This window comes from Erythranthe guttata, chromosome 3 (genome assembly GCF_056151865.1).
Source record: "Erythranthe guttata isolate IM_541 chromosome 3, IM_541, whole genome shotgun sequence".
Taxonomy (NCBI): Eukaryota; Viridiplantae; Streptophyta; class Magnoliopsida; order Lamiales; family Phrymaceae; genus Erythranthe; species Erythranthe guttata.
Genome location: NC_142535.1, coordinates 10,724,296 through 10,796,384, shown reverse-complemented (window position 1 = coordinate 10,796,384; position 72,089 = coordinate 10,724,296). Strand labels below are relative to the sequence as shown.

At 35.5% G+C, this 72,089-nt stretch overlaps 5 protein-coding genes and 1 long non-coding RNA gene across 8 annotated transcripts; 2 read left to right on the top strand and 4 right to left on the bottom strand.

The window, feature by feature from the left end:
* Positions 1-15,320: 15,320 nt before the first annotated feature.
* On the bottom strand, positions 15,321-16,911 carry LOC148771765 (uncharacterized). Its single transcript, XM_088815220.1, has 3 exons — positions 16,053-16,911; positions 15,871-15,953; positions 15,321-15,332 (listed from the first exon to the last, which is right to left on the bottom strand). The coding sequence occupies exons 1-3, from the start codon at positions 16,909-16,911 to the stop codon at positions 15,321-15,323; spliced, it is 954 nt and encodes a 317-aa protein (XP_088671346.1).
* A 2,335-nt stretch (positions 16,912-19,246) lies between these two features.
* Positions 19,247-19,942, bottom strand: LOC148771764 (uncharacterized). The gene has a single exon (XM_088815219.1). It carries the CDS (start codon positions 19,940-19,942, stop codon positions 19,247-19,249), a length of 696 nt encoding a protein of 231 aa, XP_088671345.1.
* A 6,872-nt stretch (positions 19,943-26,814) lies between these two features.
* On the bottom strand, positions 26,815-31,841 carry LOC148771763 (uncharacterized). 3 transcript variants are annotated; one of them, XR_016030293.1, is made up of 8 exons: positions 31,496-31,841; positions 30,708-30,845; positions 29,576-29,685; positions 28,672-28,778; positions 27,770-28,580; positions 27,604-27,680; positions 27,203-27,277; positions 26,815-27,085 (listed from the first exon to the last, which is right to left on the bottom strand). It is a non-coding gene; the product is annotated as an uncharacterized LOC148771763 (long non-coding RNA). The 3 variants fall into 3 exon arrangements; XR_016030292.1 differs by lacking the exon at positions 31,496-31,841 and adding an exon at positions 31,227-31,308 and having other exon boundaries at positions 29,576-29,739; XR_016030291.1 differs by lacking the exon at positions 31,496-31,841 and adding an exon at positions 31,227-31,308.
* A 7,726-nt stretch (positions 31,842-39,567) lies between these two features.
* Positions 39,568-42,264, top strand: LOC148771762 (putative late blight resistance protein homolog R1A-10). The gene is made up of 2 exons (XM_088815218.1): positions 39,568-39,909; positions 39,979-42,264. The coding sequence occupies exons 1-2, from the start codon at positions 39,568-39,570 to the stop codon at positions 42,262-42,264; spliced, it is 2,628 nt and encodes an 875-aa protein (XP_088671344.1).
* A 4,042-nt stretch (positions 42,265-46,306) lies between these two features.
* LOC148771761 (putative F-box/LRR-repeat protein At3g18150) lies at positions 46,307-47,755 on the top strand. Its single transcript, XM_088815217.1, has one exon. It carries the CDS (start codon positions 46,307-46,309, stop codon positions 47,753-47,755), a length of 1,449 nt encoding a protein of 482 aa, XP_088671343.1.
* A 2,619-nt stretch (positions 47,756-50,374) lies between these two features.
* On the bottom strand, positions 50,375-54,792 carry LOC105961537 (protein TOC75-3, chloroplastic). The gene is made up of 7 exons (XM_088815510.1): positions 53,621-54,792; positions 52,795-53,016; positions 52,556-52,663; positions 52,025-52,213; positions 51,681-51,929; positions 51,087-51,341; positions 50,375-50,728 (listed from the first exon to the last, which is right to left on the bottom strand). The coding sequence occupies exons 1-7, from the start codon at positions 54,587-54,589 to the stop codon at positions 50,486-50,488; spliced, it is 2,235 nt and encodes a 744-aa protein (XP_088671636.1). The 5' UTR covers positions 54,590-54,792; the 3' UTR covers positions 50,375-50,485.
* Between the last annotated feature and the right edge of the window lie 17,297 nt (positions 54,793-72,089).

Here is a 72,089-nt window from a genome sequence, read left to right as displayed (position 1 = left end):
CTGGGCTTAGGAAATTTGAACCGCACTCGCATGACTTTACAACTAGCTGATCGTTCATTGAAATATCCCGATGGGATTGTAGAAGATGTGCTAGTTAAAGTAGATAAATTCATTTTGCCTGTTGATTTTGTGGTACTTGAAATGCCTGAAGATGATGAAGCACCAATCATTTTAGGTCGTCCATTCTTAGCCACTGGTAAGGCGATGATAGATATGGAATTAGGATCTTTAATGCTTAGGGTAAATGGGGAAGAAGTTGTTTTTAATTTGAAAACTGCATTTAAACACTCTGAGCATATTGAGCATTGCAGTAGAATAGACGTGATCGAGGACTATGTTTCCTCTTTTTTTGATTTGAATGAATTGTGTGATTCTTTTGAGCACTGCATTGTTAATTCTATTGATTTACATTCTGCCTCCCCTGAAACTCCTATTGAAAATAATGTGCTTGATTGTGTGTTGTTTCTTGAGTGTGCCAAGATTTTAGGCGTAGATGAGGTACGAATTGTCCCCGAGATACCAGTTAGTGTGAAAACGGCCCCTGTACTGGAATTGAAACAATTACCGGATTATCTTTGTTATGCTTTTCTTGGAGCAGACAAGACTTATCCGGTGATTATTTCTTCTAGTTTGAGCGAGGCCGAAACAAACACACTGCTGGAAGTCCTTAGAGAATATAGGTCGGCTATAGGTTGGTCTATTGAGGATATAAAGGGAATTAGCCCGTCTATTGTTCAACACAAAATTCTAATGGAAGACGTCTATAAGCCGAGAGTCCAACCTCAGAGGCGGTTAAACCCGTCAATGAAAGAGGTAGTCAAAAAAGAAGTCTTAAAACTGTTAGGCGCCGGTATGATTTATGCAATTTCTGACAGTCCGTGGGTCAGTCCGGTGCAGGTTGTGCCAAAAAGGGGTGGGATGACGGTTATTGTGAATAATAAAAATGAACTTATTCCTTCTAGAACAGTCACTGGGTGGCGTGTGTGTTTCGATTACCGATTATTGAATGCAGCCACTAGAAAAGACCATTTCCCTCTTCCCTTTATCGATCAAATGCTGGATAGGCTAGGAGGTTTCGAGTATTACTGTTTTCTTGATGGTTATTCGGGGTACAATCAAATTTCAATCGCCCCGGAAGACCAAGAGAAAACTACTTTTACTTGCCCCTACGGTACTTTTGCATTTCGTAGGATGCCTTTCGGGTTGTGTAATGCGCCTGCTACCTTTCAACGATGTATGATGTCTATATTTCACGATATGGTAGAAGAGTTTCTTGAGGTGTTTATGGATGATTTTTCTGTGTTTGGATCGTCTTTCGATCATTGTGTGCACAATCTAGAACTTGTTTTGAAAAGATGTACAGAAACGAACCTTGTTTTAAATTGGGAAAAATGTCATTTTATGGTTCGTGAAGGTATTGTTCTAGGTCACAAGGTCTCGAAAAAGGGTCTCGAGGTGGACAGGGCAAAGATTGAAACGATTGAAAATTTGCCTCCACCGAAGGATGTCAAGGGGGTTAGAAGTTTTTTAGGGCATGCTGGGTTTTACCGTAGATTCATTAAAGATTTTTCGAAAATTGTAAAACCATTATGTCATCTGCTTGAGAAGGAAGCCGTCTTTGATTTTGATTCTGCTTGTTTGCAGGCTTTCACGTTTCTCAAGGAGAAGCTAACCCAATCACCAATTATGATTACTCCCAATTGGGAGGAACCATTCGAGATCATGTGCGATGCGAGCGACTATGCTGTAGGTGCAGTATTGGGACAAAGGAGGGACAAAATCTTCAAAGCCATCTACTATTCGAGTCGTACACTTGACCAGGCACAAAAGAACTATTCAACGACCGAAAAGGAAATGCTTGCTGTCGTTTATGCCGTTGACAAGTTCAGACCGTATATTTTGGGGTCTCAGGTGATCATTTACACCGACCACGCAACTATTCGATACTTGTTCGCAAAAAAGGACGCCAAGCCCCGACTCATCAGATGGGTACTCCTACTCCAGGAGTTCGACTTGGAAATCAGAGACAAAAAGGGGAGCGAGAATGTGGTAGCAGATCATCTTTCCAGACTCATACTAGAAGAAGTTCCAGCCGAAGGAAATATTCAGGAATCGTTCCCAGACAAGCAACTGCTCGCCATTAGTACCCACACTCTGTGGTATGCTGATGTGGCCAACTTCTTGGCCAGTGGAATCATCCCTGACGATCTATCTTATCACCAAAAGAAAAAATTCCTTCACGACAGTCGTTTCTATCTATGGGACGAGCCGTTGCTTTTCAGAACCGGCCCCGATCTTGTCATCCGAAGATGTGTTCCGAAAACAGAAGTACGTGAGATTCTCACACATTGCCACTCTTCACCTTGTGGCGGGCATCACGGGGAATCTTGCACAGCCGCCAAGGTTCTGCAGTCAGGCTTCTTTTGGCCAACCCTATTCCGAGATAGTTACGAGTTCGTGAAGCGATGTGATCGATGCCAACGGACAGGGAACCTATCCAATAAAAGCCAAATGCCTTTGAACAACATGCAAGAGGTGGAGCTTTTCGATGTTTGGGGCATAGATTTCATGGGACCATTCCCTTCTTCGAACGGGAAGTTATACATTTTGCTTGCCGTGGACTACGTGTCCAAATGGGTCGAAGCGATTGCCACCACTGCCAACGATGCTCGTACGGTCCTCAAATGCTTCCACAAGAACATATTCTCAAGGTTTGGGACACCTAGGGCGATCATTAGCGATGAAGGATCTCACTTCTGCAACAAACTGCTCACTAATCTCACGAACAAGTTGGGGATCCGACACAAAATAGCGCTTGCCTATCATCCGCAAACAAATGGCCTTGCTGAGTTGTCAAACCGAGAAATCAAACAGATTCTGGAGAAGACCGTGAGTACGAACCGAAAAGATTGGGCGTTGAAGCTCGATGATGCACTGTGGGCCTATCGAACCGCATTTAAGACACCGATTGAGATGTCTCCGTACAAACTTGTGTTTGGGAAAGCGTGCCACCTGCCAGTGGAATTGGAGCACCGAGCTTATTGGGCAGTCAAAAAGCTCAATTTCGATCAAACAGCTACCGGCGATCGTCGATTGCTTCAACTCAATAAAATGGAGGAGTTCAGAAATGATGCTTACGAAAATGCCAAGATTTACAAAGAAAAGACGAAAAAGTGGCATGACAAAAGAATTACAAAGCGAGAGTTCCGGGCAAGAGACCAAGTCCTGCTATTCAATTCTCGGCTACGACTATTTCCGGGCAAGCTCAAATCCCGTTGGTCAGGACCATTCGTAGTCCTGAGCGCAACCCCACAAGGAGTAATCGAAATACGAGGACGAGACGGTCCGTCGTTCAAAGTGAATGGGCAACGAGTTAAGCATTACTACCCGAATGGTGCTCCCGAAGAAGTGGAGCGTGTCGCACTAATTTTCTCCCAATAAATCCAAAAGAAGTCGAGCCGTCGACTGTAAAACAGGCGCTAAATGGGAGGCAACCCATTGTTGCTCATTTTCTGTCATTTTTCTTTTGTTCTTGTTTTCGCTTTTTCGTGCATTTTTATATTTAAGGGTTCAACATCTCTATCTCACCCATTTAAATTTTCGTTTTTGCAGGTTTTAGGTGTCCCGGATCGCAATCCAGGTATGTCGGATCGCGATCTGGGGTGTTTTTCCAGTAGCAGCCAATTTTGGGCCCGGATCGCGATCCAGGTATGTCGGATCGCGATCTGGGGTGTTTTTCCAGTAGCAGCGAATTTTGGGCCCGGATCGCGATCCAGGTATGTCGGATCGTGATCTGGGGTGTTTTTCCAGTAGCCACCAATTTTGGGCCCGGATCGCGATCCGGGTAAGTCGGATCGCGATCTGGGGCCTTTTTCCAGAAGCTGCAAGGTAAGTCTCCAGATCGCGATGCAGGTATTGTGGATCGCGATTTGGGTTCGAAAAACAGTTCAAAAGGCACATCCCCCTTCATTTTCTTATTCCCCCTTTTTCTGATTCCAAACCCTAACCCCTCCCCAATTCCAAAATCTTCAATTTCTTTCATAAAAAGCACATCAATCACACACTTGATCATCACAAATTCACGATTTGCACATTTATTCCAAGAATTTGTGGGTGAATCTTCAAGAAAAGGTAAATTTTCAATCTAGTCCTCATTTTTTTATTTTCTTCAATTCTTTCGAATTTCCCCAAAATTTCATGATTTTTCCCCTTGTTTGTTAATGGTGTATGCTAGTACATGATTTTGTACTTGGTGTTGGGATTCAAAACATGAATTTGTGGGTGAACCAATGTTTAGATATAGGAATTGCCCTATTGTTCTTAATTTCGAAATGAAGGATAAAATAAAAATTTGAATGACTTGTGTTGGTTATTTAGCTACCTATTCTTGTATGTAGTGGTGGATTCTCACTTGGGGTGTTGTGATTGATGAAGGAGGTATAGGTACCGAACAACCGGTGGAATCCAAAAGGCATACCAAGTTGGGCACGCCAAGTGTTCGACAAAATTCCCGAACGAACTTCCAAAAGCTTTCGACCCTCCATCTCGCACAAATTCGAGCGAAATGACGTCGCCGGCCAAGAAACTCTTAAAGACGGGCGAAACCACCAAAAAAGCCCAACCCAAGGAGAAGGCTCCGGCAAAGGGAAAAGCCGCACCGAAGAAAAAGGCAGCTTCTCGAGGCACGGGAAGCCAAGAAGGCACTTCGACCGCACCACCACCATCTGAGGTGCCGGAAGAGCAACAAACCCCACGCACGGGAAACGTGCAACTTGAGATGGGCTCCCGTGCTAATCAACACACCATCCTTGACCACGTAGTCCTCGAACCGGGAGATGAGTTGTTGTACGTGAACGTCGAGGCCAAGAGGGAATTCATACGTCGCCATAGCCGACCGTTTGTTCCAGAAAGGGAATTAGATATCTATGGCATGGAAAAAGAATCGATCATAACAAACTTTGATCGTCGAAAATGGAAGTACTTGGCCAAACGACCGGAGGACTACAACGAGAATCTAGTGAGGCTTTTCTATGCCAATGCCGGTTTTCACGCGGGGTCGGTGGTCGTTCTTCGAGACAAAGAGGTGCACTATGACGCTGCTACAATCAACAAGTTTTTCCACGTACCCGAAGTCCCGACCGAGCCGTTTCAACAACTGGAGATGGCAACGACCTATGAGGAGCTGATTTAGACTCTTTGCCCTAGGGGTTCGAGGTGGAGACGAGGAGAGCACTGGTTCCGTCGGGGGGAACTTTCAAGAGAAGCGAAGGTATGGATGTACTTCGTCAGTAGCCGGCTCATGCCCACAAAGTCGACGGCCAAGACCTATGCCCCACGTCTTACACTGATGTATGCCATTATGAAGAGGACACCTGTGAATGTGGGCGCGATAATACACGCTGAGATCCGACGATGCTTAGGTGATACCTCTCTAGGTCTGATGTTCCCTTCCCTCATCACTACACTATGTGATCGCGCAGGGGTCCCCACATACGCTGATGACCGGCTTACCAGGTCACCACAGCCTATCTTCCCTTACCACAAGCTCCAGCCAGCGAGTGGACCCCTGGGCGAAGGAGACTCAGACTTACCAGATGCAGGTCCCTCAGGTGTTGATGCAGCTCGACCTGAACAAAGGGGCAGAAGAGGCAGACAAGCAGCAGAACCACAGCTCCCGGAGTATGTCGGCCAATGGATGGAGGTTATGGAGGAAAATGTGGGATGGTTCAAGAAAATGATGAAGGCCATGGCTGGAGCGCTTCAGTGCAGGACCGATGACATTGTCGAGCCACGGCCGTTCCCACCACGGCCTCGATATGACGGAGCATCAACCTCCGCTGCCGACGAACCAGCACAAGCGGCAGCCACTACACTAGTGGCGCAGGCCTGGGAGGAGCACGAGCGGGGACGACAGGAAGAGGAGGGAGGAGCCAACGAGGACGATCAAGACAACTAGGGGACGTTGTGTTTTCTATCCCTTTTATTTTTTATTCTGCTTTTGAGCATAGGGACTATGCTAGAATTTAAATTTGAGGGTGGTGTGTGTTGAACCTGTTTTTTTTTGTTTGTTCGTTTGTTTTGGGATAAGTCGTTGGATTGATATTTCGTTTACGATGTATCTTTGCTAGACTTTGTTTTTATTTTATTTTATTTATCTTATTTTGATTTGGTCTTTTGCATGCATATCATATAATTTAGTTTCATTTATGTATTTTGATTTCTGTTATTGTGTTATGTTTGTCACATGCATTTCATTTGGGATCGAGTGTAATTTGCATTTCCGGGTTCTTTTGAAGCAAAGCAATTAATGAATTAGTAGATGGGCTAGTTGATTTTAAAATTGAAATTATGGATCACCGGATAATTATAGATGAACCTTCCGACTGCGTTTTTGCAACTTGTGTGGATAGCCTTTCGAATCCTTTCCGATTAAGCTTGAGTGCATTTTTCTGAGGGGTATAATAGCCTGAGGTTTGGGGGGGCAAGTTAGAATTGAATTTTGTGTTCACGATTTCGAGTTGTTGGCTAGAAGTTCTATCAATGGTCTTTACGTTTTTATTCGATAAAAAAAAAAAAAAAAAAAAAAAAAAAAAAAAAAAGAAAGAAGAAAGTTGTGATGAAAATCACAATATATCGTTGTTGTCATTTCTTATTGAATAAAAAGACCTACTTATGCCCAACTCGAGTTTTTGAATTTCAGAATCAAAACTTACTTTTCACCCACATTTCTACTCAAAACCCTCGAGGATTGTGTTTATTGTTTAATTACGGATTCTTGAGTCTATCTTTCATTTTGGTGTAGAAACAACTAATTGCGTCGGTAGGAAAGTCGAATACCTTAAAGCCATGGGCCATTATGAGATTTTAGGTTATCTAGCTCGTTTTATCTTTCGAATTAATTGCAATGCTTTGACCAATCCGGCAACTTTGTGGGTGTGTTGTCTGAAAACCCTCACGAGACACAACTCGTCCTTTGGGGGTACCCAGGGGTTCAAAGGCTTGTTGCATACGCTAAATGCAATCGTGATTCCCTACGTTAGTGGCCTAGTTTAGTTTGTTGTTTTTATTTCATTTTTGTTGTAGTTTCGTTTTGATTTACTCGGGACGAGTAAAGATCTAAGTTTGAGGGAGTGTTCGTTTTGCACGATTTTTGCTTATCAAATCTTCGAGTTTTGGTCTTCGTTCGTCCGAGTTTCGGCTTTATTTGTGTATATTATTGCGTTTCTTGTTTTATTTCCTTTTTTAGGTTTTGTTAGCTTTTGTTGCCAAGTCGAAGCCATTTGGAAGCGAAACCGATTTTTGAAGCCGAGAAAGTGGTCATTAAGACCCAGATCGCGATCCAGGAAAGTCGGATCGCGATCTGGATGCAAATTCCAGTAGCGAGCAAGTTCAGAGCCAGATCGCGATCCAGGAAAGTCGGATCGCGATCTGGTGACAAATTCCAGTAGCATCGTGATTTTGGGGCAGATCGCGATCCGCACTTCCTAGATCGCGATCTGGGATGGCGGTTCACGTTTTTTCGAGAAGCCAGATCGCGATCTGACATTATTGGATCGCGATCTGGCACGATTTTCGAGGGCAAATATTTTTAAAAGCAAAGCTTCTTGAGGAAGCTTTGCAATTTACTATAAATAGAAGCAAGCCCTCATTCTTCTTTACTTCTTCGACTTTTTACAGTTTTCGACGGTTCTTGGCGGGAATCATCAACGGGGGTTTCGACTTGGGTTTTTCTTACGCAATTTCTTTACGTTTTGTTCTTCATTTCCTTTGTACATTCTTTTGATACTATGTTTGTTATGAACTAAAAACATTTTCTTCTAGGGTAATGAAGCCTTGTATATATTGATTTCGATCGTCGTTTCTGTTATCTATTTGTCGTGTTTTGATTTCGTTTATGTTTTCCTGTATTAAATGCCTCTGATTGTGTTGATCAGCTCTCAGATTGATATTAAATAGGAATGAACTCGAGAGAGGATTTCTTGTTTGAAATTAGGAAAACATAGCTCGGGGTGTGGAAACGGAGACGTGATGCACTTCGGGTAGCCCTTAAGGACTTGACCTAAATGCTCTCTTAATAGCAGGTTCTGAACGGAGACGTCGGACCTGTGGGTAGACTCTAACTACACTGGAGACGGGGGTTAGAGTACATTAGTGTATGGGTTAACGAATAGGAATGTGGCATTAGATAACGGATTTGTAGATCGTTGTTGATTATACATAGGTGGATTTGGCCCTAGAAGTCCCCTTTAAATCGAAGTCCCCCCCCCCCCCGCGTTGAGTTATCGTTACTTTATTTACGTACATTCTATATTTGCATGTTTACGATCTTGCATGCTTATAAATTAGGGTTTATCACCAATTCACTTATTTACGATCAGCTAGATAATATAACGATAATATAATTACACTACTCAACATTTGAATCTACAAGGTCCCTGTGGATCGATATCCGGAACCACTGTTCTGCAAAATGCGATACCGTATACTTGCGGTAATTTATACGTGAGGAAAACGCGTATCAACAGACATGTATTTTCAGTTGAAAATATGCCACCCCGTGCATCGCACGGGTGAATACTAGTTTTATTAAGATGAAATGACAAATATATCCATAAATTAAATTTTTTTTCTTATGCAAGACCAAATACAAATAATGACGAAAAAAAACCAAAAATAGATGCGTGAATTAAAAAAACAAACAGCCCACCTTCTCCACCTACGCTCACATTCTCCGGCGTCAAAGCTCCGCCGCCCAAGCTCTATCACCGAACACCGCCGGCCAACCTTACAAAAAAAGAGGAAAAAAAAATTAAATCTGAAACTGGTAAAAATCGACACCAAGGTGTCGAAAAACTGTGCTAGAAATAGACACTTAAGCGTCGAATTTTATAGGTAAAAACGACATTGACATGTCGAATTTATAACACAAATTCGAAATTGCCAAATGTCGAATTTACGCCTAAATCGACATCTAAATGTCGATTTTTACCCATAAAATTCGACCTGTACGTGTCGAATTCGTTTGTGCGGGATGCTTTTGGAAAAACCATATTCTAGCTAAAAAATTCATAAATGCATACCTTCTTGGGTACTTCCACTGTAGAATCTTCTATTTTGGTGTCTTCTGAATCCATACTTGCCATCTTTGTAAGATTTGTTGAGTTTTGATGATTTTGAATGTTTAAGTTTTGTGGGTTTATGGAGGAGGAAGGAGAAAGGTCTTGTGGGTTTTGGAAGATGGAGAAGATGAAAGTCGGTCTTGTGGTTTTGCGGTCTTGTGATAGGGTTTTTTGTATTTTTGAATTTTTGGTCTTGCACATTTGGAATTTTCTTATTTTTTTAACAAGTAAGGGTATTATAGTATTTATACATTGAAAATTTTGATTTGGTCTTGCACAAGTGATTTTAGTCTTGCATATAGCTGCAGCCTTTTTAAATTTATTATATTTATATATATATTAATCAAATTAATTTATGTCTATCCTGCCAATGCCTTTTAATTTCTTATTTTTCTTTTTATATGTATTAATTAGAATTTGATTTTCAAAATTGGCTTTTATCCCATTACATTTACATAAATTTTCAAATATGTCGGTATTTTTTTATATTTCAAAAAATAAAAAAAATTCTAATGAAATATATGTTTTGCTACTTGCAACTTTGATTTTTTTTTTTTTTTATCTCTTATTGAACATTTTAGCCAATTTTCTCTATAAACATTTTCTAAATTATTCCCAAATTCTTCATATTTTATAAATTTCCAGCTACATGGATATTTGTTTATTTCAAAATATCAAAATTCACTAAAAAATACTTATCTTGCTACTTACAACTTTAACTTTAATTTATTACCCGCTCCTTTAATATTTTCATCAGTTTTATGTTTAAATATTTCCTAGATTATCCCAAAATTTGCAAATAATCTTTTTAAATTTGAAGTTATTAAATATATTTATTATTTCATTGTATATAGTATTAAAAATTTTTGGGGGTTCGGGAAAATTTCAGCTTGGAGAAAAAGACTATTCAAAGTATGGTACCCTTGAAGCATCTAAAATCACTTCGTCTCCGAGAAGTCTGCATCGACGACGAAACTTTTGAGGAGATAGTGTCGAACTCTGCCCCCGAACCTCCGTAAACTTTTACACTATCATTATATTTTATATTATTCTTAATTTCGAACACCCATAGCGAAAATCCTGGATTCACCACTGCTTGTCATGGGCTTCTTTGACATTAAACCTTAAATTTAATATTCACTGTTTTGGACTTTTCGGATAGAAGAATATGATTTGGGACCTTCTCGTCGATGTAATTTTTTTTATTTAGGACTCTGTGGTATTTTTCCCTATACTATGATGGTCTATCAAACATCCACGGCAATTTATTATTTAAACAACATCAAAACACTCTAATTACTTGATGAACAAGTAATGAGAATCCTAAAAGAAGAGAAAATAGATCTGCAGAGAAAGATTCGTTATGCGATTCGTTTTACGATGGGAAGAAGTTTTGTCTTTCAATTTGTTCGGAACATAGCCCTGCTGCAAGTGTTGAACTACCCCCTGTAGTCTTCGGAGGAGCCGGATCCCTGCATGATTTGCACGTGCAAAATTTCAGCTTGGACAAAAAAGACTATTCAAAGTATGGTACCCTTGAAGCATCTAAAATCACTTCGTCTCCGGGAAGTCTGCATAGACGACGAAATTTCGAGGAGATAGTGTCGAACTCTACTTTGATTGAAACTTTGACTGTCAAAGAATCTATAAGGTTAAGAACAATTAAGGTGAATCATCTTCACAATCTCAAGGACTTCTACTATAGCGTGTATCAGACAACCCACGGAGAGGACAAAACTTTGTCGCATCGAAATCCATCCCCAATTTGTTCAAACCGTTGATATTAGTTGGAGTAATCTTTGGTTCCCTAAAGGAGTGGATTTTCGTAATCTCAAAGACTTGTCTTTGTGCCCGGTGGAATCGTGATTGGACCACTTGTCGTGTAAATTTCCGAGTCTCCAAAATTTTGGGTTGGGGTGGACTCAAGGAATCACATATATTTATTGATGCCCCTAAGATACAGTATTTTGAATTTGATGAAGAATTTGTCCCATCCATCTCTTTTGCAGCTGTAACATCCGATGAGTGGGATTCAGAGATATACATAAACTTTGAGACTCCACATGTTACTTCTTCGTGCTTCCTCAAGCTCAAAGAATTGCTCAAGTCATTGAGCCAATCTAAAATTTCTCTGACTATTACTCATCAATATCCCATGAATGGTGGTGGTGGTGGTGGTGAACACATAATTCAATTAATACTAAATGGCTGCGGCTATATGTAATACTAAAACCATTTGTGCAAGACCAAATTAAAGAAAGATTCCAAAAGATTCTATTTTATTAAGATGAAATGACAAATATACCCATAAATTAAATTGGTTTTTTTTTCTCATGCAAGACCAAATACAATAAATGAGCAAAAGAAAAATAAAATAAAATAAATGCGTGAATTAAAAAAAAACAGCCCCCCTCCTCAAACCTTACCTACGCCCAAGGTTGTAAAAAGCGGTAATCGGGTCCGAGTCGGTCAGGCACCGACTCACGATTAATCGGTGCGGCGGTGATTAATCGGTAATAAATCAGAAATAAATCGGTTTTTAAAATTTAATTTAATATATTTGTAGATATTATTTATAAATACTCAAAACATAGATAAAAAATATTTAAATATAGTTATATCTCCATCATGTATATATTCTAATAACATAATAAATGTTTAATAATATAAAGATCATAATACATAAATATCCTTATAAAATATAAATAAAAAGGCAATTTTTTTTGAATTTACATACATTCTTGGCATACATCATTAGTTCTTTAACAATAATAACTAACATAAACAAAATAAAGCATAAACTCCTTTTTTTTTTATTAAAATCCCAACTTTTATTTTGATTTAAAAAAAAAAACCGATTTTTGACTGATTTTTTGTCGATTTTTGCCACCGAAGTTTGACCCGCCTTAAAGGTTTAACCGCCTCAGACCGCCTCAGAGCCGCCTCGGACCGCCTCAAACCGCCTCACAGGCAAAAAACTAATTTTTCAAACCTTTACACTAAAATCGTAAAGGTTTTGGACCGCCTCCGCCTCAGCGGCCGATTAATCGGCCGCCTCGACCGATTTTTAGAACACTGCCTACGCCCACCTTCACCCCCGTCAAAGCTCCGCCGCCCATGCTCTATCACCAATCGCCGTCGCCCAACCTTACAAAAAAAGAGGAAAAACAAATTAAATCTGAAACTGGTAAAAATCGACACCAAGGTGTCGAAAAACTGTGCTAGAAATCGACACTTTAGCGAGGCAAAAATCGAAATTGACATGTCGAATTTATAGCACATACTTCGACATTGCCAAATGTCGAATTTTATGCCTAAAAATCGACATCTAAATGTCGATTTTGACACATAAAATTCGACATGTACATGTCGAATTCGTTTGGGCGGGATTTTTTTTGGAAAAACGATATTCTAGCTACAAAAACCCATAAATGCATACCTTCTTGGGTTCTTCCACCGTAGAATCTTCTATTTTGATGTATTCTGACTCCATACTTGCCATTTTGTTAAGATTTGTTGAGTTTTGATGATTTTAAATGTTTAGTTTTTGTGGGTTTATGGAGGAGGAAGGAGAAAGGTCTTGTGGGTTTTAGAAGATGTAGAAGACGAGAGTTTGTCTGGTGATAGGGTTTTTTGTGTTTTTGAATTTTTGGTCTTGCACATTTGGAATTTTCTATTTTTTTAACAAGGGTATTATAGTATTTATACATTGAAAAATTTAATTTGGTCTTTCATAAGTGGTTTTAGTCTTGCATATAGCCGCAGCCATACTAAATTTGATACAAGACAATGGTTGTGATAAACCAGTTGTGGTGGAGACCTTGGAGTTCCGTTGCAACTTATCTTTGATTTCATCTCTATTAAATGGTGCGCTTTGTATTTGTCGTCCAACAATTATCACAGACTGCCTCACCCTGGACAAAGAGGATAGGGAACGAGTCGAGTTTCTGTGGAAAATTCTAATCCAGGGGGAAATTGGAGAGGAAGACGAGTCCTCACGGCCGTGGTTTAGAGATTTGGAGGAAGCGAGAATGCAGATGTATGACAGGAATGAAAGAGAATATCGTACGATAAATATATCGGAATTGCCAAATCATCAACAATGGGGAATTCATTTCATTAACTTTGCATTGAAATGGAGACACGCTTTGTGAGTTTTTTGAGTCCTCGATTTCATAAAATTTTACGTATTGATAATCATTTAGATAGTTGTCTATTTTGAGATCTAATGTTTTCAATTTGTTTTGTTTTATCATTACCAGTTTGCACATTGCTATTGATTTAATCCTTTTTTTACTTTGATACTAAAAGGAGAATTCGTTTATATGTTTATTAGTAGTCGCAACTCGCAAGTAATCTTGTTTTTTAATCGTTCATTCGAGTTTGCGAAGCTTTTTGTTCACGCGCGGAGTTCACCTGCAAACCGTAATTGGGTAAATTGTTTTAAACGAGAAAAAACATCTCAAAAAATTTAAGTTGAATGTACATAAACAGGGATAATTACACTTTTCGTCCCTATACATTACCACTTATACGATTTCCGTCCCTAAACAAGATGAAGTTACACTTTTCGTCCCTATACATGTCACTTTTATGCTGTTTCTGTCCCTCCGTCCATTTGTCCAGTTAGTTTGGACGGAAAAATCGCACGTGCGCCGCACGTGACACACAAAAGCACCTCAACACCTCAAAACTATTAGAAAAACCAATAATTTCTTTGCTTGAAATATCTTCTTGCTTTGCCATCATATCTTCTTCATTTGCCCTTATATCTCTTTTTTCCTTATAGCTGGCCAATTCATAATTCAAACGGTCTATTCATCTTATCAATCCAGGGATAATATTCTTTGATCTAGCACACATTTCAGGATCATGCCATTTGAATACATCACAGTTTTTAACTCTCTGTTCCAAAAGAAACACAATTGTGTGTGACAAATAATATCAATACACACACACATACACACACACACACAAAAAAAAAATTACCTCATAGTTTGGACATGCACAAAATCTTCTTCCAGGATTACTAGGAGTCCATGAGGTCAACAATGGCATCTCATCTCCACATTTACAATAAAACACTTCATTTCTAGCAGATCTTGAATTGTAGCTAGAACCACTATTTTGACTCATCCTTCAATCTCCATTCCCCAATATAAAACAACAAATTCTTAATTTTTGTTTCCAAATTAAAATCTAGGATAAATAAAGAGAGAAGGAAATTTACTTCAAATTCGCGACCGCAAGTTCTGAAATTATCTACCTGCGCTGAAGAAGCTTCAAAATTTGAATTGTCCACTTTCTAATTGTGCTTTCAATGATGAATTCATAAGGAATTGAGAGATTTCGAAAATTGGGGCTTAGGGTTTTCCAGAGAATTTTGGTATTTATAAAATTATTCTAATAATCTGAACGTTTTGAGGTGTTGAGGTGCTTTTGTGTGTCACATGCGGCGCACGTGCGATTTTTCCGTCCAAACTAACTGGACAAATGGACGGAGGGACAGAAACAGCATAAAAGTGACATGTATAGGGACGAAAAGTGTAACTTCATCTTGTTTAGGGACGAAAACCGTATAAGTGGTAATGTATAGGGACGAAAAATGTAATTATCCCTACATAAACAATATCAAATTGAACACCTCTGATTTGTGTGCCTAAGTTGCTCTCAAAAGGTTTTAGCTATTCTTTTAGCATTGCTTAAATTGGTTCAGTTCGAAAAATTACATTTTTTGTCCCTACAGTTTACCCACTTTTCGGATACAGTCCATAAAAAAATTCGAGTTACAATAGTAATTCTTACTGATGACAAATTTTAACAAAGATGGTTTGATGTTTAGTTTTTTCAATTAAGTTGGACGGAAGTTGTACGTGTCACTTCGGATGACTTTTGTTACTCACGTGACACGTAACGAGATAAATGATTTTTTACAAAGCGCATTGCAAGTTGTTTAAATGGCTACAAGAAAAAATATTTTTCACAAAACACATTGCGTCTTGTGAAAACATAATTTTCATAATTATTTTATATAATTAATATTTCATCAAAGGTCGAAATCTCACGTAAATAAATAAAAAATGTTATCCTCCAACCTTCTTTCCTCCGCGACTTTGTTTTGTTTTCAAGTTAATTAATTGTATTCTTAAGTCAATTACTTTTTTTCCTTCACATTTTCTTGATTATTAGAGTAGTATTCTACTATTCTTTACACTAACATTATAAATGTTCACTCGGTGTTAACAATGTAAGTGTAATAGTTCAAATAAAATACTTGACATTTTCTTTTTCTTTTTGAGTCAATTCAAGTTATTACAAGGGAAGTAGGGCAGTGGGACTCGAACCCTAGACATTTACTCTATTGGTAAGACTAGGTACTAACTTTTCTGATGAGAATTGGTAAAATACATGATAATTTAGTAAAGACTATTTATCATTTAATTCTATTACATAATTTAATCTATAAAATTTGTTTATTCGTATCTCATATTAGTTTTTAAAAATATTCTAAAAATCTTTGCAGTAGAAAAATTCTTAGTTATGTAAAAATAAAAAAAAATAAAAAATAATTGTCGAATAAAAATAAAATAATAAAATTACATCTATATTTTCCATTACATCTTTTTTATTTTCAAATAATATTTTCCATTCAAATTCCGATAATCCCGATTAACGAATAATTATGAAAATCCGGTTTTCTTTTTTTTTTTTGAAGAAGAAGAAGAAGAAAGGGCAATTTTATTAGGTATACGGTGCCAAACTTGAAGGAAGGATAAACCTTTTCGGTACAAGAAAAGTCATGTGATTTAGCAATAGCATTAGCTAGCTTGTTTCCTGCCCGTTTAACAAAAACAAATGAAACAAAATCTAAATTACGAGCAAGAGTTAAACACCCCTCAATGATTGCCCCAAATGGGGCCGATGAAGTGTCACCTCCTTGTAGAGCTTCGATAATTTGTAAGCAGTCACCTTCCACTATAACCGATCGCCAGCCCAATTCTCTAGCTTTCCTCAGAGCTTGTAGGGCAGCCGTAGCTTCTCCGAATATCGTTTTAGGCCGACCCGGAAATTTCTCCACACACCACCAAATACAATTTCCCATCCAATCCCGAGTAACCATTGAAGTGGTATAGAAATTTCTGCCCACCGGAAACGCAGCATCTATGTTAATCTTAATAGTACCTTGGCCAGGTGGTAACCAACTTGCTGGATGGCTCGAACTTTGGTTTGCTCGCTGCTTCGTGTTTGCTTCATGGTAAAGTGTCATGTGCATTGTGCTCCAGGTAAGGATATCACCCGTCGCTCCATTATTTTCTCCGTGCATGTTGCGGTTCCGTGTATCCCAAGCTTTCCACATGACCGCCGTCGCTAGCCAAATTTGTTCCTTCTGGAGCTTTAGATTGAGATCTTCAAACCAAGCCACAAAGTTGAGAGCAGGCCCCATGTTAACTCCAGCAAATGGGGGCTGCTGCCACACTACGTCCATTCCTCGACACTTGGTAAATACGTGCAAGATAGTTTCAACTTTCCCACAAAGATGGCACAACGGAGATGCAAAGACTTTTCGTTTGTAAAGCTCTGATGCAGTCGGGAGAGAATTAAGGGCTGCTCTCCAGATAAATATACGAATTTTCAAGGGAATGTTCATTTTCCAGATTGTTCTCCATAGACCAGACTCTCCTTCACTTGAAGCTTGACCCGCTTGATCATGATTCCCACCCACTTCAAACGAGCAAAAATTAGACGGTAGCATGAGTTGACCGAAAATCTCCCGTGCGGGGTAAAGTGCCATATCACTTTATCATTCACCTGGTGACCTCCTATCGGCACCGATAGGATTCTGTCCCTGTCAATTGGCCAGAAAATGGAATTAATAAGGGGAATATTCCAATTATGTGAGACTGGTTCAATAATATCCACCACCGTGTTGGGAAACGAAGTGTGAAACGGTTGTTTCGTAATTACTCGAAGACAATCATCATCGACCAACCACTGATCCGCCCAAAGTGATGTGAACTTACCATCCCCAATCCTCATCCTGGTACCCAGTTTAAGGCAATTGCGAGCACCTAGGATACTTCGCCACGTTGCCGAGGGTCGGGAACCAATGCCTGAGAAGAAATCTGTATTTGGAAAATATTTCGCCTTGAGAACTCGAGACAACAGTAAGTTTGGTTCGGTAGTGATTCGCCACCCCTGCTTCGCCAGAAGAGCCAAATTAAAACATTTCATTTCCCGAAATCTAATGCCGCCTTCTCTCTTAGGAGAACACAATTTCCTCCACGAAATCCACGCCATGCCTTTACTCTTCCCATTCCCCCACCAGTATCTCGGAATAGCTAGCTCGATTTCCTTTAACAAACCACTTGGCAACAAAAAGCAACTCATAATGTAAGTCGGAATTGATTGTAATATCGACTTGATTAGAACCTCCTTTCCCGCTCTCGAAAGTTGCTTCTCTCCCCAACCTTTAATTCTTGTCCAAATGCGGTCCCTAAGATAGCCGAATATCTCTTTTTTGGTACGGCCCATGGAGCATGGTATTCCCAAATACTTGTCATGTCTATCTACCACCTTGAAACCGAGTCTGCTGTGAATTGATTCTTTGAGACCATTTGGTGTAGACGGGTTGAACACCATTGTTGATTTATCCAGATTAATCACTTGGCCGGACGTCCGGGCATATTTTTCTAGGATTCCCTTCAAGGTGCAAGCCTCCAATTCTGAAGCTTCACAGAAGAAGAGGATGTCATCTGCGAAGCAAAGATTGGAAATAGGTGGTGCCATGGGGGCCACTCTAACTACATGTAATTCACCATTTTCCACTGTTGTATTGACCATTGCAATTAATGCCTCTGTGCAGCAAATAAACAGATAGGGGGAGAGTGGATCGCCTTGACGAAGCCCTCTCGATGGTTGAACTGAGCCAAACTGTATTCCATTAAATAGAAAAGCATAAGACACAGAAGATATGCAAAGCATATTAAGCTCAATGAAGGACAAAGGTAAACCGAATTGGACAAGAATTTTTTTAAGAAATATCCATTCGATCCGATCATAAGCTTTACTAATATCAAATTTAATAGCCATGTAATTCTTTCGATTATTAGAGCTCAACTTAATAAAATGGTTTATCTCAAAAGCGACAAGGACATTGTCCGTGATAAGTCGTTTAGGGACGAAAGCTGATTGGGTAGGGGATATCAAGTCATTCAACACCAATTTCAATCTATTAGAAATCACTTTGGACCCAAATTTGTATATAACATTGCAAAGACTTATGGGCCTATAATCGGTGATTTTCTCCGGAGTTTTCACCTTTGGAATCAAAACAATATAAGTGAAATTTAATAAAGACGGAAGGGTGTGTTTGTTAAGAAACTCAAGAACACAAGAGGTAACATCAGCACCAAGAATGTGCCAATATTTGGTGTAAAATAAGACAGGTAAACCATCGGGGCCAGGGGATTTAAGAGGGGCCATTTGTGCAATGGCCCGGTTTACCTCAACAGCTGTGAAATGCTGGGAAAGCACCTGCGTGCGTCGTCGGAAATCCTTGGCTCAATGTGACTCATCACCTCATCTATCTCTTCCTCGTTGGGTTCATTGGTACGAAAAATCTCACGAAAGTAGTTCGAGACCACTTGTTCAATATCCTCCACTCTATCTTTCCACACCCCCAAATTATCCTGAATTTTGTCCACCTTGTTCGTCCTATATCGAATCGTCGTTTTGGCGTGGAAGAATTTAGTGTTGCGGTCCCCTTCTCTCATCCATTGCACCCTACTCCTTTGGCGCCAATACATCTCAGATTCCACATACAAGCGCTCCAACTCGGTTCGAAGGGAGAGAGTTTCGGCTCTGCTGGACTCTGATTGGGTTCGAATATGCAGAGCATGAACTCGTTTCTGAATCTCTTCAATTCGATGTTGTGGACTTCTCACTGTATTAAAGCAAGTCGGCATCCATCGTTCTTCCTTAACACCGCTTCTATTGGATTTGACCCTGAGTTATCCGTCCACTGCTGATTGATAATTGCCTCACAATCATCTCTTCTAATCCAGATAGACTCAAAACGAAAGGGCTTTCGACCCCTACGATTATGCCGAGATGGGGAAGTTTCGAACCTAAGCATAATCGGAATATGGTCTGAGCCTGGGAACTCCAAGTGCTGGACATTGGACATGGGCATGGGGGAAGCGATTCAGCCATCTTGTGTCCGCACAAAATCGATCAAGTCGGCACCTGACCGTGAGAGGATGTTCTCTGTTGTTTGACCACATAAATGGTGTACCCCTAAGCCCGATGTCGGACAGATTGCATGATTCAAGTGCAATTCGGAAAGCTTCAATTTGACTTGGGGAGCGAGCGTTTCCACCAATCTTTTTCGAATTGGAGAGAATTTCGTTGAAATCGCCACCTACCACCCAAGGCAGCTCACTCTGATGTCGGAGATTACACATAAGTTCCCATGATTTATGCTGCTGATCCTTTTCTGGGAAACCATAAAAACCGGTGAATCTCCACCGATCGACCCTATCTTTAGAGAGAACTTCAACATCAACATGATTATGTGAATAACTCGATAATGTAACTGTAAATTCTCTTCGCCATAACAATGCTAACCCACCTGACCTGCCATTTTTCTCAACGGCTATACCGAACAAATTCCATTGTCTCTTAAGTCGTTCAATCGTCTGTCGTGTAGATCTCGTCTCCGAGAGGAACACCAAATCGGGGTTATATTTTCGGAGAATATCTCCGAGAGTGTAAATTTTCAAAAGCACCCCGAGCCCTTGACAATTCCATATTAGGCAACTCATTGTCCTCGGCGGGACTGCGTCGCAGTCTCCGCCGTTGAAATAATATCTTCATCAATCAAGCTCAGCATCTGCCTCTTCCCCTGTCGATTATAATCCAGCCCCAATGTAGCCAACCGTTTGTTTCCCCGGCTCTTAACAGATTTCACTATTCTCTTGCGTGGTGTAGATTCAATTCTTCCCTCGGAATGCAGTTCGATCGTGGTGTTGAATAGATTTGTTTCCTCCACATCTTGTACCTGATTATTTTCCTTTCTTCCGTGGCGATCTAGTTGGAGTGAGTTGTTCACAGCTGGCGCAGAAAAGGCGAAGATGTTCATACCTCTTAGGTTACTTGTGCTCGAGTTCTTGGGAGTATTCTGAGTATTGGAGTTTAGTGGATGCAGAGGAAGCCTCGAACTCTCCTCCTCCCTGAAATTGGATGTTCGGAGCCAGGTACCATATGGTAGATGCTCACCAGGGTCCCTAAAGCTATCATCATATCTCAACGGGCATCTATTCTCGTTATGCCCAAGGCATCCGCATAGAAAGCAGAGGTTCGGAAGACGCTCATAGATAAAATCCCCCTATACTTTGCTCCCATCCAGCTTATGCAGATACAATCCTCGTTTAATGCTTTGGGAAACGTCAACCGCAACCTTAATTCGAATAAGTTGCGTGAAACGGATCTGGTTTTGATTTAGAACCTCGAGCAAGATGCCAATCTTACCACCAATTTATCGTACATACATACGAATTCCCAAGAACCAACATGCTTGAATCAACGATAATTAAACATAATCATAAACACGGAAGCATACCTTACATCATCGAATTGAGTACCTTACATCATTGAATCGAATCTTGAATATCCACTTGATTTGGGACAGGTCTTCCAAAGAATCCGCAGTTCCTTAGTTATCTCTCTAACGATGGATTTTAGAAGAGACGGAATGGTTGCGTTTCTTTGGGGACCACGACCCTTTATATAACTGTAGAGTCCAATTATATTATAATTGTGATCCAGCCCCATCAATAAATCACAATTAAACCCTAATTGTCTCTACACATTAGGTCCATAATTATAGTCTAATACCCATAAGTCCAACCCAATAATCTTTATTAGATCACAATTAATTTGGACTTTCTTTTAGATAGCCATACACATTTACATCACATATGTGAGCCCACATAATTATTGAATTAATTCCAACAATCTCCCACTTGGGCCACATATGCTATATACCTTATAAATGTGTACACCTTATGAGCTCAAATATTGCTATCATATAAAAAAGTATTCCTTACAATCTCGTCCATTGACCATACTAATATAGGACTAAAGAGGCTTTCGTCACATTGACCGTGTCTAAACCCAACAGTAATCACGTATACCAATATAGCCAAACGACATAGATCAAATTATGGTGTGTAGCATGGAAATTACATATAATGTGATCTTAACACGCCTATTTCCAACTGGTCCTACTTTAAACTTTATTGAGACCAAACAATAACATAATTGTACAAAGCGCAACCAAATACTTTGTTTCTGCAGAAAACTAAATACACAACTTTGTGTCCAAACATATCATAGAGTTACCGAAATGTGTTTATATGTACACATATTTATACAAACTCCCTCTGAACCAAATATCCTTAAATAATATAACACCTACATGAGCAATGCTCATGAATACCTTATGTGTTAATCCTTTAGTAAGTGGATCCGCATTTGTCAATTTTATCTTAAAACGCTCTATGTATTGCTCACTTTGTACCCTTCACAACTAAGAACTTTACAAGCTCTTGTCGTTATAGAAATATACAACTGTTAACCTATTGTCACCGTATAACTTTAAAACAAATCAAAATGTGCAGCCTTGTGACAAAAGTTTATAGCTATATTGCAAAATATTACCATAAATTCTTAACCATCATGAAAAGAGCTTCAAGTGTTTGCTTAACACCCATGTCGAAATAGCTCAATCACTTAGGTCTAAATTAACCAAAATGGATCTATACTTCATACACATCATAAAACTCAAAATCAGAAATAAACCACACGATCTCCCTAAATATCCGATTTTGATAAATGAGCATATATTTATAACTTATATTCCCCTATAATTACTGTATAACCCATTTGGCTGCGTTTCTAAGTGATCCACTTTATAGGGTTATTCGAATATCTGCCTAACTTTATGCACGCATTAACCGAATGTGTACATTCTTTTACTTTAAAAAATATTTATTGGGCATTGAAATGAGACTTAACAAGTCTCCTTTGGTGTGAGATTATCTCCCACTGATCCTTGGGTATGAACAATCATTCACTTTATTTATCTCAAAGTGCATATGAGATAATTAACTTATGATTGTAACATCATTAACGGGAATTTTAATTTCATTAATGGACTACTTTAGTTTGCAATCAATATCCTTAAAATCTTTAAATATTAAGATTGTAAATATTAAGATTGTATTGTTGCACTTTATTGTTCCATAAATGTTACCATTTGAGAAACATATTCCTTATGTCCATAAATATCTTAATAAAGTCGGTATGAGTGAAATATTTAATGACTAAACGTACCATATATCTTTAAATATTGCCCATTTGAATTACATTTGGTCTCAATTATTTGTAACCAAATTCACACCTTGTGGCAATTTGATAAGATCCTAATGTCTTGTCATTCTAAATTTCAACTCATCTTTAATGCTTTATTATTTTAAGGTTGTTGAGTTTGCTCATAAGCAACAATTATCAAGACTTGATTGGGGAATTGTTCAACATTATCTTATCAAATCTCCAAATCTACTTTTCAAACAATGACAAGTATAAAGACATGTACATTGTCAAAAGCAGTATTAGGGATCAAATTAATTCCTCTTTAAAGACAATGTCTATAATCTAAATTTCTCCCCTCAAACTCAACATCCTTAAAAGATTTTAAATTTCCCCTTTTAAAAAAAATAATATATTGCAGCAATTAATGTTTCTCCTAAATGTACCTTAGTGAAGAAGAATGACTTATCATACTTCTTTGAATTTCCTTTGAATGTTCTATTCTTGAATTTTGTACCATTTAAATTTCTTATGCAAGATTTTACTGTAAGAGACTTTTACTTAAATTATAGGTTAAAATTTTGAATTATGAAATAGACCAAGCTTAATATTTCCAAATGAACAAGCCAACCGAATTTGTTCAAGAGAAAGTTTAAATCCATCTAATGACGGTACCAAATGCTTATTTCATGATTCAAAAGAAAACCTAAGAGTCCTCATAGCCTCAATCCCAAGTATCTTACATAACCTTTATAGATGTATCTTTCAACATCAATTGAATATTGGTTATGTAAATAACCCTTTATATACACACTTACGTGAATAGTGTAACCCTTTATATACACACTTACGTGAATAGTGTAACCCATGATCTATTCACCAAAGTCAAAAAATATATTAGAACATATTAAAGTGAGAAACAAGCATAATTACGTTATACAACGTACCTGAGATGTAAACTGCAATTATAAATATTTATCTTAAGCCGTACTAGTCAAATTGGCACTTAGTCTTTTCTCCGTTAATTATTTATTTTTCTTTTGTACGGTCACAATTTTATTCTTTATGTTTTACAAAAAAAAAACCTTATATTGACCGTTCACGGAGAAAAATAAATTAAACCATATCCACTTTTAAGTCAGCGAAACCACACTAACTGAAGTGCTATAACTGAAAATGAGATTAGACTATTACTTAATGTGCTCATTTATGTTCCTTTTCTTTATACCTTATTAAAACAATAGATGTCAAAATCTAATTTGTTGTAACTTTATCGTTTTAAACTAAAACGTATCCTTACTATCTTTAAGGAACCTTCTAGTACGTAGCCCCTAATTAAACCTTATGCCCCCGAAAATTATTTAAAATAGATGCACCTAATGATCTTAAATTTTATTATTAGAACGATGATATACTCTAGGTTCTTCTATTGTTCTACCCAAAATAAAAATAAATTAAGATCGATGCACCCTAATAAATAATAATAATAAAAATATTTGTGCAACGAAGCACAAAAGTGTTATAGACAGATAATGTGTAAGCAGATAAATAAATTACATAGAGAACGCAAATAAAATCAATATGCTCACATTATGATCCAAAGTTTGACTTTGAAAACTTTAAATAATTATGGAATACATCTCAAGATGCCTAGCACAACATTAATATCAAGCCGAAGGGACAATAATATTAACTGTAAGCTAAGTGGCACTCTTGTTGTAGTAATCAAACATTGATAGTAAATCCTGTCAAATAATAAGTCCATCGAGGGATGCAACTATCATTCACATGAAGCCCAACAACCATCACATATTTATTACCACAGATGCATATGTGGTTCGGCCAAATATCAACATACCGAGGGGTATAGTTAAATATTCGCATGAATTCACATACACTCAATCATCTTGACATTCTCAATAAGCTAACTTACGCAGAGAGGTCACGAGGGTGGCTTCATGCTTCAATTAGTTCTTTTAAATGTCAGACAAACTTAATAACAAGTCATTAGATGTACCCGAAAAATTATTCAAAAAATTTAAAGTCGTTGTTAAACGCTAAGGCTCTAATAACATCACCTAAGCGCTAGCAGGCTGTATCCAACACTAAGGTTGCCTCACTGTATTGTTTTCGAATCAAATTCAGCAATATGGTTATTCATAAAAATGAGTATGAATTGAAAACATCAAATCCATCTTTATTTTGAATTTGAGCTAAAGATGATGTGGGGCTCACAATTCAATCTTATTTACATTTAGTGGCCAAAATATAATTTTAACCAATAAATCTAACCTTATATGGATTGAACTAAATTAATAAACTTAATTAGACTTAAATAAAAGACTTGAGTCAAATATCGAAAAAGTCAGTCCTTATTTGGTTAATAATAACCACTATCCATATTTTGACAATGACAATGGATCAGAAGCTTATTAAAAATTAATTTGTATCCTTAATTTTGACCCATTACTCAAAAAAATTAGTCTAAACGGCATAAACTTTATCATCTGAAAATTCCCCAAATTAGCCTTAGAAAACCGAATTTGAAATTCAAAATGAATTTCACTTTATTGACCAAACAAAAACTTAAATGAGTTTAAAATAATTCACATATTAGTTTGGTCCCTCAAAATAATTGAAATATTTTAAACGCCCCCAAAACCTTAAACTAACCTTTTATTCCTTAAAAATTACCTTTGCCCCAAAACCATAAAATCTTTCAACTTAAATGACTGGATTGAAATTTTGAAAGAGAAGTCTTTGAGTGAAAAATGGACCTGAGATTCTTAAAATGCTTAATTTTGGGGGTTAAAAATGTATTTTCTGAATGTATATCACAGTTTTGAGAGAGACTTTTTAAAACGGGGACTGAAATGCAGTTTTCGAAAACTTGAGGCTGTAATAAAGATTTTTCATTATTTCATATCAACCCCGGCCCAAAATAAGGAATAACTTAAATTTAGGGGACTGAATAGAAATTTCGAAAACTTTAATTAAACAGCCCTAATTGTCTTCTTCAACTTCTCCCACCACCGCCATCCTTGTTTTCAGTTTTGCCGTGAGGAAGGTACAATGCTCTGCCGACATATAGAGCTATCTCGCCTTATTAGCGACATGCCTTCCATGCTATGCCAGGTTTCTTTTGTGAGTATCGCCTCTAGCCCACCATAGAGACCACTATAGTTGGACTTCTTCTTGGACTTTGGGCTACGGGGCATTTTCTTCTCAAACATAGATCTTAATTATATTGGGTTTGTTCTTATTATAAGTGATGGCAAAACAGCCTGAATCATCTACTCCGCCACTATACGTTGGTGGAGAATAGCTCGGCATGGTCGTGGCAATGTAACTGATCGTGGCGAACTAAACTTCCCAGTCTTGAGCGGATTGAAAAAATGAGCCAACCCTATTCCCCACAGTTCGTCCAGGCGTGTGAGCCGACACGCCAAAAACATTAAATGTGGCGTCATTTCATATTCGCCGCGTGCCCCTATGTCATTGGCTATGACGTGGCACAATGACTGTTGTTAGATGCCTAATGCGATCGTGCTGTTAATCCATTTGGTACTATCAATAAGGAAGGGGCCCTATAAATACCCCATATTTGAGATTTTTTTTTCTTTTCTTTGCCCCCAACTTCTTCCATACTCTCTGCAACTAAAAAGACATACTCAATTTTTGTAAGTTCAAGAACTTGACCGAAAGTGCTGCCGGTTTTTTAATTCTTTTTCAACCCGAAATTCAAAAACTCAAAACCCAAAACCCGAAAAGCCGAACCCTATAAATACCCCCTATTTGATCATTTTTTTTTTCTTTTCTTTGCATCCAGCTTCTTCCACACTCTCTGCAACTGCAAAGACATACTCAATTTTTTGAAGCTCAAGAACTTGATCGAAAGTGCTGCCGCACTGCAAGAAAAATGAATTTTAGTGACAACACAAGTTGTCACATTAGATCATAAAATTGTCACAAATGAGATTCAGTGTCAATATAATATTGTCACTACGTTGTCACTGATTCTGTGTCGCTAATGCTCATTGGTGACAACTTACAAAATATTGTCACTTTAGATTTTAGTTAAAGTGACAACATTCATGTTGTCACTTAATCAAAAAAAGTGACAACTTGAATGTTGTCACTAATAAAATGAACCTAGAGTGACAACTTGAATGTTGTCACTAATAAAATGAATCTAGAGTGACAACTTGAATGTTATCACTAGTTAAATAAACCTAGAGTGACAACTTGAATGTTGTCACTCATTCACTATAATTTGTGAATCATATTTGTACCCATTTATGTTTGCCCTGAACACCAAACAATAAAAGAAATCAAATATTATAAATATAGAGACATTATTTGAATCAAAATTTCTTCTACAAATCAAGACATATAACAACAAATAAAAAAATATAACATTTACCAAAGATTTATTCCTTACAATATGAATGTAGAAAAAAAGTACACACATGGTAAAATAGCAAGTCTGGTCAGTAGTAAACCTAACTATAATCAGACAAGAACTCCGTAAAATGCAGCAACAATACAATCGATAGCATTTCTTTCTCTTCCCTGCTTCTTTTTATCAATTGAACCTGCTATTTGCAAATTATATATTTACGCTCGAATATATAATAAATGTACTGTTTAAAGAAGATTAATAAAAATAATCAAAATAAGACCATTTTTTGGGTGTTATGTATTGTACTAACCGTCACACAATTGTTGTTCCATGTCTTGTAACTGGAGTTTGAGCTATGTGCTCTCGTTACTCCTGATGTATCTCTCTGTTTATAATCCAAATTTGAAATTAAAAAATATTTGTTTATATGTTACAAATGATCTAGTACTGTTAAAATTTCTAAACAAAACACAACAAAAAACATCCCACGACTTTTCAGAATGAAAAGGAAGTATATCAATCAATAACCAAATATATAAAATACCATCGACTTAAATCAAATCTGTGAAAACAATAACACAACATGCTCATTCGTAGACAAACTAGGTACAAATATGTAAGTAACTAACACCATCACCACTCAAAGAATACTACTGCTTTAGCCATAACTAACATACAATCCTATTGAACTAGAGAGAAATTATTTCTTACCCCTTCGGCATATGTCCTGTGTTGGTAAGTGTAGTAAGAGTTGATTCAAGCAAGTCCCAAAGTGATGATTTTAGGTCCTATCCTTCGAAATATGCAATTAAAGAAAAAATGTTAGAACAAGTATGATTTTTTCCCCAAGGTTTTGCTTTCATGATGTATTTTTTACCAAGTTGTCGGTTGATTATGGTCATGTCTGTTACTATCGTTATATCCTTCACCATTGAAATCTTTGGAGCTGGCTCTCCATTAACCTTCCTGTAAATCTGCAAGTGTACAATAAAAAGTAGAACTTGAGAAATTAGTTTCTTTTGGGGAAAGAGGAAATAGCAAATAAATACAGTGGAGAAGAAAATGTGAGCGTTCATAAATGGATAAGATGCGAGAAGAATCAAAACTGCAGGGTGTATATATATATAAAGAGAGAAAATGTAGAGAGAGAGATCGATATGGGGGTGACGAAGTAAAAGGGATAAGGATTAAGAGTAAATGTGGTGTCACAAGTTAAGTAACCCCTACTGTCACTCCGAATCGAGTGTAATAGATTTAGATTCCACACCATTCATTTTTAGTTAAATATAGATGTACCCTATTCATTAGTTTTTATTTTGTATTATCATGTTGTAGGGATTATCTGAAATTGCACAAGCTCTTAAAATATAAGGCACATCATAACTATTTCACCTGTTTTCATTAACTAAAATTGCACAAGCTCTTAAAATATAGTCATTTCATCAACTAAAGTTCTTTCTTTTCCACCAAAATTGTACAAGCTCTTATGTGCAAATACAGTAATACCACACAATAAATAAGCTAATTTCTCCATCAATTTCGACATGTATTTTTCCTGATTACCTGAGAATGTGAACGATCGACGAAATGATTATAGTGTTGAATCTGCTCTCGGCATCCATTTCAACCGTCTTCAGCCCCACCAGATTCATCAGCGGTATAGCTAACTATGCGATGACATCTTCCGCCTGAAGGAGAAAATTAAAGTATGAATCTTCGAGAGGAAAAACGAACGAAAAAATCTACTTCGTCAACGAGATACGCCGATTAGAACTATACCTCGAGCAAACTAGTTATGATCTGGTAATGGAGCGGATCGAAGGCGATTTTGAGCTGTTCGCGGCGGGAAACGAGTCGCTGGAGCTTGGTTTGAACAGAATCGAAACCTAATTGAGGAGATTCGCCAGAGCTTGGTTTGAACAGAATGGAAACCTTATTGCAAAAATTACAAAGACGGGGAATCAAATAACAAAGAGAGATCTCAGAAATTGGAAACATAATTGTGAAGAAACGAATAAATCAGGGAGAGGGGAGGGGATTTTCTGGGTTGGGAGAGATTTTAGGTTGAGTGTAATGAGAGGAAATATATTGTGTAATTCATTATGCTCATCTGATTCATCATCACCATCACCATGATCTGATTCATCATCATCTGATTCATTTTTCTCATTATAATTCTCAATATTTCTATCATTATTTAAATCATCCTCGTGAGATTCCCCATGATATAACCACCTAACATAACTTCTCTCTATCCCATATATAGACAAGTAGTATCTAACGACTTCTTGATTTTGATTGCAAATATTATTACACTTATAACAAGGACAGTGGATTTTCTCATGCGGTTTTTTATTAGAATATGCAAATCTAATAAACTCTTCCACTCATTCCCGAAAAGAATGACCTAACCTACTCAATTCCATCCATTTTTTATCCATTGTTAGGAATCTAAAAAAATGACAGCAAATGAATCGAGTTGAATGAACAAACTAAACCTGAAAATTTAGAGAAAAATAAATTAATACCTGATTTGTATTCAGAAAATCCAATAAAAATCTTAAGATCTAATAACAATTAAAATAACTTATATTATTGGAGAATTCCAATAATATTGTTGGTAACTCATCACAATTCCAATTTATCAAATACAGAATTATCCAAGATATGCATATACACATACCTTAAATCCTCGAACTTGCTTTTATTGTTCAACTTGCAGTCTACCAATGGTGCTCAGAAATTCACCCACCGACAATTCTCTACGCTCGTCAAGTGCTGTAACAGCCGTCCCTAGGAAAAAAAATTCTTAGTTCTCGCATAAAATTGTTATGCTCTTATTCTCACCTGCAAATTTTATTTGGAAAATATTTATGAAACTAAGTACCATAAGTCAAAAATAAATACACACACAAGCATAGTCCCTTCTTTATCTAGAAAAGCAAAAAAAAAAAAATTCAATTTATTAGAGCTTCAATTATCCAAAATTTCAATTACCTTGACAATCTAATGCTACCCACCTATCCAAAATGTTTTTGTTAAATCAGTTAAAAAAACATAGATTGAAAATTGAATGAGCACGGCAAACCGAAACTAGCTGCCTCACAAGATGAATAGATTTACTATCCCAAAGAGAGGAGCAAAATATATGAATAAGTTAGAGCAGACATTTATTTCAGAATCAGATGAACCTTGACATAAATTAGTTCCTGAAACTCTATATTATATTTAAAAAAAATTATAATTGACAATAATTTAATAATTTTGAACTAGCTGATTTTAATGATTGTTTCTAATTACTCAATCTAATTTGAAATCAATTTTAACAAGTAACTAAATGTCAAAATGCCTCAAAGACAGTAGGCTAAACAAATGTCAATCAACTTCTGCAGGATGATACTTCTTACCCTCTCTACTAATGAGGAAGATAATACTACTGAGACATGATTATTCCTATTTCTTTTTTAGAATTAACTCGGATAATCGGAACTATCAAATCACATGTTAGATACATAATGATTACTCGGTCATGTTATAAGCATGGGAAGTATAGCTTCAAGACTCAACCTTACTTCTCTACCAAACATGCAAAATACATAGCTTCAAGACTTAACCTTACTTCTCTGCCAAACATGCAAACTACATAACTACATAAGCAAGTGTAGTCCAAAAAAAGCAGTATACGTTTCTTGGACAAGAGTCTAAAAGAAAATAACAATCATCTAAAAGAACTAATTAGAAATTATGCGCAATAGTTACCCTACAAACATTCAGTGTATATATCTAATAACACAATAGGATAGAGAATTACTAACTTAGCACTGCTACACGGCGTCTAAATTTCTGATTATTGACTTCTTTATCTTTAATGTCCACAACTTCATCTTGACCAAGTTCAAAATCATCAATAATCTCTGGGGACTCCACTGGATCCATAAATATATCATCTTCAACTGTACCGAAAAAATTCAATAAATCAAAAATTATCTGATTTATTCTGATACTAGTATAATCAAGTAATCAACACCCCCAAGATACTTTTTTTGTGGAAATAGACACCATACGATCGACATCCATTTACATGATAATTGATAAGCAAACATGCATGAACTGAATAAACCAAAAAAAGAGTCTAATTCACCTCCCCACCAATTGTTGTCGTTGCCCAGCCAAGTTCCCGCATTATAAATAACAGAATCCCAAAATAAAATACGTAGGATTTTTTTTTTTTTTTTGCAGACAAGTCCTTCAACAATAAATTCCGAATTTGAAGATCTCTATGAATGCACATATATACATATTATTAAACCATAAAATAAACCTGTAAACCTAACCTGGAAACAGAAATTTTAGATGTTTGAGGTCCAACTATCATGTATGCTCATTGATTTCCACTGAATTCTAACCGCCGAGCAGTTATAAGAACTATAGAGACGGAGAATCAAACAACGAGAACTTCAGAAATTTCAAAAAAATTGAAAAGGGAAGAGAAATCTCTGCAAAACTGAAACTTTATTGTGAAAATTAAAGTATGAATCTTCGAGTGAAAAAGACGAACGGAAAATTCTACTTCATCAACGAAACGCAGCGATTGGAGCTATACCTCGAACAAACCAGTTCTGATCTGGTAATGGAGCGGATCGAAGGCGATTTTGAGCTGTTCGCGGGGGGACACAATTCGCCGGAGCTTGGTTTGAACAAAACCAAAACCTAATTGACGATTCGCGAGAGCTCGGTTTGAACAGAATCGAAACCTAATTGTGAAAATTACAGAGATCTCAGAAATTGGAAACATAATTGCAAAGAAACGAAAAATTCTATGGAGGGTATCTGGGCTGGGATCGATTTTAGGTTGGGTTTGGGTTTTCCCTTTGTTGTCTATAATTTGGTCTGATGAGAACGAAGATCCCTTTGTAGGAAAACGAAGTGCGACTTTTGTTTTTCAAATAAGTGCGATTTTGCCCCATGTTTAGTCTAATGAAAATGGAGATCCTCTCACAGGGAAAAAATAAAGTGCGACTTTGTTTTTTCCAAATAAAGTCATATTTATAATTGACAAAATATTTTGCATATACATTTTTTTTTATTTTTTACTTGTAATTTATTTTTTCTTTTTAATTGATAAAACAAAATCGTTGTTTTTTTTTTTGAGATGAAATCGTTGTTTTCTTTTACTTCATCTTTTTTATCTTGGGCTAAACAAATCTCTCATTTTAATTAATTAATTTGTTTGATAAAATATAATTAAGTACTTATAATTTTTTTTTTCTTTTTCTATCAAAGTACTCATGAAACCGCAATTTTTTTTTTTTTGCTTTTATGGAATTCCTTCTATTAAAGAAGTATCATCAATGACAATAGAATGTTATCACTAAAAAATGTGCTATTGGTGACAATAAATAAGTTGTCACTAAAGAAAAGTAATCATTAGTTATAAGTTATATTTTATCACTAAAGAAAAGTTGTCATTAATGACAACTTGTATGCTGTCAATAAAAGAAAGTATTATTAGTGATAATAAGCATATTGTCACTAAAGATAAATTACTATTAGTGATAAAAATGTATATTTTGTCATTTAATATAGTTGTCTAGTGACGAAATTCATCTTGTCACACACTTTGTTGTCACTAATTAATATTTTTCTTGTAGTGCCGGTTTCCTTTGAATTCTTTTCCGGCGGCACGGGCACGCTTTTCCCGGCATACCCTTCTTGCAGGTGATTCTTTCCATTTTCCTTATTTTGCTTTATTTTATGTATCTCGTTCACTCTTCTTCAAACCTAATTCAATATCAAAGATGTCGAGATGTTCAAGCGATTCTACTCCCCTTGGTAGTTCGTTAGAGCATTTATTAGGTAATTCTTCTACCTCGGCACATGTCTTAGATGACGCGATGTCTCATAACATCGCCCCTCTCGTTCATAAAGATACCTCGGCAAAAACAGGGTTAAACATCGGTGCCGAGCCCGCCGTCCTACCCTTAGTCACTACCCATAATCCTTGTTCAATTGTTGATGGACCTTGGATTATTGAATCAGTAGAATTCGGCCTCGGATACCGATATGTACAACCCGGACCTTTTGAGTTGCCGGACTCGAATGAGGGTGGATACATCACCTGGTATATATGAGGACCAAGAGTGAGCTGGTCTTTCTTTTCCTTTGAACCCGTTCGTAGTAGATGTCGCCAATATGTTTGGTGTACACCTATGTCGCTTTTTCCCTATTTCTTTCAGCATCATGAGTTGTTTCTACAAAATATATGCGGCGGAATATTTGACTACTTTTTCTATGCTCGCCGTAGTGGGGCGGGGTACTATATTTCCATTCGGGATATAAAAGTATCTTTACCAACATCCCAACAAGATCCGTTATTGGCATAGCAAATTTTTCTTCGTCCTGACCAGGTAGCATTGGCCGTTCACACTAGTTAGCGGCCTAGTTCAACCCCCTCCTCCTCACACAGAAGAAATGCGTGCCAGCATTACGTGCATAGAATCTTTTTTCCACTCCCAATACTTAGACGTGGAGAACGCCATACGGACCCCGGGACTTCTCGCCGCTTTCGGGTTACTTGTATATAAATTTAAAAAGAAACATAACTGGTGATTTATTTCATATATTTCACATGGAATTAATAAATGCATATAAAATTTCTAATTCAATTTTAATTTTCAAAAAATCCTAATTTTTCCATTATATTAATATATATTTAAAAAAATAGAGAGAGAAGTGTTGGCCATTATTAACTTTTTTAGTTGATAAAAATTAAATGAATTAAAATAAGGCTTTACAAATATTTTTTGAATAAAAAAGTAACAACTATAATATACCATCAAGCATGAAATTCGCTTCAAAGGTTAATATATCGTGGTATATTGGTTTTTGGGTTAAAATCTCATAAGGAATTGATGTGGGGTGCATTGTGCCATGAAAAATATAATTTGAGGGTGGACTTTGCCAATTTTAAAATATTGGGGTGTAAAACACCAATTAGGGTTAATTATGGGGTGCAAAATGCAATTCACCCTAAATAAAAGATGTGATCTACTCTAATGGCAAGAATCCCAAAAGAATGAAAAATTAAATAAGTGATCTGCAAGGAGGCTACTATTGTAATTCTACCTTTCAAAGAGTTGTAACTTGTAAGTAATTGAAACTAGCCGGACAATACTAACTTGAACCCATCAACACCTTCATCTTATATTGCTGAAAATAAATTTACTGTACTACGACTCTTCAGGAAAAAAAAAAAAAAAAAAAAAAAAAAAAAAGAAAAAGATTTTCTGATTCATCGTGCAGAAAAGAAAAAGGGCAGAAGCAGACCACGGTTCCAACTCCATGGACAGAATATCCGAGTTGCCACAAGAAATCTCGCAACGAATACTTTATTTCCTCTCCCAAGAAGATGCTGTCCGAACATCTGTCTTGTCCAAATCATGGCGTAATATTTGGTGTATTCGCCCCAATCTCGATTTTTCAGACAAAAACTTCAAAGGTAACAAACAAGAATTTATATACCTTGTCAACAATACTTTAGAACGATATCGCTACCAAAAGCTGTGCGTAGAGGAATTCGGGCTTTATATATCGCTAGATGATTCCGATCGCAAATCAATTTTGCTCCTCGAAAATTGGATCCGAACACTAAAAAGTATGGGTATGGTGAAGTTTTGTCTTTCTATTTGTTCGGAACAGAGTTCGGGACTTATTCATCTGCCCTCCGTGGTCTTCGACGTGGCCGAATCGCTCCAAGATTTGCATGTGGAAAAGTTCACGTTGGACCAAAAGTCTTTTCAAAGGACGGTACTCTCTAAGCATCCGAAAGAAGTTCGTCTACAAAAATTCTACATTGAGGACGAGAATTTTCGGATGATAATCGCAAGCTGTCCTTTGGTTGAAACTTTGTTCGTCAGATCATGCGAGGGGTTAAGAAACATTGGCGTGAATAATCTTGTTCATCTCAAGGAGATTTTTTTTTCACCTTATAAGATGCCCTCGTCAGAGGAGGAACTTTGTAGCATCGAAATAAATCCCCTGTCTCTTAAAAGCATCGAGATTACTTACGGTAATCTTAGGTTCGAAAGAGGAGTTGTTTTTTGTAATCTGAGTGAATTACATCTAAGCGGTGCGGAACTGTCATGGGACAACTTGTCGTCATGTAAATTTCCGAGCCTCGAAAGGTTGAGCATTGTCGGTCGCCTTCGGTCGAAGGAAATCAACCTATTTGTCGATGCACCAAAAATAACCTATTTTGCATATAGTGGAGACTTTATCCCATCGATCTCGTTTGCAACAACTACTTCGAGAGAGTGGATCTCGGTTATAGGCCTAACTATGCATCCGAATGGTGCTCCTTCTTCGTGGCTCCACAAGCTAAAAGAACTGCTCGACTCATTAAGCCAATCGAAAGTTTCTCTTTGTATTTGTATCAGTCGAGAGTATCAGATGAACGAGGACATAATTCAAGAAAACATTAATCTGATACAAGAAAATTGTTGCGATAAATATTTTGTGGTGGAGAGATTGAGTTTGAGTTGCCACTTATCTTCCTATTCATCTCTTTTAAACGGTGTGTTTAGTATTTGTCGTCCAAGAAAAATCGGTTTGTTCGGCCTCAAGTGGGAGGCAATGGCCATCGAGTGTGTGTGGAATTTCCTAAAGCAGAGAGAAAGTGGAGAACAAGGTGATCTTGATCAATGCAGAAAGTTTTGGGAAAGAGATTTAGAAGAAGTAAGCATGGAGATTTTTAAGCAAAATCGAGTAGGATGGCGTTCGATAACTCTGTTTGAATTGCTAGAGTATCAGGAAAACGGATCTAGTATTCGCTTTACATTGAAATGGAGCAATGGGGCAATCTGAAGTCTTTCTTTTTGTTGATTAAAATTTAGAAAATAGTTTTACCTGTTTAGTCATTAAGTTTATTATCTTTTCTGCTTGTTTGGCTTCGTTTTCTCATACATTTGTTTACAAGAATACTCTTTATTAACTATTTTTTTTTTGCATATTGTTAGTTATCAAAATTAGATAGAAATATAAGAAAATTTTGGGTGTATAATATTTATGGTAAATGACAAAGAGGCCCATGACAAGGGCACTTAATTAAAAGAGGGACATCCAACTTTTTTGTCTTTGAAATAAATTCAGCTAATTCAAACTTATTTGCAAATAAGGAAAACCCTTTTATACATACCAAAATTATCCCTAATTCATTGAAACTCAATTCAACTCCAATTTCATGATTTACACCTCAATTTAGCCAAATTTCATCAATTAACCAATTTTAACTATAATTTTAATTTTAACCCCAATTTTGACCCCCCATCACCGGAGACCGCCGGCCGTCGCCGTTGACCAGCGTTGACTTTTTTTTTTTTTTCCCTGAATTTTTTTTTTCCACCCGCCGGGTCTCTGGCGTTGACTTTTTTTTTCTTTTTTTTTTATAATTTTGTTTTTTCTTAAAAAAAATCGAGGGGACGAAGGTGAATTGAAAAGATTGTGTTTTTGTAGTTGTATTTGCTCGAATTCATAGTTGTTTTGCTGGAATCGATGATTTTTTGGAAGTACTTTCGCAGCTGTGTTCGATAATTTATAGTTGTTTTCAATTTTTATAGGTAATTTTGATTTTTTTATTGTTGAATTCGTTGATTTTTGTAGTTGTTTTTATTTCTGGTACACTTGCTACGGTAAACCACTATTTTTTCTAGTTGATTTCGTTATAGTGAATTTCGTTAATTTGTAACTGATTTATTTGGTAAATCTACTATTAAAAACCACTATATTTTGTAGTTGTTTTCTTAAAATTGGAAATCACTAGTATTCTTATAATTGATTCGGGAAGAAAATGAACAACAAAAGGTAATTGTTTCAGTAATTTTATACTTGATTTTGGAAAAATAAGATAAGCTGGAAAAAGATAAGAAAAAAAATTTATAGTTAACTAGTACTTCATCCGTATATTGCACGGATGTCAGTTTTGAAATGAGAAAAAATAATAATATGGAAACGATTATCTCTTTATAACAACACGAATTCAAGTAAAACAAAGTGGAAGGAAATTAAGAAAAAAACATAAACTTTATCTCTTAATTCAGAATTGTTACATATGAAATTCAATTAAGTATTACAAAGAAGAAAACGCGAAGTGCGCAAAATACGATATATATATATATATATATATATATATATATATATATATATATATATATATATATATATATATATATATATATATATATATATATATATATATATATATATATATATATATATATATATATATATATATATATATATATATATATATATATATATATATATGAATATTAAGTGAGATTATTTGAAACATATGGTATAACTCTATTTCGTGGAATGCAATCTATTACACAATGTCAATCTTCTGCAAAATAACTAACTTAACAACAAACATGGTAGCAGAGAAATAGCACAAAAGATATTCAAATAACCTGGAAGTTTATCACTAACGGCGTTCAATTAGTGATGCACATTACTCAAACAACAATACAACTTATAAATATTGCAAAAGAGATAAGATGTATACGCCATTATTGATACCAATGTCGATACCAATACCGATACCAATACTGATACCAATATTGATACCAATATCGATACCAATATCGATACTAATACTAATAATACTAATACTAATACTAATATTAATATTAATACTAATACTAATTCTAAAATTAATACTAATACTAATGATAATACTAATACTAATACTAATACTAATGTCCATACTGATATTGATGAATTCCCAATCACATCAAGAAATTAGAGGTTTCAAAGGTTTTCGGGCTGGTATATACATTGCAGGTTGAAACATAAGAAGCATGAAGTGGACTAATTCAAGCATTGAGGCCCAGCTTGAGTCCAAATCCAGCACAAGGTTATCCACATTCCAAATGAGATCAAGTCAAATTTAAGAGAGAACAATTACAAAGATATCAATCCTTATATGCTCTAATTGATGCAATCAGATTATTGAAGAGGTTTGGTATCAAATTAAGGTTGATTTGATTATCTAATTTATTGTTGATTAGATTGATTGATTAGCATTTCCACTTTAGTATTTTATTTTTATAGATTAGAGAAGATTGTACCCTATATAAAGGGATCAGCATGTATGGATAAACACACAACAATGTATTGAAATCATTTTGAATAAGAGTGTGTCTCTTCGGTTCTTCAATAACCATTATTTTTAAATGAACTTATCGGAGTTGTTCTCCGTGGCGTGCCCCTGACTTATCAATCAATCTTCCGCAATTGATTGTGGCGTCTTCGCATACCAAGGTTCTTACCTCTTTATAGGCAATGGGTCGAGGTTCCACCCCATTGAATCCTTCTTTGGACGGTCCATGATTTGAAATCCGAAGTATAGATACCGGGTCTCGTCACGATGTTGGCGTGGTTCGTATCATTTGAAATCTTTTTTTTTTTAATTATCCAAACAAGAGGGGGGTTTTGTAATTTGACCTTACCTAAGGGGTGGCCATAATTTGCCCATATTATTATTACGATTTTTACATTAGAAAATAAAATAAAATAATGATAATAAAAAGATAAATTTAGGAATTTATATATAATATTCATGAATATATGTGTAAAATTACATTATTATTATTATTATTATTATTATTATTATTATTATTATTATTATTATTATTATTATTATTATTATTATTATTATTATTATTATTACAACATTATTATTATTGTTATTATTATTATTATTATTATTATTATTATTATTATTATTATTATTATTATTATTATTATTATTATTATTATTATTATTACAACAACAAAATAAATACCCAATCATGTGTCCTTCTTCCTTCAACAATTGTAGTTTGTTGTTGTTTCAAGCAAATTAAGGTTATATCGCCGGGATAACTCTCTTATATTAAATCTACGGCGCTTCTCCAGAACAAAGCGCAGTTTGCCCGCCTTGTTAGTAGAAAAACACAAAAACAAGACAGTGTATTCCTAACGATGGTTGAGGACCCACATAATATTTTTTTTTGCTACGATATAAAGTACCTCAATGGTGATATTTACTCCAAAAAACAATAGCGATTTGAAAAATATCAATTAGATGAAACCATTATTGTACTAATGATATCCTACATGGAATAATTAGTAAACATCTCAAATAACGAAATCCATACCAGAGTCATTGTGAAACCATAGAGTTCCAGACACGTCCCTAACGAAATCCATGGATTCTCTTAATCCTTTGTCATTAGATATTAATCAATCCATCTTCTTGAAAAAATCTGTCAATATCTCAATTCTCAAATGTGTAAATAATAAGACCAAATAAAAAAGGATTGCATGATGTGTTAGTATGAAGAACAAGTCTTAAATGGACAAACTTATTGGCCTCAACAACCTGACAAATAAAATAAAATATGACATAAATTATGTATTGTCAGGCTGCGAATAGTTGTTACTATCATATTAAAATCACAAGAGATTCTTGGTCACAAGCTATTGTCACGACACGGCCGCAGGTCGTTGTTTTCAGTAAAGAATCAAAACGTTGAACAAAAAAAATTCATCCGAAGAAAACGCAGCCCACATGAACTGCAAACTGTACTATCTTTTTGTAAACGTTATCGAATTTTGAGAGAGAGAGAGTTGAAAATGGCTTTTGCTGCTGTAGTTTCCCTTAAGCAAACAATCGAGCGCATTCTTTTGCTCCCACCCAAATCCAAGATTCTTCTTCCCAGCTCAGAAATGAAACTTATCTCCGAGGAGCTTTCTTACTTGCAATCATTTCTCGAAGCAATCAGTCCTCCACAAAGCAGCCGCAGCAAGAGAGTAGACGCTTTCGAGAGACAAATCAAAGACGTGGTGCATAAACTCGAAGATCTCATTGACTTCCATATATCAGATCAATTTTTTTCAGCATCATCCGGAAGAAGCGCTGCAGATGACGGTTTGACTTTCGTCTTTTATCAGCAACTACTCGAGTTCAGACAAGAAGTTAGTTCATTCACCAATATATTGAAGACAAAGTAAGAGTACGACATTAACAGACAAAACCAACAACAGAGCGATTCTTCTGCTCCAGAAACCACCCTATCAAGAATTGATTATGGTGGGACGAAGAAGAAAAATATCGTGGGATTGGGTAAGGAACTGAGGGAACTAAAACATTGGGTTTTGTCAGACACATACGGACGTTGCTCTACGATGTTAATTGTCGGTATGGCTGGCATCGGTAAGACTATTGTGGTCAAACAAGTTTACGACGATCCAGAAGTCATAGATCATTTTGATCGACGTTTATTTGTGACGCTCGGCCCCCATTATCAGTTGAAAGAAACTCTGCTACTTGTGCTTGATCAACTCAAAGCTGATAATGAAGATCTTCGTGAAGATTCTAGTGAAGATTCTTTATCCAAGCTTGTCTACCAGATTTTACTCGGTAAGAGGTATCTCATAGTGTTAGATGACGTATGGAATACAAACATCAGGGAAGAACTCAAACACTATCTTCCAGATGAGGTGAACCAAAGCCGTATCATCATTACATCTAGGATGCGAGACTTCACTGCACTATTTATCGAGATACCATTGTTGAATGATGCTGAAAGTTGGAATCTACTTCGAGATTTAGTATTCACTACTACTGGAGGGTCGTGCAGTCCTCAACTTGAGAAGATCGGTAAGGAGATCGCCAAGAAATGCAAAGGGCTCCCTCTGGCAATTATCGAGGTCGGAAAGCTCCTGCGCGAGAAAGAGAAGACGGTCGAGGAATGGCAATTCATAGCAGACAAAGAAGATCCACTCACCATCAAATCAGATGACAACACACCCCTCTCAAATGCACTACTTTTGAGTTACACGATGTTGCCCCAATACCTAAAGGTATGCTTTCTGTATATGAGTGTCTTCCCAAAAGGATACGAGATTTCTCGCTCGAAGCTCACCAAATTGTGGGTTGCCGAGGGCTTTCTTGAACCACAAAAGAATAAATGCTTAGAAGAAACGGCCGACGAGTGCTTGAACGAACTTATTTCTCAGAGTGTTGTTTTGAAGACGAAGCGGGGGTCTATAGGTAAAAGGACAACTAAAACATGCAAACTGCATTTCACTTTTCGGAATCTGTACGTTAATGAAGCCAAGAGTGAGAACTTTTTCCACGTCATAAACAAGTACCCCGACAGTTTTCCAGAGGGTATAGATAGCCAGCGGAGGTTGTGCGCACACAACAACATTGTACTTGGTTTCGAACAAGCCCATATCTGGATGGAATCAGTTCCAGTTCGAGGTGTACGTTCTCTTCTTTGTTACGGTCCAAAGCAACAATATCCAATAAGGTTGTACTTGCCTTTTCGTTTGCTCAAGGTACTAGACGCCGTTTCGATGCGGTTTTACGAATTCCCACATCAAGTAGTAGAACTATTTCATTTGAGGTACTTGGCAGTAACATCCAATGGGGAGATCCCAGCTTCCATATCACGTCTTTGGAACCTCGAAGTCTTGATTATCCATCAGCATCATCATAGGATAATCAAATCGTCGAATTCTCCTGTTTATTTGCCTGTAGAGATTTGGAAGCTGCATAAACTCAAACACCTGGAGTGCATGGGATTCGACCTGCCAGATCACGATGATTCTCTTATCCTGGAGAAGCTTTTAACACTTTCAGGTGTTAGCGCTCATAGTTGCACCAAAAGAGTTCTTACACGAATCCCTAACCTAACGAAGTTCGGAGTTCGGATCGAGACAAAAGATGACGACGATGATGCCGCCGTTGAAGCCCTGAGTTTTCTCGGTGGTGGTGACCGTTTCGCCTCCGTCTACGAAGAATTCGAGTCGTTCAAATGCATTGTTATAAACCCTAGTCTGGTAAGGTGTCGGATTATTCCGAATTTTCCGGCGAACATCAGGAAGATAAGTTTGAGCGGATGCGGATTCCGATGGGAGTGCATGAGAGTGATCGCAGAACTGCCAAATCTTCGAGTGCTGAAACTCCGATGGTGCGCATTCTCTGGCCCGGAGTGGGAAATGTGGCGCGACGACGGGGTCCTTTTCACCAGTCTGGAATTCCTGCTTATGGAAGATTTAGATATACGGCAATGGAGAGTGCAATCTTACCATTTCCCCAACATGAAGCGGTTGATCATACGCCACTGCTACAGATTGACGGAGATCCCCATTTTTGAGCTTCACTATTCACTCAAAATCGAGGTGGATGGTTGCTCCTCATTGGTTACTCAACACTTACTATCTAAGCAGAAGCTCAACAACCGATGGGTTTATATTGATATTCGGGTCAAGTTTTCAGGTGATGGTGATGATGATCATGATGATAAGAAACCCCAATCCTGAATCTCAAAAAACACATTTTGTCTCTCACGTTTCAATAATTTGACGTTTTTTGTCTTTTTGGTCAATTTACCGTTAGTATGTCAATTAAGTCATTGATGTGCACATGCTTGATTATGTTAGTTTTAGCGAAAAGTTGAATTTTTGAAACATGAGAGACCAAATGTATTTTTTGTAAATATAGAAGATCAAATATGAAATCGATGCAAACTTCAATGACGAAAACAGTATTTTTCCCAATCTTTTATTTATGAATAAATGATAAATTATTCATTGTCCCCAAACTTTATTATTTGGAGCACCCATTATGATTGCCAAATCCTCGCCGGAATTGTTCACCGATCACGTTTTTTTAGCAAGGGTAAAATCGTCAAATCACCTTCTTTTTACCTGCCATTTTGAATCGTCACTTTTATTTTGTTTAGAAATTCGAATCATGTTACAAATTAGGGGAGGGAGGCAGAATTCGAACCCTAGACCTTTACTCTAATAGTAGAGGCTAGGAACCAATTCTCCCAATGATGGTTAATGAATCGTCAGTTTAACCTTTTCATTTTTCAATTATCCCCCTATTTTTCGATTTTTCTAGGAGTTTTTTCGCATAAAGATTTGAGGTGAATACCTTCTATTTCGGCCAAACTCAACATAAATTCAAATTTTGGAAAACATTTATGATCAAGTATATGTTCCGCATGTTTCTCGAGAAAGAAAGAAAGAAAAAACCCCTACTAAAACACGTGGGAATATAATGGAACGCACACAATTTCGACGAGAATTTCCCAAAAAAATAGCCGATTTCGTGATCGGTGCTCCAAGTGAAGTCGCCTTCATTCTTGTCGACCTCGTAACAACTTGTTTTTCACTTGAATATGCTGCAAATAGTCCACACACCCTCTCTTGTGTTGATTTTTATTACATCCAAAAATATGTAATACTTCATAGGTGGTCAATGTTTTTCTTTCATAACTTGCGTTTTAATACACAATTTCGATATCCGTAAAGCTTCTGCTTTCGTCGCTTTGAAGGTTGACAGTCAACAGTCCATCCTCACAACTGTAAGTGAAGTCCTCTTCTTTGTTTTCTACCTTACAACAACTCGGTTTCTCGCTCGAATATGCTCTGAATACTCCACACCCTCTTGCCTTAATTTGTATTACATCCTCCTACGTACAATCCTCAACCGCTCCTCCCGAGTTGTACATTTTAATCGGCCTGATAGGCGCCAAACGTACGTCCTCCTTCAATATCTGTTCACAATCAATATAATATATCCCCATTAGTCCTAAACAATAAGAATTAAACAATGACAAAAATTCATCGAGTTTTTGCGCGTACTTTTATCGAAGAGACGGTGAATATTTCGCACTCTAACACGCCTAACGACACTTCAATAGTTTTGTTCTTCGGTACTCTAAAAAGGGATCATGCATCGTCAAACGGTAAAGAAAAACGTAAATTTTATTAGACCGTGATGGTGTGTAATAATCACCAATAATAAATATATTCGAGGGTATGAATCGGATCACTGATCACGTGTTTGATAACCTCGGGACACCTTAATAATTTGGAGGTTCCTGCATGGAAAGTAAACGTGAACTAAGCCGGGGTTTGATCCGGCGAAAACCCCTCCAATGCTTAAGTTAGATACTTGGATCGAGAAATAATCGAGAGGAATATAATGATTGGGTTGCGTGAATTAAAAATAACGTATCTTAATTTAATGAATTAAGTTCTATTTATAGTTCCTTCATTGGGTCGATATCAATTTATTGGGCCCAAGGTGATTGGGCTTTTGTAGTACTAACTTCTGAATTGGGCTTGTGGCCCAGTAAATAATCAAATCGTAGGTCCATTGGGCTAGCCCAATAGGCATATCATTAAGCCCCACTTTCGATTCGATGTGGGAGGTGCCGGATCGTGTCGAGAGTAGATTGTACTTAGAAAGCGTTCGTCTATTTCAACTCGTTGGAGAGATTTATATGTTTTGTGTTGAATAATTATGGGTAAGTAATCAATCTCTCTTTTTATGTTTTTAAATTATTTTTCTTATATATGTTGTGCCTGTGGTAGAATAGAATATATCTCCTGGTTGAGAGGTTTGTCAGATAAACTTTTTTTTTTCTGAAATTATTTTTTTTGGCGCCGGTTTTCGGCTTTGACGTTTTGATTTTTTTTTTTGTCTGTTTTTTTCCACCGTCGGTCTGAGGAGTTGACTTTTTCGATTTTGTTTCTTTTTTTTTCTCCTAAAATTTTTATCCTTTTTTTTTCACGCGCCGCTAAACGTTGACCGTAATTGTACTGTCATTAACAGTAATTACACTGTCACTGCCAGTATATTAACGTAATTATACTATCGTTGACAGTACATTAACGTAATTGTACTGTCGTTGATAGCATTTATGTCATTGTACTGTCGTTGACGGTACAATTAGAGTCAACGACAGTATTATTATTTTTTTTGGGTTTTTTTTTATATAGTTTTGTTTGACTTGTTGATGGATCAACGTAATTATATTACACTCGTTGATAGTAAAATATCTGTAAACACAATAATATTACTGTCAACCACATCAATATTATTAAATTTCAGTGTTTGTTTTTGTTTGAGTTATTGACGGAGTAACGTAATAATATTACTGTCTACTATTGTAATATTACTGTAAACATAACAATATTACTGTGGTTGACGGTAATATTACTGTTGTTACAGTAATATTACTGTCAACCACATCAATATTAATTATTTTAGCTTTTTATTATATTTACCTTTGTTGAACGACAATATTACTGTGTTATATAGTTAATATTATTGTGTTTAACAGTAATATAGTTAATATTATTGTCAAACACAACCATATTGCTATTTAAACGCGGAAAAAAAAGACGTTGGAAAAAACAAAATTCAAAAAAAAAATTAAAAATAAATCAAAAAAAGTCAACGCCAGAGACCGGCGTTGACCGCCGATCAACATCGGAAACCGGCAGAAAAATCAGGAAGAAGAAAAAGAAAAAAAAAATTGAAAAAGTCAGCGCTGGGAACCGGCAGAAATATCAGAATGAAGAAGAAATTTTTTTTTGGAAAAGTCAGCGCCGGAAATAGGTGTAAAAATCAGGAAGAAAGAAAAAAAAATCAATGGCGGAGACCGGGGGTCAACGGTGGCGACAGACGAAATTATACTCAAAATTGTGTTTTGGGTCAAAATTGAATAATTTGTGAAATTTGGGGTTAAATTAAGGTTATACTAAATTAAAGAATGAAATTGAAACATATTAAAATGTGAGGGGTTATTTTAGTCATTTACAAACCTCTGAAAAAGGTTTGGATTTTATTGTAAAAAAGTTTTTTATCTGGACCCCTTTATGAATAAGTACCCATTAATGACTTATTTGTAAAGTGGCCCTTTACATAAGTTGTGAGGGAAGAAAATAAGAAAATAAATATTGTGAAAAAAAAAATATCAGAAAGAAGAAGAAAAAAAAATTTGGAAAAGTCAGGGCCGGAAATCGGTGTAAAAATCAGGAAAGAAAAAAAATCAATGGCGGAGACCGGGGGTCAACGGTGGCGATGGACGAAATTATACTCAAAATTGTATTTTTGGTCAAAATTGAATAATTTGTGAAATTTGGGGTTAAATTGAGGTTATACTAAATTAAAGAATTAAATTGAAACATATTAAAATGTGAGGGGTTATTTTAGTCATTTACAAACCTCTGAAAAATATTTGGATTTTATTGTAATTTTTTTTTTATCTGAACCCCTTTATGGAATAAGTGCCCATTAATGACTTATTTGTAAAGTGGCCCTTTACATAAGTTGTCAGGGAAGAAAATAAGAAAATAAATATTGTAATTCTACCTTTCAAAGAGTTGTGAGTAATTGAAACTAATCCGAAAATACTAATTTGAACCGATTAACACCTTCATCATCTTATATTGCTGAATATAAATATACTTGTACGTATGACTCCATAAAAAACTAAGGAAGATTTTCTGATTCATTGAGAATATTTTATTAGGGCTGAAAATATTTTATTAGTCGTAAAACATGAAAAGGACAAAAACAGAAAACAGTTCACACGCGATAGACCGGATATCCGAGTTGCCACAAGAAATCTTGGAAAGAATACTGTATTCCCTCTCCCAAAAAGAGTCTGTTCGTACCTCCGTTTTGTCGAAATCATGGCGTAATATTTGGTGTACTCGCCCCAATCTCGATTTTTCAGACAACAACTTCAAAAAGAAACAAGAATTTATATCCCTTGTCAACAATACTTTACAACGATATCGTGACCAAAAGCTTTGCATAGAGGAATTCGGGCTTTATATATCGCTAGATGATTCCGATCGCAAATCGATTTTGCTCCTCGAAAATTGGATCCGAGCACTAAAAAGTATGGGTACGGTGAAGTTTTGTCTTTCTATTTGCTCGGAACAGAGTTCGGGACTTATTCATCTGCCCTCTGTAGTCTTCGAAGTAGCCGCATCGCTACAAGATTTGCATGTCGAAAAATTCACGTCGGACCCAAAGTCTTATCAAAGGACGGTACTCTCTAAGCATCCGAAAGAAGTTCGTCTACAAAAAGTCTACATTGAGGACGACAATTTTCGGATGATAATCGCAAGCTGTCCTTCGGTTGAAACTTTGTTCGTCAGATCATGCGAGGGGTTAAGAAATATTGAGGCGAAAAATCTTGTTCATCTTAAAGAGTTCTTTTTTTCACCTTATAAGGTGCCCTTGGCAGAAGAGGAACTTTGTAGCATCGAAATAAATCCCCCATCTCTTGAAAGCATCGAGATTACTTACGGTAATCTTAGGTTCGAAAGAGGAGTTGATTTTTGTAATCTGAGTGAATTGCATCTAACCGGTGCGGAACTGTCATGGGACAACTTGTCGTCATGTAAATTTCCGAGCCTCAAAAGTTTGATCATTGTCAGTCGCCTTCGGTCGAAGAAAATCAACCTATTTATCGATGCACCAAAAATAGCCTATTTTACATATAGTGGACACTTTATCCCATCGATCTCGTTTGCAACAACTACTTCGAGAGAGTGGACCTCGGTTATACGCCTAACTATGCGTCCGAATGGTGTTCCTTCTTTGTGGCTCCACAAGCTAAAAGAACTGCTCGACTCATTAAGCCAATCGAAAGTTTCTCTTCATATTTGTATCAGTCGTGAGTATCAGATGAACGAGGACATAATTCAAGACAACATTAACCTGATACAAGAAAATTGTTGCAATAAATATTTTGTGGTGCAGAGATTGAGTTTGAGTTGCCACTTGTCTTCCTATTCATCTCTTTTAAACGGTGTGTTTAGTATTTGTCGTCCAAGAAAAATCAGTTTGCTCGGCCTCATGAACTGGGACACAATGTCCATCGAGTGTGTGTGGAATTTTCTAAAGCAGAGAGAAAGTGGAGAACAAGGTGATCTTGATCAATGCAGAAAGTTTTGGGAAAGAGATTTAGAAGAAGTAAGCATGGAGATTGCTTAGAGAAATCGAGTAGGATGGCATTCGATAACTCTGCCAGGATTGCGAAACTATCAAGAAACCGGGTCTGGTATTCGCTTTACATTGAAATGGAGCAATGGGGCAATCTGAAGTCTTTCTTTTTGTTGATTAAAACATAGTTTTACCTGCTTAGTCCTAAAGTTTATTTTGTTTCAGCTTGTTTGGCTTCGCTTTCTCATTCATTTTTTTTTTACTAGAATACTCTTTCTTAACTATTTTTTTGCATATTGTTAGTTATCAATATTAGATATAGATATAAGAATTACGGTTTTTTCCATTCTACACGGGTTCCAAATTTTGGGTGTACAATATTTAATAACCGAACACTTAGTTTTGAATTCTTAACCCGGTTTGGTTCAGGTTCAACTATATGTCGAACCGTGAACTGCAAACCGGGAGTTTAACCATTAAATAAAAAGCCGGCGTTTAACCGGCTAAATCCGCCGATAAATACTCATACATTCCAATTATTATTTTTTCTCCTATAAATACACACATTCCAATCATTTTTGCCTCCAATGCTCTTCTTCTCTCCCTACCAGCACTCTCTAGTTGTATTTATGTTTTTCACAATTTCCAAATTTCAATATTTATTGTCAATTTTTCAAAACCATTATTTTTCCAACATGTATTCTTCTTCCAAACTTAAATAAATATTTTTTAATTAGGAGTATAATATTTTTTTTAAAGTTTTTACATGTAAATTTTGTTAGGTTGTTGTCGTCCCACATCGAAAATTTGTAAGACTCATGCACTGTTCGTATGTGGAATCGGCACCCTCTGTTATTGAGCTAGCTTTTAATTTGGAGATGAGTTCTTCCCAAATCTATTTAGGGCATTTTACAAATAAGTCCATCAATGGGTACTTATTTATAAAGAGGTCCAAACAATAAACTTTTTTTATAAAAAAATAAGCTCATCAATGGGTACTTATTCATAAAGAGGTCCAATTTTGACCTTTTTTTTTTTCAAAAACTATTTTTTTGCCGCCGGATTCCGGCGTTGACTTTTCAATTTTTTTTTCTGGGTCTGTTTTTTCCGCCGCCGGTCTCCGGCGTTGATTTTGTTTTGTTTTGTTTTTTTCCTGGTCTGTTTTTAAGCCTATCAGTGGGCACTTATTCATAAAGAGTTCCAGACAATAAACTATTTTACAAAAAAGTCAACACATTATCTACCAGTTTGTAAAAGACTAAAATAGTCCCTCATACTTTAATATGCTCGATTTCATCCTTTAATTTAATATAACCTCAATTTGACCCTAAATTTTAGAAATTATTTAATTTTGACCCAAAACACATTCTTATGGACAATTTCGTCTGTCACCGCCGGTCTCTGGTGTTGACTTTTTTTTTCCTTCTTCCAGATTTTCCGCCACCGGTTTCCGGTGTTGACTTTTTTTTTTTCTTAACATCTTCCCCCAACCCCCCGTTTAAACAGCAATATTACTGTGATTGACAGTAATATTAACTATACTACTGTTAAACACAGTAAAATTATCTATACTACAGTTTAACACAATAATATTGTTATATTAATCTCTAGCACAGTAACATTAACACAACAAAACCCATTATTATTGTGTAATAGAGTAATATTAATAAGTTGACCGTTCAACAAAGGTAAACATAATTAAAAGCTAAAAAAATTAATATTACTATGAGTGACAGTAATATTACTATAACAACAGTAATATTATTGTGTTTACAGTAATATTACAATAATAGACAGTAATATTATTACATTACTCCGTGAATAACTCAAACATAAGAAAAAACCCAAAAAAATAATAATATTGATGTGGTTGACAGCAATATTATTGTATTTACAGTTATTGTATTGTCAACGAAAGTAATATAATTACGTTTGACTTGTCAACAAATCAAACAAAATAAAAAAAAATAACAAAAAAATAATAATAATATTGTCATTAACTCTAATTGTACTGTCAACGGCAGTACAATTACATAAATGTATTGTCAATGACAATACAATTACAGTTAATGTACTGTCAGTGACAATATAATTACGTTAATTTATTGTAGTGACAGTATAGTTATTGTTAATGACAACACAATTACGGTCAACGTTTAGCGACGGGCGTAAAAAAATAACAAAAATAAAAAATCAAAAAGTCAACACCGGAAACCGGCGGCAACAAAATAATTTTTGAAAAAAAAAAGTTTTTTAAAAAAAAGGTCAAAATTGAACTTTTATGGTCAAAATTGAGTAAATTGGGGTTACAATTAAGAAATGTGGATAATTTTGTCATCTACATGAATTTTTTCTATATTTATAATAAATATTAAAGGGATGAACCTATTGATAAAAGAGATATATCTCCTAAACCCAGAATAATAAAGATGGTTGGTTAGAAACGTATGCACAAAAAACCCCATCTATTTAACAAAAATATTATTTTTAAAGTTCTTATAAGTAAAACTAGTAAATTAACATTTGCCAATTAGTAAGAAATTAATTAGTAAACATTGGATAAACGAAACATTTAATAAACTTAAATCTTAGCTATAGGTCAATCGTAATATGTATACAGAGTTTGCATAATTATAAGATGTAATTTTTTGAAGACTTTAATTTATGCTATTTTAAGCAAGAGAAAAATATAAATATTTACTGAATTGTGTTCTATTATTCCACAAATAATTCTATAAAAATACTTGCGCCAAATAATTAAGGACGAATTAATTATACGGCTCAAAATCTATCTCCGAAATGAACGAAAAAGCCGCCTTTATTGGAATTGTGATCAACGGCGTATTCTGCTCTCACATTGCCGATTTTGACCCCAGCGCCGTACGATGAACCATGGCCTGTTCGCATGTACGACTTTGTAGGGTTTCCTTCGACTGATACCGAGCTCCCTAAATCATTCCCATGTTCTGCAAATGCATAAGCATATGCACTTCCTTTAACTTGTACTCTTATCTCAGCAGCTAACTGCACCACATTAATTAATTATCCACCAATTAGTTATATTCAAAACACATATTATAGCACAATGTAAGTGAAAATGAGTTTATTGCAATTAGTACCACTGTATTATATCGAATCGCTGAAAAACTATCCCATGTTATTTTATTGCCAAAAAAAACCCCACGATTTAATTTTTTTAGCAATTAGAACCTATGTTTTGGGAGTTGTGTGCTAAAACCAATTGAGTCATCGGGCGATTTTTGTAACATATGGTAGTTTTTTTAGCAATTCGATATGACACAGGAGTACTAATTGAACTATTATAAACTAAAATTAAATATATTTATTGGATTTTATTTAAATTATATTATTTCTTTCGTACCTCGAGTTTGTTTCTTGACGCCCCAATCTCTCCAACGCTGTAGCCCCTTACAGAAGTTGGTCCGCCGATGGTGAAAGCTTCGTGGTTCGGAAGATCTCCGACACAACCACCGTACATGCCGTGGAGGACTAAAACAGGCGGCGGCGCTTTGCCTTTGCCTTCCTCAACTTTCATTAGTGGGTAGAATCTCGTCGTAGATATTTTGTGACGGTTGAAAAATGCAAACTTACTACCAATGCCGAGCCCTTGGTCTACCTGCACATTTCAAACACAATAATTTGTAGGGTGCAAAAAACAAATCACTAGACATAGTAGAATTTAATTTATTCTATTTAATTATAGTGCCCCCGAAAGCTCATAACAGACATTTCTCAAATCCCTATTATTTTATAATTTTCCGTGTATTGTAAGTATATCGGGCTCGTAGAAAAGTTTTTTTAATGCTTTCTGCCTCTGCAGACTTAAAGTCTTGGCTCTGCTACGATCATTAGATATTTTGCACTATACAAAAAATCAGATGCGCGTTTGATAATGTAGAGTTAATTATCAATGGTAGAACACGAAATTAAAAAAAAAGGGAGACGAAAACGAAACCTGAAAAATATCCCTTGTGCCAACTAATGCACCGTTGAGAAATCTAGTATTGTCTCGTGTTAGATTAGCTTGTAAGAAGGCCAAACGATCAACCCCCGTTCCGCTCAAAGTCGTTGGAGGTCCGTTTGCTATAACTTCTCCATTATACGACACCGTATTGCCCCTTGCCGCAATATCACCTCCTTCGTCTCGTGTTTTTACCTCTTCCATCACTAGTCCATAGCTGAATTTGCTCTGCCTGCTATAATCCTTTTTTTTTTCAAAAGACAAAAACAAAAAATTCAGCCCCGTTGTTTTGTCAATGAAGTAACTACATTATAAATGTTGTTACAAAAGTTGATTACCTCAGTGATGGTGGCCTTAATCCCGTCCCTACATACCCATATCGGGCTGTTGGAAACTCCTAGCCCGCCCGTGAAAACGGGGCTGACTTTTTTAGTATTGAAGCACTCCGCCTTGAAAGTACGATTCCTTGGATCATCTATCCCGTCTATGTATGGGTGCGTGTAGTCAAAGTTATAACTAATATCGTCCTGTCATATGAAAAAATACAATATTAGCAAAATCGAAGTAATTTCAATACGAGTGAATCGTGTAAGATTATCGTAATCTTATTAGAGCCTAATAGTTGTTCGTGAATAAATTTTGAACATGACCGAAAATTTACTGAATTAACCAAACACAAAATAAAACTCAACTATGTAGTTAAGTATTGTTTATTTTCTCAACCAAACGAGAATAGACATAAAACCCGGTCTACCAACCCTGATTAGGAATTGGTACGTAACCTTTACCGTTAAGTTTGAATTACAAAAAAAATTAAAAGAAAAATAACCAATCTTAATTTAGTTGGAAGATTTGGAGGGAAAAGTCACCTCAGGACTGAAGAGGTTGCCGAGGGTGATTGCACCTTGTAATGACCGATTTAGCCCTTTGATATTCCGATAGCCGAACGATACAGTTGCACCGGGCTGTAAAGATGCCTGATCATTCATTGCATCAATAATTAAATTAATCAGCAGCAAATAGTAAACGGTAAACAATATGTATATGATATAACTAATTCACTAAACCGAATACGAAGCAAAAAAAAAAAATTAATTTTTTGTTTTACCAATGTTGGTCGGCTGTTACGGCCCGGTACAATATTCCATTCGGTACTAACATCGGACCACTTTTGTTGTAGTTCTTGCAGTGCGAACTGAGCAGAGATGCCTCCGTTATTTTTCTCGTCCGATCCATAACCGCTACTTATAGAAGAGAAAATATTGAGGGATCCAAGGTTTTGCAGAGCTTCCTCAAACGCCCTTCTGTTATAAACATTGCCAACCGCAACCTACAAAACATATTAACAACACATTATATGTAACTATATAACAACACAAGCACATTATATTACACACACCCACCATTGGGCAAGGATGAAACTCCACCTCAATTAATGTTTTGTATATCATATTATATGTATAATTTTGTTTACCCAATCCATTCCTATTATTAAAAGCACCGAAAATCCAGATTAATGCAAAAAAAAAAAATATCCTAAAAGAATTTCTTTGTGCAAATAAAAACATCAAAATCTTTTTGGACCACTACTTATTCGTGCTAATAAATTTAAAATTTAAGCTATTTCTAACAAATTTCTGAACTTGTCACTGCTTATACGCCCACAGAACACCAATTTTTATTATTAAGTCCACCTAAAATTTAAAAAAGTTGAAAAAAAAGATCTTAAATTTTCTCTCCTCCTAATTTATCCAACTAAAAAAGGTCCTTTTTCCCGGACCCCACAAATTTAATTCCCGTGTAAACAATTCCTTGACTCGCCACTGTACGTGCATGAGTTTGAGTAAAATGTCTATTATGTTACTAAGTTTATAACTACTACAAGCCCTCAAAAAAAAAAAAAAAAAAGAAAAAGAAAAGGTTGAAAATTGTACCTCCTTAGGAAGTACTCTCTTGATAAGAGCAATATCAGTATTTCCTTCACAAACAATCCCCAACTTGTCTTGAAACACAATTCCAAGCTTAGTTATATCCCCTTCAACCATCTCTACCACGATATCTCCACCGTGATTATTTTCGAGATTATTATGATTTAGGACGAACGCGCCATGGTACCCGTTGTCGTGGTACCACTTTTGTATTTTACTAAGCACCCTTCGTAAGAGGCTCGCTCTCAAACATGTTGTCTGCATGAGCATCCCCCGAATCTCACCCTCGACTTCTTTCGGCAAGATACACTCTCTGCCGCCATTGATTCTCCTCTTATACTTTTCGTTCTCTCTCCTCATCAGCTCAACTTGCTCCTTCGCCGTCATGTTAGGGTCGATCTCGACGGGCTGTTCGTCGGGGATCAACCCTATGCTGACGCACCTTATTCGAGATTTCGACGGGTACACCGTCTCCTCGAAGGGTATGTTGACGTCGACCGAGCCGTCGGGGTTCGTTTTGAAGTCGAAGTCGATCTTGTCGAAGTAGGGTGAGGACGAGAGGGACTCCAGCTCTTGTATTAGGGTTTGCTTCGTGTAGACGCCGCCGGGCTGGAGGGTGACCATGTCGGAGAAGGACTCCTCCGCGCCTGCGGCGGCAGCGCGTGTGCGGGGGTTGAGGAAATTGATGTTGGAGACTTTGTACTTTTTGTAACCGCTCAGCCTTTTTAGCTGCACCACCACGCCGGCCTCCAGGCCGTGGGAATCCCATGGTCGGAATTTGTCTTCTAGCGCCAGCGCCGGTGGGCAGAAAATATTGGACGGTGCGTTTTTTCTGTGGTTTCTCTCTCCTCCGCCGCCGCCGCTGCTGCGGTGGCTGTTGAAGATGAGGGAGCCGAACCCTTGGAAGAATTTGATGACGCCGTGTAAAGGATCGAAAGGCGGGGGGCTTTGCGAATTGGACTTATTTTGCGCCATCGAATGGCCGGAGGAGGAGGGAGCTGCCGCCGGTTCTGTAGAGGAGGGGAAGCGGCGGAGTGGTGGTGGCGGTATTTTGATGTTTGGGAGAGAGAAGGATTATTTCTTAAAGAGCAAGCACAAAATTTATTAAGTATCTATTAAAATCAAATTGTGTCAAGTATGCCATAAAAAGAGTCCACAACCTTTAGAATCTTAAAATTGCCATACATTGTTAATTATCCCAAGTAATTACCATAAAATTGCAACGAAAAGCAATTACCATCTTTTCTTTTTTATTTTTATTTGATTATTATAATCTCGATTGATAGTGAGACATGGCCACAATCCACGTAGTTAGTATAACTAGGATTATTAAAGTTTTGCACTCATTTCATATAATAATAATAATAATAATAATAATAATAATAATAATAATAATAATAATAATAATAAATTTTTTTTTTTGGCCAAAAAACTTTTTATTCCATTATAAAATACGAACAGGGGGCCTCGTTAAAACCTTGTGGGTCAATCACAAGGAAAAAGAGTACCCCTACATAATGTGAATAAAAGCTTCGAAGAATAATCTCTTAAATAACCACTGGGCTAAAGTAAGCCTACAAAAAAAGAAACCATCGAAATCGCTCTGCATGGAATCACGATCCGCAAACCAGCATCCTATCTTCGAAAATTCCATAGCCCAATTCTATCTTCAAACAATAATTTTTTTTATGTGGTACGGAAGGGATTCCGAAGTGACACCATTTTCCGTTTTCTTAGATATCAAAGCATCATTGGCAAGCGCATCAGCTACTCGGTTTTGTTCGCGGAAACAAGATGGAAACTTAGCCCAGGAAAAATAGCTCGACGACATCGACGAACCAGCTGAATGACTTCCCAATGAGGATCCGTCAGACCTTTAATCATTTTAACTCCAATTTCAGAATCCGATTCCACCACTACTTGCGAAAAACCATATTCCCCAGCAAAGACAATCGCATGCAATATCGTAAAAATCTCAATATATAAAACCGACCACGTATGTTCAAAATATAAAGTAAATCCTGTGAGATATTCGCCATTATTATCCCTGACTACTCCAGCTCCTGCCAAGGTAGTCGGTCGATGCGCCGCATCCGTGTTAATCTTCAAACAATTACTCACAGGTTTATGCCAAACCACCCAACTGCCTTTTCGCGAAGAAACCTGACGCAATGGAATATGAAACGTAGCCAAAACTTGCTGCTCCCTCGTATTGCCTGGTGTACGAGGAAGTGAAATCCCGCTAAGAATCGTGAAGTGGAACTCCACCTTCTTGATAATACGAGAAGCATTCATCGGGATATCTTGAAATAATGTCGTGCATCGATCTTTCCATATTTCATAAACAATATAGAAAAAGAGACTCAAAGTGCCAATACCGAGCTGAGTGTCTCTCCGAATATCATGTAACCAATTCCGAAGCAATTGAAAGTCAATCAAACCAATGTATGGTTTATGTAATTTGTGAGCAAAATATCTCCATACTGCTACAGCCACCTCAGATCGAAAAAATAAATGAATTCTATTCTCGGTTTGGGGAGAGACACAGCATAAACATCGAGACACAAGAGGAATCCCGCGTGTTTGGATTTTGTCGTCAAGAGGAAGAGCATTCCATTGAAATCTCCACATAAGCGCATTAAGACGAAAAGGGGTATATTTGTTCCAAACTATATCTGCCCAATCGACCACTACCCCACGTTGCCGTTGTAAGTCCCAATACTTGCTAACCGAGAACCGCCCAGATGGAGTCTTAGTAAATATTAATTCATCCTTATGCTCCGCTTGAATATGAATTAACTTAATTCTCTCCCATATTTCCGACGAAACCAAATCAGCAAGATGAGATCTCATGTGCATACCTGCACTCACGGAAAATAATTCACCAGTAAAATCCGAATCGATAGGGGTCCCGAGCCAATTGTCTCGCCAAAAATCAATTTGCCCCTCCCCAATAATCCATCGACTATGACCGCGCAGCACCTGTATATGAGGCCAAAGAGCTTTCAACATTTTGGAGCTTAATATAGGTAGAGAACCATAAAGATTACCTCGAATCTTGCTCAGAATAACCCGAGCCCAAAGCGATTGTTTTCGCATCAATTGAAAAGCATATTTACCCCTTAATGCATGCATTGTCTCAACCAAAGACCGAATACCTAGACCTCCCTCACTAACAGGTCTGCAAACCGAATGCCAAGAAACCCACGAGGTACGACGATTCCCTTGTTTCGACCACAAAAAAGTCTTCATCAAACGCTCAATCTTTAAAATCACCATCTTCGGAACAACCACACTAGATAATGTATGTATGGGCATACTGCATAAAACGGATTTGAGCAAGGTAATTTTACCAGCAAATGATAACAATTTAGCTTTCCATCCATCTAGTTTGACAGCAATTTGATGAAGTAATAAATCAAAATACGAAGCGCGAATATGACCTTTAACTATCGGAGCTCCCAAGTATTGCAGAGGTAATTTCTTCACAGTACAACCCGTCCAAACCGATACCAAGTGCGCACGTTCATGTGACATCCGTTTAGGAGTATACACGCCACTCTTTTGAAAGTTAATTTCTTGCCCAGAAGATTTGGCATACTCCTTCAGCAGCTTCATGAAATGGTGCAGCGATCGTTTAGATCCATTGGTAAATAAGAGCATGTCGTCAGCATAAAAAAGATGAGATACGCTGAGCCCACCACGACCTACCTTATAAGGAAATATGGTGCCGTTTCTTTGCCATTTATTCAGATTATGAGATAAAATTTGTTGGGCGAGAATGAAAAGCATAGGAGATAAAGGATCCCCCAGCCGAACCCCTCGAGAAGACTTAAAGTAACCATAATTATCTCCATCTATTGAAACTGAATACCATATATTCGAGATATTACGATAAATGAGGTCAATGAACTGCTCACTGAAACCCATATTACGCATAGCTCGAATAAGAAAGCGCCACTCAGGGCGATCATAAGCTTTAGACATATCGACTTTAAAAATAAGATTACCTCCAGGAGTTCGCCGATCAAAATCTTCCACCAATTCCTGTGCTAGAATAATACTCTCATGTATGCTCCGACCCTTAATAAAACCGGCTTGTTCCTCATTAATAAGTAAATGAAGAAATTGAGATAATCTGTTCGCAAGAATTTTGGATATCAGCTTGCTAGTAAAATTAGACAAACTAATCGGACGAAAATCACCAAAACCTTTGGGCGACTCCACCTTCGGATATTATTATTATTATTATTATTATTATTATTATTATTATTATTATTATTATTATTATTATTATTATTATTATTATTATTATTATTATTATTATTATTATTATTATTATTATTATTATTATTATTATTATTATTATTATTATTATTATTATTATTATTATTATTATTATTATTATTATTATTATTATTATTATTATTATTATTATTATTATTATTATTATTATTATTATTATTATTATTATTATTATTATTATTATTATTATTATTATTATTATTATTATTATTATTATTATTATTATTATTATTATTATTATTATTATTATTATTATTATTATTATTATTATTATTATTATTATTATTATTATTATTATTATTATTATTATTATTTAAAATTTAAATTATAAAGTCAAAAAAATTATTACTTAAAATTGAACCTATAAGTAATATTTAGAAAATAAAATATACAAAAATTATGATAAATATTAAATTTATAGTTTTGTGACATATATGGTAAAATGCTATGGGAGACCAAAGCAAAATCCATTTCCTATAGTTTTTCCTATAAGTCAAAGTGGAAATCTTTGTTCTGTTAAAGATGGACTAGGGGTGTGAACGAGCCGAGCTCGAGCTCGAGCTCATCTGAGTTTTTTTTTTTGGGGCTCGAGCCCTTTTCGGTATTTTTTTAATTATTATTTTTATTATTAAAAATTATTTATAATATAATGAAAAAAAATTATAAAATGAATAATAAATTGTAGTTATATATATATATATATATATATATATATATATATATATATATATATATATATATATATATATATATATATATATATATATATATATTTTACTTTTTTATGTTATTTTTATAATATTAATAATAATAATAATAATAATAATAATAATAATAATAATAATAATAATAATAATAATAATAATAATAATAATAATAATAATAATAATAATAATAATAATAATAATAACCATCATCATCCTCAATCATTATATTTTACTTTTGCACGTACTTTCGTAGATTACCACAACCAAATATATTTTCATTTCTACACCTACATAAAACTAAAAATACCACTTCATCCAAACATATTCTCATTTTCTACACGAAAACCAATACATCTACTTTTTCCATCAGAAATTTTAAAAACTAGAAATTCCCATTGGAAACATAACTAAGCATCCCCTTTATGTCCCAGAATTTCCGAACAACAATAACTACTATGAAAATCAAGAGTATTAAGTAGTTTATGAGAATCTCAATTTATACATTTGGTGTTGTAGTTTACTATGTTTCGTTATCATGCTATGTTGTTTGGTGTTTTATGAGTTGTGTGTTTCAATTCAAAGATCTCGTCCAATTGCATCAATTAAATTGTGTTTCGTTAATCATTTTATTGTTGCTTCTTATATGTTATTATTAACAATTAGCGTATTAGTTGAATAAAAAGATAATTTAATCAACTTTGGTACCAAAAAAATATACAATTGAAAAAAAATTAAGCATATTTGACCTTACCTCCTTAGGGCGACCGCAATTTACTCTATTTTAATTAGTATGCTTAGTTTTCTCGATCATTAAATTTGTGAAGTCAAATATATATATATATATATATATATATATATATATATATATATATATATATATATATATACACGTTGGAAATTTACTTTTTGAAAAATTCTTTATTTGTAAATGATATTTGACATAAATTCAATGGGCCTGAAAAACCATATATGCCCCCACTAATTATTAATTAGTATAATTATTTAAATTAAAAAAAAATATACACATAATCCACCTAAGAGCCTGTTTGGCTAAGCTTATAAGCTCCTAAAAACATCTTATAAGATGTTTAAGAGCTTATAAGCTGTTAAAAAGTGTTTGGTAAAAAAATTCGAAAAGATCTTATTTTTTCAAAAAATAAGCTGTTAGGGAGCTTATAAGATGTTTTTAAAAAAGTACCTCCACCCCACCTTTTTTCAATAAGATCTTATTTGATTCTTTACTAAAACACTTAAAATACAAAATTACCCTCAAATACTTTATTATATTACATGAATACTAATAACATTTATATTTTATCAAAACAACATATTCTTGTAATCAAGATTAATAATTAGTTAAAATATAATTATCATAATAATTGTAAAAAAAATGTTCTCTATTTATATTTTATATGTATATAAAAATACCCGAATATTCTTATTATCTCAATAATAAATTATATTTCTTTTATCTAGCTATAAAAAATATACATTTCTTTTACAACCTTTATATTATTATATATTAATATATTAATGGGAGAAAAATTAAAACTTTCACAAATCTGTTTCATTAAAATATTTTATTACACTTCATTTTATTTTAAAAAATTGTCAAATGTCATATCAACATACATAAAAAAATATTTGGTATGTTTAATATATAATTTTATATTATTATTTTTATTTGAAAAATTAATTTGTAAATATTATTATAATAACATTTTAGGAACAAAATTATTTAAGTCGAATTAGTTTGACAGTTATAATGGCGTCATGTACTTTTTTGTCATTATAGTGATAAACAGACCTTTTATTTCCAAACACCTGATTAACTTATAAAAACTAAAATTAACTTATAAGTTACATATCCAAACACCTTAAAAATTAATTTTTAAAATAAGATCTAACAGCTTATCAGCTCCTAAAACATCTTATCAGATGTAGGAGCTTATAAGATGTTTTAAATAAGCTTAGCCAAACGGGCTCTAAATCTTCTCCTAAAATCAATGTTTTGAAAACCGGACCGGACCGGCCGGTTCAACCGCGAACCGCCGCCATGTCCGGTCCGGTTATATGTGAAAACCCAAAAACGTCAAAAAACCGGGTTAACTACAAAAAACCCGGTTCGACCGGTAAAAACCGGTAAAACCGGGAACCATTATAAGAACCGGGTTTTAACTCTAAAGAAGGTGTCATGGCCGGATCCGCTTCGAAAATGGTCGGAGAAGATTGTGGGTGGACAGATCTAGTCGGATCCGGGTCGTATTGTCACCCAATCATAGTGGTGGATGCCTATCTATCGATCGAGGAAAAGAAAAGGAAGAAGGTCAAGAAAAAAAATGAAAAAAAAATGGAGAAATGAAGAAATGGAGAAAATAAAATATATGCGTGGAAATGGAAAGAAGATATAATAAATATAAGGAGAAGAATAAAGAAAAAGAAAAATAAAAAGAAAAGAAGGGAAGAAGATGAGGGGGTGGTTTCTGCGAAACTTACGAGGATGAAGAAAGGAGAGAGAGAGGGGAGATGAGAGAGAAGAAAGAAAAAAATGATTATAAATTCATTTTTTATAAAAGTAGTGGAGTTAGTTGGATAATAAAGAGAAGAAAGAGGGAATAAATATAAAAAAAATATAAAATATATTACATTTAAATTATTAAATTAATAAAATAATTATATATAAAAAAAGTGAAAAACCCGGTCGAACCCCGGTTGAACCGATCGAACCGTGACCCAGTGGTGTGTCCGGTTCGACGTCCGGTCCGGTTTTCAAAACATTGCCTAAAATCATACCCCCAAATCACGCTTTAGATTTATACCCAAATTAATGCTGCCAAATCAATTCTAAAAATCTCATTTTTATTTCTTTTCTTATTTTCGATTTCTTCATAAGAAAATTTGATTTTGTTTTTAAAAAAGTGTATTTTTCATTTTTTTAATTTTGGTTTTTTTTTTTTTATACTTCTGTTTTTCAATTAAATTAAAAAAAATTGTTTTTAACAAATTGAAATTCACTATAAACTTACCAAAAACAACTACGTGATTATAGTATTCCGTCACGAAAATCCACCTATAAACTTATCGAAAATTTCTATGTAATCAACAAAAACCACTAATTAATGAAACCACTCTGTAAATTAACGAAAATCACTATGTAATTAGCAAATTCCATTACAAAAATTCACTAAAAACTTATCAAATTATCAAAAAACACTCTATAATTAATGAAAACCACTCTGTAATTAACAAAAATCACTATGTAATTAACAAATTTCATTACAAAAATTCACCAATAACTTATCATTAACGAAAACGACTATGGAATTAATGAAAACCACTCTGCGTGCAAAAATCACTCTGTGTGCAAAAACCACTCTGTGTACAAAAACCACTCTGCGTGCAAAAACCACTCTTACATTGAAGTGGGTCTTGTACATATAAAGTAGTCATCCCCATAATTGACGAAACATAAACCAGGGTTGGATAAGTATGTATTCTCAAACCCTTCTTACCCGATAGAAGAGTTCATCTCTCATACAGATGAGATGAAATACAAAAATAAACATCAACAATTGACAGGGGAGAGGAATAGACGTTGGATCAGATTACAGACGAAGATGTGGATCGCGGTTGTCCCTGGTCTATCGCGAATTTGAAAAGATATCGTCATCCATGGAAGCAAGAAGCAAATGGAGACTAATTACGAATAATTTAATGCTCTTTCATTCGCGACTAATTTTATGATTAGAACGAATTACGACGGATTTATGGCTTTTTTTTTATTAAATTTACGAAAAAAGAAAAGAAAAGAAAATAAATTGTGTTTTCCGTTCGATTTTGGTCTCCGATGGAGTAGTGACGGCGGTTAGAGTCGTCCCGGGGTGACTAGGTGGGCGCCATGGGTGAATGGCTGTGAGAAGCAAATGACGATGGATGTGGGAGACCTGCCCTGGAGCTTCGTGTCCATGGCAGATGCAGGAGCTTCATGGCAGATGCAGAACGTTTAGGGTGGGGGGGAAGGGGCGGGTTGGGGGTTGGTTTTTTCTTTTCTCAATTAATTTTTATTTAGATTATTATGTTTATTAAATATTTTATGTAGTGTTAATAATTTTTTAATTAATGTTAAGTATTAAATAATTTGCTAAGACAATTAAAAATGCTTAAATATTGAATAAAATATTTTAATAGCTAATTAATAGGTAATTTTTAGTGTAGGATCTAGCATCTCTTAATAGGAAAAGATATTACAATTTCTTTTTTATTTCTAATCCTAAACCATACGTTACTTTTAGGTTAGGGGTATAATTGTGATATTTAATTACTTTTTTATTAATAAATACTGAAATGGATTTATCTCAAAAAGTTGTAAAAAAATTGGATCCATTGTAATTAGACTTGTGTGATGGGGGATATATATATATATATATATATATATATATATATATATATTATTAAACCAATTTTATTTACTTCAAGTGAATTTATTAGTATTAGTTAGTGGTCGATTATTTTCACCTAAATGTTAATTAGCACATACTTAATTATTTCATTAATTCACGAGCTCATTATCTCATCTAGTGTGATCTTTTTCGTGCAAGACCAAGAGCTCCCGGATTCTATAAATAAGAGAGGTCCTTAGTTCATTTACTTGCACATTCCTTAAGAGAATTGAGAGCATAACGCTTTGGGTGTTGGATCAGAACATCTTCTACAACAACTTGTTTTCGTTTTTCTCACTACATAATTGAGTCTGTTTGTATACAATATCATTAAATACGAGTCTGTACTTCTAGAGTTCTATTAAGTATAGATCATAATTGATTTTACGAATTCTTGTACGAAGAGATCAGTTAACCTCAAATTTAAATATCTCCAAAATAAATTACAAGACAAGAAAAAATTGGAACAAATAAATATATTTAATCAAAACGAAATGGGTTACAATCTTTGTTGATTCCTTTGATTCTTCTCCTAGATTTAATCCAAGGGCCGAAGCTTGTTCTTGAATTGAAAGTTTGATTCCTTCCTTGATTTGCGGAAGTAGATATGGATATCTAGAAATCGATTTGGGGATTTCTAGGTCTTTGTGAATATGGCGCCTTGATGAAGATGTAGAACCTCCGCGGTTGTTGTTCTTCGTCGTGGCAAGAGCTCGAGACTTGAGCTTGATGTACGCCTTGATTGATGCTTGTGTCATTGTGAATGTGTATGCGTGTTGCTTGTAAGTGTTTAAGGCCTTCTTTTATAGGCTTAATTTAGGGTTTCTAGACTTAAAACTTGGGCCAGTGGACTTTAACACTAGCAACTTATTTAATATGGGCTAGATTTTATAAGCCCAAATAGCTAACCCAAATGAATAAGAATTTAATACTTATTTTGGGTTAACTCATATGACATATTTGAGAAACACAAATTTAGTGTGAACTTCGATATAAAACCCAAATTGACTAAGGACTTTGATTCGAGACTAAAATTAATAACCGATCTTCGTGGACTATTAATTTGCAATGTAATTCCAGAATCTTAATATAAAGTCCAAATTTATTGTGGACTTTTAACCAAGATTCAAATTAATAACCAAATTATTCAGACCATTAATTTGTAATTTAATCCTGAATTTCAATGTCAATAAATGCCCCCACTTCAAGACTCGACGGAGAACATGTCGAATACTTGTGGAAAACGAGACTTGACGTCTTTGTAAATATGGGGCTCCCCTTTTTTTTTTTTTTTGTTGAAGACATTGAAGAATTTCTTCTATTCATGTGAAGGGCCCACCATAGCCTTGAGCAATGGATAGAAAGTCAGCCCATTTTTTGTAATGGGCCCCACAACTTATGAGTTTCTTTTTGTGTTTTTTTTTTACCTAGACACACGAGATTACCTTCCAGACCATCTTTCCAATTCGTGGTTGACAAATACTGGAATAAATAAGAAACAAATCCTTTCTTTTGGTAATTAAAATCTTGTCTCTGAAAACATGAATCCGAAGTTTCTGCTGTGGCGGATTTCTTTGCTCTGAGATATTAATTAAAACAATATCACCTTTGAAAATTTCCTTAGTAGATAATGATTAAAACGTCCAATTAAGCAGGACAATATAGGCCCGACTTGTACCTCAACTAAAGATATTTTTTTCCATGTTTATGATTAGGAAATAACCATAATATTCATTCCCCAACTTAGGTGAATTGCCTTTCCTCGTTTTCATCATCAGCAAGTCGCCCAGTGCCATAAAAAGTTCCCTTATCTAAAATTACTTTAGTCTTATAAAAGGGGCATAACCACAACCCTTATACTTCATTCACGTAATATATAGGCTGTAGCAAAACTAGTTGTGGCAATTTGCTCCTCTTCTTTCTTGTTGCGCTTTGCTAGGTCACCGTGAGTTTTTTCTTCACAGGCAATAGCCTCGTGGAATAATGCACACAATGTGCTCGTGAATTTGACTTAATAAAAAAACTAGTGTTTATATCTGAACTTACAATCAATTCTCTTTTAGCATGATTGGTTTGACATCTTCAAACTAGTTTCGCCTCATTATTCTTCATGCTGCTTTTGGCTGATTTTGTTGGGAATCAGACACGTGTAAGCAGCGGAAAACAAAAAATTTATGCGAATTAAACGAATTTAAAATACATAAACACATGCCCGATAATTGAAAACAATTAATTGCGTACCTTTGCGCTTCCAGCGAAATTAAAAACAACATACGCGCATTATTTAATCGACATTAAATCAAATAGCATGCTCGCATTAAATCAATTAATCATGCTCGCAGTAAACATCGAGTTTCATGTAATCACATAATATACATAAATTCATACAACATATTTACTAACATGTATATCTAATCTAAATTAAATCGAATCAAACGACAACGGATTCAAAACTTTACCTCTTGAAGCGTGAGGTAGGCGCACGTAACGAAGCAAGATTGGCACGGAAACCAATCCGTGCAATCCGGGGCAGCGACGGCGAAGCGGCAGCGGCGGTGGTGCGAGCTATGGCGCCGCGTGTGGTTCACGCGCTGTCTTCGGGCAACGTGTGGAGGCGCGTGCGTCGTCGGCTCGGTTGCTGGTCCTCGATTCTTCGATTCTTCGATCTTCCTCCTCTCGGATTTCACCTCGTATACTTTGATCTACTAAAACGTGGCACTAGACACCGCAGTAGTTAGAATAAACGGAAAGAATAAAAAGGAAAAAAGAACTACCACGATTAATCGGCCAAGAGAGGCCGATTTCCGGCGGTGGAACGGCAGCGACGGCGGCGGCCGTGAGCTGGTATGGCTGACAGAGAGAGAAGGCGAGCGGCTAGGGTTTCGTGTGTGAGTTGTGTTATTGTTCAAGACTTATAAATCAAGTATTTATAGCGTCTTGCATAAAATCCCTAACGGGCTTAATTTGGAACGGGCCCAACAGCTTAAGTTCGTTAGTTCTTTATCCGCTCGTTTCTCTCAATTCAATGATCGGAAAATTGCAACGATTACATTTTCGGAATCATTATAATGTCCTTGTCATTACGAGTGCCAATACTCGATTTCCAACTTTCTAAAAGTGGAAACCCTAATTCAGTGCACTTTCTAAATTTGGAAACTTCCCGATTTAGAAAGTCCACTAAGATGTTCGCCTATTATTTTCATTTTCTTATTCACATTCATAATTCCAAATTATGAATGTTGGACCCAATCATATTGACTTCCAATCATGCAAAGATAAAACATTTTTATCTCTGACCGTTCATTCAAAGATCTCATGTGCACGAGCAGTATGACCCTCGATGGTTCAGGTGTAAGCTAGCCGTGGGCCCACAACCCTTTGTGGTCAAATCTCGTCCCTTAGAGTTACGATTAAGATGAAGCTCGTTTCACCTTAATCACCCAACGAATCAAGATTGTCGTCTAGCAACTACGCGTCATGACTCCCTAGATACAAATGAAGTGCATGCAAGAACCTTTTGATATAGTTAGCGTACAGTACGATCCCTTCGATTCATATGCCCCGATTGAACTAGAGGCATTGGTTCATCGAGACCTCCTTAGTAGTTCAATGACTGTGCGATCGTTCTATGTGTTGTAATTGTTACGTGCATGACTTAGAGAATCGAATTCTCTAATCATCACTTAGTCAGCTCTGGCCAGAGACTTAAAGATTACAAACTATGAGAACACACGGGACATCCAAGACTATTCTAGCGATCGAATCTCCGACTACAATGCACAGACTTCCCACTAGATTTCGGACTGCACGAACACTGGCCCTTGGGGTGGTCCTCTGTGGAACTCAGGGACATGTCACGATACAACTGGTCCTCTAGTGAAGTCACGGTGATGTCTAGGTCATAAGGACTAATGGTGTTTAACTATACCATTGATATCTCTACTCGATTATTGAAAACCATGTAGAGAGATTTCTAGGGTGAGGGAGTTCAGTGAACTCGTCAACTTACGAGCACCCACTTATGCATGCCGATATCACAATACCGTTTACTGATGAGATGCAGTACACATACACTAAGTGCTAGTCTCTTAATGGGAAAGGCCGATATCCTCATTGGTGGCGTAACCCTTCGACTAGGAACACGTTTAACAGTTATAATACTAAGTAAATATCATCCTAACGATAAATTACTAGTACTTGTAATAACTGTAAGGACTTTATCTATGCTTGTGACAAAAGGACAAAGATATAGAATGCCAAGGTGTTTTATCATTAATACGAAAAAGGTTTGTTTATTACAATAATAAATATGAAAAACCACAGCCACAAGTTGGCTTGTTGGTCACCTACTCTAACAGATCTCTCTCTCTCTTTTTTATTTTTATTTTTTATTTTAAAATCTTTGGGAAACTCATGGAGATGCACATCAAAGATTGTAACGAACCTTTCACATGCATCGTCATTCGCAATGACAAAACAACTTCAAAGTCAAGGTACAACCTTGCGCGTTCATGAACCGGCTTCAAACAATCCATCTTCCCGTCACGATCTATCGAAAAATCCATGCATCTCTCCAATTGGTCCGAGGAGGCTACTAGGGAAACAATTGACTCTCGTTCCGGCTCTTCTTCCCGCTCACGAGTCTTGCTGCTGAGGTCCTCGCTTCACGACGAAAAAGCTAAACCTGTGGACTTTATACTCCCACATCGTCCTTTCTCATTCAAGGGAGGCTCGTGGAAGATCCCACCGTCCAACTTCGGAGAAGTGTCCTTTCACGTCGGCTATAGGGAGTGGACGGAAGACGTGCTAGGCCATTATGCAGACACTTTTCGCCAAGCCAAGATATATGCAGTCGTTCATGCCTCGCTATTAACGTACGTCTGCAACAAAAAGGTTCTTCGAGCTTTCTTGAACTATGGTGCCCTTCTACGAAAACGCTGCACACGACCAATGGAGAATTATCAATCTCCCTATGGGACACAAGCGGACTATGCAGGCTGTCCATTCATGGAGACTTCTACAACGAAGTGGTTCCTTCAGCGAAAGAGCTCCTCAATAATGACTCTCGTGGAACTTCCTTACCTCGTAGTTGCAAATACTTATTCATGGCGTACCACAAACTTTCAAAGGATTCCAGTGGCGTACTACTCTCCGATTGGATTGAATTTTGGGTCAAAGAACCGACCAGATATAGCGATCCTCTTTTAAGGTTATCAAGAAAGAGGACTTCTAGGCCTAAACTTTCTCGCAATCCTTGTGGAAAGGTCGATGCGTCAAAGCTATCTCGCCCTAAGGAATACGACATAACATTTGCAACGCTCAAAATTGAGAAAGACATTAAAGAAGAAACTTACTTGGCCGCGTTCATTGCATGTTGGCTTTGTAGTTTTGCTCTCCCTCATGGATCAATTGATAATATACGCGCCTCTGTTTTCAAGGTTTCAAGTCGAATGGCTAGAGGAGAATATTTTTCGTTGGCAGTTCCTGTACTAGCGAGCATCTACTGCGGCTTAAGGGGAATATCTACATCTGATAATTTAGGCTAGTCTCCTATTATCTTCACTGTTGATTTTGAATGCCTATGAAAATCTGTTAACCGAAGTTGTAACAGTTGTTGTGGGAACAGTATGCAGTTACAACTACAATTCTTGTGTTAACACAGTTATAAACTACTAAAAGCGAGTAAACAAACACAAGAATTTAATGTGGTTCAGACACAAATGTGCCCTACATCCACGTGGACCTGCAAACACGATTTCACTAGTTCAAATTTACAGTGTACATTAATAGGACTTATTAAAAACACTAAAGACTCCCTCTTTATGTAATATGCCGTTCTTGTATACAACTTGAACTCCGTGTCTCTTCCAACAGCAGCTCCACACCGCGTGCCTCGAACTCCCTTTAGGCCTGAACTCCCTTCAGAAACGCGGCTGATCTCCCTTGAGAACTATACATCAGATCTGTATATATTGGCACACACAGCGATGGCATAGTGCAACGATGGCACAGTCCTGCTCCGCAGAATGCCTTAGCAAACCTTCGACGCTATGAAGTGGTTTTTCTTCCAAATAATGCGCGCGGTTCTTGTATGTCTAGGAGGCTTATATAGCCACGAAAATAAGCCCTAAGACCTAACTTGAACCCTAAGAAATCTATTTAACTAGGTAATAGAATCCTAGTTGATTTCTACTTCTATTCTAGATAAGTACAAAAGATACCTAACTAGAATAAAATACATGGAAATAAATCTAAGTCCTAATAGAAGTATTATAAAATAGGACTCTAATAAATTCCAAAATAAACATGGAAAACAAATATTTGCCAATCTTTTAATTCCAAAACTCGGCGGATTTCCTCGATCTTCAATACTCGGAAATCTGGCGCCAACATTCACCATTCACTATCTCCATGCATGGATAGGACACACTCTCGAGATCCACTTTCATTCCAAACTCGAGATAATCGGCACTCATATGGTGAAATATGCGGGAGAGAACATGGCTAAATATTTTGATCTCGATGAGGAAGGTGACTTGTTTCATAATATCAATATGTCGAAGCTCCGATATTTGTGGTATTCCAAGGAAGAAACTTTAGTCATAGACGATGCCAAACTATCCAGCAAATGCAGAGATATCCTCGTGGTTTTGCAATCCAGCTATTTGACACTTCGGTGTGAGGCATAACACATTATTGATGCGTACAACCCTCATAGATTTAGCCGCCAACATTGTTTTTGTCAAGGCATTCCGGGTGACTTGAAGAAAGAAATACTGACTAGTGAGTTGCAAGAACTCATCCGATTTTGGACATCTTGCACCTTATTCGGCACATCCTCCAAGCTTATTATGCCATGTGACACATCTTCATTTCCTTTGGTGACAAAAGAATATACGGAATGGTGGGAAAAAAGTTGAAAAAATTCTTTAGGAGCAAACACTAAGTTATAACTCAAACTTTGTCACACTATTCAAAGAACTTCAGCGAAAGACCCGAAAGAACCTTATGTATCTTCATCCATCGGAAAGGGAAACATCGAGCAAGGTGCGGAGACTTCTATTAGGAAGCGACGTATTCCTCTTGATAACGTGGCCTCTAATGCTACATTCGAAGCTATTCACGGTGAAGGGAATGAGATCATCTCCGCGCTTTTACCTTCGAACGACGAATCTAGCAACCAATGTCCATCGAAGGAGACATCCAAGGTTTTTGACTTAGCCATTGCAAATTCCTCATTTTTTTAGGGCGTGCCCAGTTCTTCATTACCTTTAGACGGATCAGTAAATAAACCATCCTATTTTTCTGTATTCATTTTATTATTATTATTATTATTATTATTATTATTATTATTATTATTATTATTATTATTATTATTATTATTATTATTATTATTATTATTATTATTATTATTATTATTATTATTATTATTATTATTATTATTATTATTATTATTATTATTATTATTATTATTATTATTATTATTATTATTATTATTATTATTATTATTATTATTATTATTATTATTATTATTATTATTATTATTATTATTATTATTATTATTATTATTATTATTATTATTATTATTATTATTATTATTATTATTATTATTATTATTATTATTATTATTATTATTATTATTATTATTATTATTATTATTATTATTATTATTATTTTTATTATTATTATTATAATAATTATTATAATAATAATAATAATTATTATTATTATTATTATTATTATTATTATTATTATTATTATTATTATTATTATTATTATTATTATTATTATTATTATTATTATTATTATTATTATTATTATTATTATTATTATTATTATTATTATTATTATTATTATTATTATTATTATTATTATTATTATTATTATTATTATTATTATTATTATTATTATTATTATTATTATTATTATTATTATTATTATTATTATTATTATTATTATTATTATTATTATTATTATTATTATTATTATTATTATTATTGTTATTATTATTATTATTATTATTATTATTATTATTGTTGTTGTTGTTATTATAATTATTATTATTATTATTATTATTATTATTATTATTATAATTATTATAATTATTATTATTATTAGTATAATTATTATTATTATTATTATTATTATTATTATAATAATTATTATTATTATTATTATTATTATTATTATTATTATTATTATTATTATTATTATTATTATTATTATTATTATTATTATTATTATTATAATTATTATTATTATTATTATTATTGTTATTATTATTATTATTATTATTATTATTATTATTGTTGTTGTTGTTATTATAATTATTATTATTATTATTATTATTATTATTATTATTATTATAATTATTATAATTATTATTATTATTATTATAATTATTATTATTATTATTATTATTATTATTATTATTATTATTATAATAATAATAATAATTATTATTATTATTATTATTATTATTATTATTATTATTATTATTATTATTATTATTATTATTATTATTATTATTATTATTATTATTATTATTATTATTATTATTATTATTATTATTATTATTATTATTATTATTATTATTATTATTATAATAATAATAATAATAATAATATGAGTGACTTTTCGGGTATAGGAGCCCTAAGATGGGCGGACTTAATAAGTACTTCTTTATGCTTTCAAAACCATTTTGACATCCTTCGTCCCATTCGAAAGGTGGGTCTTTCTTCATGAGGTGATTGAATGGTTGACATATCCAACAAGATTTGATATAAACCTTCTTATGAATGCGAGATTTCCTTGTAAACTTCTCATTCCTTACAAATTTCTAGGCGCAAGCATCTATCTTAGAGAGGTCAACCTCTATACCACAATGACAGACTATGAAGGCAAGAAACTTGACGGAAGAGACACCAAAATCACACTTAAGAGGATTCATTTTAAGTTGTATTTTCTCAAGCGTTCGAATACAATATCCGAAGGTCTCTCAAATGGTCACCTCTCTTCTTTGTT

What these genes read in the sequence shown, in the direction of transcription:
- LOC148771765 (XM_088815220.1), bottom strand. Translation starts at nt 16,911, where the DNA reads ATGGCACTTTACCCCGCACGGGAGATTTTCGGTCAACTCATGCTACCG. An exon ending in TATCGAAGCTCTACAAGGAG is followed by an intron (nt 15,954 to 16,052) that starts GTGACACTTCAT and finishes TTAAACGGGCAG; the next exon opens with GAAACAAGCTAGCTAATGCT.
- LOC148771764 (XM_088815219.1), bottom strand. Translation starts at nt 19,942, where the DNA reads ATGAGTTGCCTAATATGGAATTGTCAAGGGCTCGGGGTGCTTTTGAAA.
- LOC148771762 (XM_088815218.1), top strand. Translation starts at nt 39,568, where the DNA reads ATGGCTTTTGCTGCTGTAGTTTCCCTTAAGCAAACAATCGAGCGCATT. An exon ending in TACTCGAGTTCAGACAAGAA is followed by an intron (nt 39,910 to 39,978) that starts GTTAGTTCATTC and finishes AACCAACAACAG; the next exon opens with AGCGATTCTTCTGCTCCAGA.
- LOC148771761 (XM_088815217.1), top strand. Translation starts at nt 46,307, where the DNA reads ATGAAAAGGACAAAAACAGAAAACAGTTCACACGCGATAGACCGGATA.
- LOC105961537 (XM_088815510.1), bottom strand. Translation starts at nt 54,589, where the DNA reads ATGGCGCAAAATAAGTCCAATTCGCAAAGCCCCCCGCCTTTCGATCCT. An exon ending in TTAAGGCCACCATCACTGAG is followed by an intron (nt 51,930 to 52,024) that starts GTAATCAACTTT and finishes GAAAAAAAAAAG; the next exon opens with GATTATAGCAGGCAGAGCAA. An exon ending in GCACAAGGGATATTTTTCAG is followed by an intron (nt 51,342 to 51,680) that starts GTTTCGTTTTCG and finishes TGAAATGTGCAG; the next exon opens with GTAGACCAAGGGCTCGGCAT.